General features: G+C 33.1%; 8 protein-coding genes and 1 long non-coding RNA gene across 11 annotated transcripts; 3 read left to right on the top strand and 6 right to left on the bottom strand.

Moving 5' to 3' along the window:
* Positions 1-5,104: 5,104 nt before the first annotated feature.
* On the bottom strand, positions 5,105-9,644 carry LOC110654368 (probable CoA ligase CCL5). Its single transcript, XM_021810330.2, has 5 exons — positions 8,224-9,644; positions 6,329-6,474; positions 6,063-6,130; positions 5,754-5,856; positions 5,105-5,634 (listed from the first exon to the last, which is right to left on the bottom strand). The coding sequence occupies exons 1-5, from the start codon at positions 9,446-9,448 to the stop codon at positions 5,521-5,523; spliced, it is 1,656 nt and encodes a 551-aa protein (XP_021666022.2). The 5' UTR covers positions 9,449-9,644; the 3' UTR covers positions 5,105-5,520.
* An 8,425-nt stretch (positions 9,645-18,069) lies between these two features.
* LOC110654370 (NADH dehydrogenase [ubiquinone] 1 beta subcomplex subunit 2) lies at positions 18,070-19,982 on the top strand. 3 transcript variants are annotated; one of them, XM_021810332.2, is made up of 4 exons: positions 18,070-18,279; positions 18,908-18,953; positions 19,037-19,087; positions 19,781-19,982. In XM_021810332.2, exons 1-3 carry the CDS (start codon positions 18,176-18,178, stop codon positions 19,085-19,087), a joined length of 201 nt encoding a protein of 66 aa, XP_021666024.1. In that variant the 5' UTR covers positions 18,070-18,175; the 3' UTR covers positions 19,781-19,982. The 3 variants fall into 3 exon arrangements, with proteins under 3 accessions (XP_021666024.1, XP_057986740.1, XP_021666023.1); XM_058130757.1 differs by lacking the exon at positions 19,781-19,982 and adding an exon at positions 19,642-19,768; XM_021810331.2 differs by having other exon boundaries at positions 18,079-18,279; positions 19,803-19,982.
* Positions 19,983-21,043: 1,061 nt separating this feature from the next.
* Positions 21,044-22,621, bottom strand: LOC110654311 (uncharacterized). The gene has a single exon (XM_021810245.2). It carries the CDS (start codon positions 22,386-22,388, stop codon positions 21,693-21,695), a length of 696 nt encoding a protein of 231 aa, XP_021665937.2. The 5' UTR covers positions 22,389-22,621; the 3' UTR covers positions 21,044-21,692.
* A 4,144-nt stretch (positions 22,622-26,765) lies between these two features.
* LOC110654372 (uncharacterized) lies at positions 26,766-27,694 on the bottom strand. The gene has a single exon (XM_021810335.2). It carries the CDS (start codon positions 27,650-27,652, stop codon positions 26,801-26,803), a length of 852 nt encoding a protein of 283 aa, XP_021666027.2. The 5' UTR covers positions 27,653-27,694; the 3' UTR covers positions 26,766-26,800.
* A 1,779-nt stretch (positions 27,695-29,473) lies between these two features.
* Positions 29,474-32,875, top strand: LOC110654371 (ATP-dependent zinc metalloprotease FTSH, chloroplastic). The gene is made up of 5 exons (XM_021810333.2): positions 29,474-30,989; positions 31,494-31,740; positions 31,835-32,018; positions 32,197-32,368; positions 32,487-32,875. The coding sequence occupies exons 1-5, from the start codon at positions 29,670-29,672 to the stop codon at positions 32,706-32,708; spliced, it is 2,145 nt and encodes a 714-aa protein (XP_021666025.2). The 5' UTR covers positions 29,474-29,669; the 3' UTR covers positions 32,709-32,875.
* A 2,112-nt stretch (positions 32,876-34,987) lies between these two features.
* Positions 34,988-37,834, top strand: LOC110654374 (uncharacterized). The gene is made up of 2 exons (XR_009141842.1): positions 34,988-35,518; positions 36,138-37,834. It is a non-coding gene; the product is annotated as an uncharacterized LOC110654374 (long non-coding RNA).
* A 1,329-nt stretch (positions 37,835-39,163) lies between these two features.
* Positions 39,164-46,171, bottom strand: LOC110654373 (serine/threonine-protein kinase BSK1). The gene is made up of 9 exons (XM_058130756.1): positions 45,555-46,171; positions 45,302-45,437; positions 44,777-44,910; positions 44,471-44,576; positions 43,601-43,686; positions 40,843-41,031; positions 40,211-40,375; positions 40,018-40,131; positions 39,164-39,533 (listed from the first exon to the last, which is right to left on the bottom strand). Exons 1-9 carry the CDS (start codon positions 45,900-45,902, stop codon positions 39,279-39,281), a joined length of 1,533 nt encoding a protein of 510 aa, XP_057986739.1. The 5' UTR covers positions 45,903-46,171; the 3' UTR covers positions 39,164-39,278.
* A 4,421-nt stretch (positions 46,172-50,592) lies between these two features.
* Positions 50,593-54,549, bottom strand: LOC110654375 (protein ALTERED PHOSPHATE STARVATION RESPONSE 1). Its single transcript, XM_021810337.2, has 4 exons — positions 53,346-54,549; positions 53,054-53,253; positions 52,435-52,658; positions 50,593-51,926 (listed from the first exon to the last, which is right to left on the bottom strand). Exons 1-4 carry the CDS (start codon positions 54,283-54,285, stop codon positions 51,176-51,178), a joined length of 2,115 nt encoding a protein of 704 aa, XP_021666029.2. The 5' UTR covers positions 54,286-54,549; the 3' UTR covers positions 50,593-51,175.
* An 8,903-nt stretch (positions 54,550-63,452) lies between these two features.
* Positions 63,453-64,568, bottom strand: LOC110654312 (uncharacterized). Its single transcript, XM_021810246.2, has one exon. It carries the CDS (start codon positions 64,467-64,469, stop codon positions 63,564-63,566), a length of 906 nt encoding a protein of 301 aa, XP_021665938.1. The 5' UTR covers positions 64,470-64,568; the 3' UTR covers positions 63,453-63,563.
* Positions 64,569-71,013: the final 6,445 nt, after the last annotated feature.

Below are 71,013 nucleotides of genomic sequence, written 5' to 3'. Positions count from 1 at the left end.
TAAAATCAATAAATTATTAAAATTAAATAAAATTTTAATTCATTATCATAAATATCTTAATATAATAAAAAAATTGACAACAATTTTTTTCAATACTTTAATTCATTTGCATTATATTTCTTATATATATCTCATATTTTTAAATAATAATTCTTACCCTTTAGCACAGTTAAAAAGACCGTGTTAATATAATTTTTTATTTGTCTTTATATGCTTTTATCAATACGAGAATTAATTAAATAAATTCATATTTAATAAATATAACAATGAAAATTAAGATATTTATTAGATTAAAATTAAAATTTAAAGTGTCACTAAAAATTTAAAAAAAATTATTTTTTTAACTCAATTATTGTTTTTTAGAGCGAATTAGCTCACATTGATCTTAAACAAGTCGAAAGCCGTTATGCATAAAAATAAATAAGACGCTTGAATTTGATCATGTTTTTTGAAAAATAATTTATATATATATAAAATAATTTTTATAAAAAATATTTTTTAAATATTTTTTATTATTTAATTATAATATTAAATTAATAATATTTATTTATTTTATGTATATATATAAATATTTATAATTTAATTACAAAATATTTTTTATTAAATAATTTTTTAAATATTTTAAATATTTAAAAATATTAAAAATATTTTATAGGAAAATAATTTCCGTGAATACATCATTATATTATTGTGTTGTACAGCTGTTGTCTTGTGTTTAATGGATGAATACATCATTATATTATTTGTTTTTATTTGTTGACGTATTATGCAAAACTTTTCTCAATAATACTAAAATTATATTTAAGGCAGTAAAATCAAATAAAAAAAAAAAAAGACTGAAAATCTGGAATATACAAAGTGAGGCAAATTTCACCAAAGATTAGCTTGCCCACAGGGCAGAGGCCAGAGGCCAGATCTCGTCAACTTGCGGCTTCATTGGTGCGCATAACTTGACTATTGACTAACCACTGACACTTATACTACAATTTTGTCTTGGCTTATTCATCGTAGCTTATCTTCGTAATCGTCTAGTCTAGTTTCCTTAATTCTCGTTTCTTATCACATTTACATATTTTTTTATTATTTAAAATAGCAACCACAACGTAAAAAAAAAAAAAAATCATACTTTTATTTTCCATTGACAACGTATTATCTTGATTTTACATCTCTTTTCTTGATCTTATTTCTTAATTGTTACATGATGTTTGCCTCGTTAATTCTTATGTTATGAATGATTAAGTATAGTCTAATATCAACTTATGATTTCTTTATTATTATAAAAAAAATATTAAAATTTAAAACTAAATATCTTCTATTTGTCCAACTCTAGTTAAAATTAATATTCAAAATTTCATAGTTTTGGGACAATTTTAGTGTATCTAAATACATTATGAAAAGTAACTGTTTTCATTATTTTATACATATACGAATACATCATTAGCTTCTTTAATATAAAAAATGTTAAAATACAATCATTACATGACAAAGATTATATTATAACTATTGGTTATGATAAATCTGATGTGTGTTTGAATTCTTATGTTTCATAATTAACGATTGTAACAGTACAGGTATATACAAATTCTTGAATTATATATGGAGATGAATAAATTTCTATATTACCAATAAAAGATTGCAACGAGGTACAGATACAGAAATTGCTGATGAAACTGCTGACAAACCAAAATATGTAGCAGCTCGTCACCTTGACCAACCCCAAATTGGAGTGCGCCCTCCATTTATGTTACATGTTACGAACCCTAACAAAGATTGATTTCAGAAGCTAGGAAGAAGAATCGTTGGCTGCTGTGATAACATGGATTGAAAGAACATCGATGAGCAACCATGGTGATAAATGACTCCTCTGAAGCATGTTGTTTCACCAAAGAAATAACATATTCCATGAAAACGGCATCGCATGGCAATATAATAGGGCCTGTGCCTGGCAATCCAAATTCTTCCTCTGACATTTTGAAGAGTTCTTTGAAGATTTGATGGTTAAGATAGTGCAAAGGCACCACAAAACGCTTCTTATCAATGCTGTACACAACAAAATGGCCTTTCTGGACTACTTGAACCTTGCACATGTGCTCGTTGCTGATCCTCCTCTTCGGAGAGGCCACATTTTGCCATTTACTTGCAATCTCAATGACCTTTTTGGGGCTTATCATGGTTTTTCTTTCTTTCTATATCTCTGGTTCTTTTGCATGCAAAGTAAAGGGAGATGGGTGCTTATATATATATGGTTGTGAATTACCAAGAAATTCGATTATATGGCCATTTTATGAAGCAAAACCATGTGATATTTTGTACGGGGAGGACGTTTTGGACATGGCATGTCTGATATTATCATGCAATCGTAGGCCACACCTCAATTGCTCACCACAACCTGGAACTCTTGCTCTTTTATGCTCCCACTTAATTCCCAAGTCACCAGTAAGTGCACATCAAACATATTGCTGATACTGTTATCTAACTAACAGTTGCTTGTTTTAGAACCCTCAGAAGATGCTCTGTTTAATATTTCAATGGCTTATCTACAAAGCTAGTGGTCCAAAGCCTCACTGGCAAAAACCCAGATCCGGAGGCATGAAAAGATTTTCGCTTGCACTTTGCAGAAAGTAAAAACTGAAAACCCCAGCATGCATGTGTGCCAGACAGCGAGACCAAGTATAGATGTGCCTTGTGGGTAAGCTCATCCTCTGAGGTAATTTACACGAGCCACAAATTAGCACGTTTTGAGAAAATTTAAATTGACAGTCCCTTATGACCTTTTCTCTGTTTTATGGACCAGCCTTGCACATGACATTAGTGGTAGACTGGATTAGAGAGGACAGATATTGTTGTCCTGTTAATTTGTAAGTTATCCTGGAACTTGGAGAATTTAGAAATATCAAAGCAGAGCATGTTTCTGAAAATTTCATGGGAATCTTCATTTTTAATGGGTTGTTCACCAAACAACAAAACAAACAATGTAAGGTTTGATTATAATGAATCCATTGCAAGCACAAGCATATTATAAGAGTAATTTTTCTTCATTCTCTTTGAGATATGATTTGCACACAACTCCTTTTCCTTTCCCCGTTTTAATCTTTTCTGCTAGATTTATTTTTCTGCAATGTGTTTGGTTAATTAGATGAAGGGACACAATTTCCTCTGATGAGAGTGGTATTTTGTACGCGTGCGTGGATACAAGGCCATGTGATGGCCATGCTAGAAACAGCAAAGAAGAAGGAGGTGGACATGTTTCATTATTTCTGCAATGTATCAGAATTTCTCCAAATATCAGTAACAGGACCTCCAAGAGATATGTAAGAGATATATAATTATAGATATAATTTAATCCTAGATATAATTTAATCCTTTCCTTACCGACAAAGGCCGGGTAATTCCATTTTTTATTTTTATTCAATCCGTGGATATTGATTAGACATTGTTGTTTTCTTTAATTAACTTAAGTAAGGAGTATTATTGAGAGACATTAACTCAATTATTAGGTATTCGGCGGGACGGAATCAGGGGGTGCGCTAACGGGGCATTGAATTTTTTGAAATTTTAAAAATTTTTAAGGATTTAATAGTAATTTTAAATTTTTTTTATTTTTATAATAAATTTTGATGAATATGAAATTTCGAGGGTTTTAAAAATTTTAACACTATATTTAGATATGTTTGGATAAAAAAAATAAAAGAGAAAAGAAAATTTGAGAGTAAAATAATTTTATTTTTCATCATTTTGTGTTTGGATTGATAGAAAATAAAAAAAAATAAAAAAAAATAAAAGTTTGTTTTGTTCATTTCTACTTTTTCTCTAAAATGGAGAGAAAATGAGAAAAAAATATAAAAAATTATAAATATATTTTTATATTATATAAATTTTTATTTCTTAATTTAGATGTAAAATTATAATTTTATTATTTTTAAAATAATTTTTCCTTTTATATTTTTTTCCTCTAGAAAATATATTTTTTCTTCATTATTATTAATTTTTTTATTTTTCTTCTCTTATTTTTTTCTCTTATCTAAATATAATGTAAATGAATTTAATAATAATTTTATATGAAATTTATTTTATAATTATAAAATTATTATTATCATTAATCATTTAATTTTAATAATTAATAATTAAATAAATAATTTATTAATAAATTATATATTTTAATTAGGCCTAAACTAAAATTCTGAGCTTTGTCTGAGTGTTACAAATATCAGCGCCGATTCTTTAAATATCAGTATGTCACGTGATAGGATGCAATAAAAAAATTCCAATATGTATAAAATAGGTGAATAGTCATTATCACTAGCCTACCTGCTTGTGGGCAAAATTATGCTTAGTGATTTGATGTGATATGAAATTACAAATTCAAAAAAAAATTAATATATAAATAATTATAATTTTTATTCTATAAAAAATTTGTTAAAATTTACTATTAATTAATTATTATTTATCCTAAAAAAGATAAATTTTATTATAAAATATGGTGAATTGTACTATTATATTATCACTATAAAATATAATTTTTTTAATTTTTAATTAATTGAATATATAAAATAATTTATACGATATAGTGCAACATTTTCTTTTTATAAGACCTACTTATATTTACATGTATTTTTTAAATTGGTTTGTCCTTTTATAGGCTACTATCTATGTAATCACTGTATTGTTATATAATTTCTCCTCTTAACCATCCAAAACAAAAAATTATCGCAAGTTAAAAAAAAAAAGGGATTATACCTCCGTTGCAAGGAGCACAAAGACCTGATGATCAACGTTCATTGATCTTCCATCCACCACCTCCTACAAGCTCCCTCAATCCATAGACGAGTTCCGAGACAAAAGAAATGATCTTTTCTTTCAATTTTTAAATACACATAGCTTTTCCCATCCCTTTTCCTTGTCATTGAACGGTCATCCCACATTATCAAAACCCATTCTCTCCATACCTCACCGATCTGCTGGCATCTCACCTCACATCAATTAGCTTTTTTTACAAGCCATTCCAATTGTCTGCCTAAAATCATATTCATAATCAACCACAACATAAACTCCAATGCAAGAACACAGCAATCTGTCACTCTCAAACACACTAAACATCTACAAGTAATAAAACCCAGTTTTTATTTATTTATTTACTTTTTTTTTTTTGCACATGAAGAGTTCTTTAAGGTACTAATCGATATCATTCGGAAATGGATCAAGGGAAAGAGGCGCCATTATGCTATTTATCCCAAGGAAGGCATGAGGTTCGTTGTGCCTTGTACTACTTGACTCACCCCATCTTCAAGTTCTGCTGGAAATGGCTGCGGAGGAGTTCTGAACCACGGCTCATGATGGACCACTGCAAGTGCCTTGCGGGGAAGAATTCATGGAATACATTTTCACTCTGTTATGAAGAATCCCAAATATGTTGATATACAAGACTAAGAAGCCGTACTATGGCTCAAAAAAGGTAATGGACATGGATATTCTAGTAGTCCAATATTTTCAGAACATTTGTTACTCCAAAACCCAAACCATTCATAGTTTTGAGGTTGCAAGCTTTATCAGATCCTTCCTAAGAATCTTGCCCGATGGATTCTTGGGTATGGCTCCAATAAAAGAAACTCTACGGATTCTCTTGTATGGGGCCACCTGCATATATATAGCAGCTTAGTACATCAGAAAACAATGCAACGGTAGAAGAGTTGAATTGTGCTAAAATCATTTTGTTGGAACTCTGATAATTTTTATGCTTAATACTTCAGACACACCTGTCTTGCCACAAAATCCATTACAGCACTCTCAGATAAATGACTTCCATCCTTTCTTACAACATATGCCATGGGAACCTGCCCAGCCTCCTTGTCAGGAAACCTGAAATAACCTCACAATCAGTCTCATATATTTCTGAAGGAAAACCAGGACAAAGCAAAGTAAATTGCTATTCAAAGCATATGATTTGCAGGGATTTCAGTAATCACAATACAAATGAGGTTCCATTTGTGGAAAAAGGATGCCTTGTACATGCATAGAAAGAATTTCCAAGCCCTACACCATATACAACATGGAAGAATGCTTACGGTATTACAGCAGCATCAGCAATTTCCGTATGAGTAAGCAACAAGGCCTCTAGCTCCGCAGGAGGGACCTAATGAGTAAAAAGACTATAGCATAAGTGTATGTTCAATAAATCATAGTTTTCATCATTTCATGAGACAATGGGTGGAATTTAGCAAAACTTGTATTTGCAAATTATTTGACTACAGCATTATGTACCGGACTAAAACAAAGTAATTTCACAAAGGAGGCCAAATTGAAACAACTAAGAAATCACTGAACTGTTCACCTGATATCCCTTGTATTTGATCAATTCCTTCAATCGATCAACAACAAAAATAAACCCGTCATCATCAATGTAGCATACATCTCCAGTTCTTAACCATCCCTCTGAATTGAGAGTTGATGATGTAGCTTCAGGATTAAAAAAGTAACCTGAAAAATCAACTCCAACAGATTATGTCGTAATAAATGGATTAACTATAACTGTATGGCATACTAATAATTATATCATAGAAAGATGTGGCCAGTCATCAATCATGTAAGACCGTGAGATAGTCAAAATTAGTTGTTGGAGTAAGATAAAGGAAAATTTACCTCGCAGTCAAATAGTCTAGGAATCTTTTTTAGTTGGTCACCAATTCAATTGTTTTTGATATGCCAATAAATAGGGATGAACCAAATCTCGGTGGAAGCAAAAGAAAATGCAATGCAGAGCAAAAGCTCAAAATTGCTTTTAGGACAATTCAAAAAAAAAAAAATCATATTGTAATTTCACACTTTATCACCTAAGAGATAAAAATTTGTTTTTCATCAAACCAATGACATGATTTTGGCCATTACTTCATCACTTACCTCCACTAATGCAGTTAATCATCCACAATTAAATCAAGAGGATGCCCCATCAGCATATTATTACAGGAGGTGGAACATAATAACGACACAAGACCATAAAGTAACCATTTGATGAAAAATAAGTTTATCCCTTAAATGACAAAATGCAAAACCACATGATATTTTTTAAAAATTAACCCATATCATAACAGTAAACTTTTATAGATACCCTGTACGCTAGAATAACTGATGCTAGTTATATATGACTAGATCATATGAAAACAGAATAGCTAAAGCAGTTCATGTGCATTTTAGGCACTAACCAATCGAAGCAATAACTCTCTTTTCAAAACCTATTTTTGGGCGCACCCAAGAAGTTGAGCACTAACAAAGGAAGGATTTGACGTTGTGCAATAACTCTCTTTTGAAAACCTATTTTTGGGTGCACCCAAGAAGTTGAGCACAAACAAAAGGAAGGATTTGACATTGTGGTAAGTACCATGCACTGAAAAGTGGCACAAAAGTTAGCACCGACCACATTTAGCTATTCATTCCTTTTTTCCACCTGAAATCTAATAGTAATGTATCAAATACCAACATGACTTTCCTTCTTGCAACACAATCATTTTTCTAATTTTCTTGGTGAGGACTCTAAGCTTAGTGCAAAACACGTACAAATTTACTTCACACTCTTCGTCTACTCTTTGTTGTTAACCCTATTACCATAAACTCAGGGGCCAATATGACTTCATAACATCCAGCAAAGGCTCTTCTAAAGAAGTCTGTCTTGGGAAAGATTTAATGGATGGGTTTTCAGTGAAATTGGTTTTCTATAGACAAATCAATTAAGGGACCTATTAATACATGGAAAGTGATGAGATTGAGAACATTATTAGATTTTCTGCTTATTATCTTTCAGAGGTTGATATCCAGGTCTCCATCTTGCCCATGTCCACTAGTAGTTTTTTGCTTTTCATTGTGCTTGTGAGTGTGTTGAAAAAAAAAAAAGAGCTTTTTAGAAATATTCCAGCCCCTTCAATTGGCTGAATTACGATGTATAATCTGATTCTTAGTTACACTCACAGAAACATAAACAGTCCAGCACCGGTGTTAAAATAAGTGTAGGATGTTAACCCTTTAACCCCTGCTATTAGTGTTAATATTCTATAACAGACGACGAATCCTACATAGATATTCTCTTTAGTTTAATGTTCCATTGCAGATAAGGCTAATCGGTAATGGTTCCCACATAGATAAGGCAAATTATTTTCTGTCCGCTACCCAGGAAAAAGACAGCCAATTATATTTATTCTCGCACAACAAAAAGGGGAAGTAACTTTGTACAATTACCTTTCATAATTGAGGGACCTCTAAGCCAAAGCTCACCGGTCTGGTTCACCGGCAAAGCTTTTCCGCTCTCTGGGTCCACAATCTTTGCCTCCATGCTCGGCGACAGCAGCCCCGCTGTACCGTATCTCCTACTTTCCTCTAGCGTATCTGTTGACGCACCAATCCCTGTCGATTCAGTCAACCCGTACCCCTGAAGAATTCTTACCGTTTGATATTTCTCCACGAACCCCTCTATCACCTCCTTGCTCAGTGGCGCCCCTCCTGATAAAACTGTTTTTAGAGAACTCAAATCGTACTTGGACATTATCTGATCGGCGCCGTTGATCATTGCTACTAGTATTGGTGGCACCAGAGGGAGATCCGTGGCACGGTACCTCTCGATCGTGGATAGCATCTCGTGAATCTCGAACTTCGAGAGCACTATGATCGTCGACCCTGATGCAAGTAATCCTGTCGCGAACGCTGCTAGACCGTAGATGTGAAACATAGGGACGGTGCAAATAAACTTGTGCTCTCTATCTTCGTTGAAGCGTCCAACGATGGTTTGAACCATCGCGATTAGGCTTCGATGCGAGGAAACCACGCCCTTGCTTGCTCCGGTTGTGCCTGACGAATAGAGCAGAGTAGCTGTGTCGTCTATGTTGACTCGCTCCCTGAATCGGCTCTCACTAGGCTCCTTCCTCATCATCTGGCTTAAAGTTGTAACGATTTTGGCTTGAATATTATTGGTGGAATTCTGATCGTCTATGAGGATGATGGGGAGATTAGAGTTCGACTCGGCGAGTTTTGGGACGAGCTGGGGAGTAGTGAAGGCGAATAGGGGTTTGGAGTCGGCGATTTGCTTGGCGATTTCACGTGGAGTATTGAGAGGGTTGGTAGTGGTAATAATGGCTCCAAGGGACATAACAGAAAGGCAAACAACAGGAAAGAAGATGGAGTTTGGGGAAAGGAGAAGGATGACGTGGCCCTTGCGGACACCCATGTGAGATAGAGAGGTGGCGACGGAATCGACGGCTTTCCATAGGTCGAAGAAGGTGAGGTGGTGACCAGTGGTGGCGTCGATGAAGGCAGTCTTGCCACGGTGAGCTTGGGACGAAATAAAGGTGGTGATGTCAATGGAGTAATTGGGTGGGAGAGGAATTGGTTTGCGTTTGCTGTAGAAAATAGAATTGGATCTGCAAAAGCCGCTTCTTGGGTCGATCTCGAAGCTGCTATTGTGTGCCATTATCTTCTCTGTTATTGTTTCTGGACTCTCTAGCTGCTGCTTCTCTTTATGGGAACTGTAACCTGTTGGAAATTTACTTGTAGAGGGTAGACCTTTCGTCTGAAATGAGAAATAAGAAATTTTGCAATGGTTTGAGCCTGGTCAGATTTGTGAAAGCCGCTAGATAGGCTTGAAAGAAATCGTGTGGATGTGATCAGCCCAGGTACTATTTTGTCTGAAATAAGAAATAAGATTATTTTTTTTTCCATAAGAGAGTAATTGTGACTATTCAGATTCAAACAGTGTCAATTTTGGGAGTAATTATATAGTAAGACAGCGAATGATAAATCACCAATAAGTTAATATGTAAATAAATTTAATTATAATAAATTTCTTTTTTATTTATAAAATTTTTATTTATATATTTAAATTTTATTTATTTATTATTTTATTATATAATTTATTCAATTTTAGATATTATTTTATTTTTGTATGTATGAATTGTATCCAATGCCAATTGAGCGCATTTAAAAACGTGGTTGTCACAGTGAGAAGTATTTCCTTGACCAATGTTTGGACTTTGAAATCAATTTTGTTTTATTCAAAAAATAAATTCATGAATCATGAAAGTGGCAAAAACTCTTGATAAAAAAAAAAGCAAAAACAAAACGTGGCATTTTATATTTTTTATATTTGTTTATGTAATACTTAGAAAAATAATATTTGTTTTTATTTTAAAAGTACTTTTATTATTGAAGTTTCGACTTTGTAGAATGCATTGATATTAAAATTTTATTCAAAACAAAAACTTTTGTCATTCTAATTATAATTTTAAAATCAATTTTTAAATAAATTATATAAGTATTCACGAAACACCTTAAATTAAATAATATTTTAATTTTTTTACATTATTTTAAGAATTTCAGAAAGATTTGTGATATTTATTATTTTCCTAAAAAAGATGAATGATCAGTGTATAAAATTCTAAAAAGTCAAAGTATTTATAAGATTTCTAATTTAAGCCATATTTAGAATTAAATAAACTAAAAAATAAATTTATTCAGATTTGGTCTTCTTAGAAAATATTTTATAATTATTTATTTCTAAAATATTATTTGCTATAATTAAAAAAATAATAAAACAATTATTATTCACTTATATTTTAAAATTATATCATATTAATTTAAAAATATTTGTTTTATATATTAAATATTACATTATAAAATTATTATTTTATAAAATATTATTTTACTCTTAAATTTATATTAACGCAGCGGTTCAGAACAAGACACTGCAACGGATTGATTCTAAAATTGATCAAGTTTTTACGAGAACCAGCATATTGATTAAAAGGTGGATTCTTTTACTGCATTTGTCCATGATACGTACAGAGAATTATAAGGGAAAGATTGTGCAGCTTGACAAGGATCTTAAGTCCTTGATACAACAAAGGATATTTGGTATGGAGTTTACCCAAAAGGAAGCTGAGATCAGAAAACTAAATAAGCAATTGGCTCAGGTTGAAGCAGATCTTCACAGGCCAACCGAAGCACCTGCTTCTTACAGCCCTTTCTCTACCCCAAGATCACAAAATCCTTTCCTTGCAACACCTGAACCTGCCTACTCTCCTTTTGGTCCTTTCAACTACCCTTATAATCCTACTCTTGTAACTTATAACCCATCTTCCTTGTTCCATAGACCAATACCTCCTCCAGCACCTTCCAAATATGAGCCTAGTAGTTTATCCTCTTCTGATGAATCCCAAGCCACTAAAAGAAAAATTGACAAGGGCAAAGAAAATATGCATCCTGAACCACCACCTCAGCACATGATATCTGTTCCTTTTGACTCAGAAGATGATTCTTCCCATAATGAAGATGATTTTTCCAGTGATGATAGTGAATCTGGAAAAATGGATGTTATAACTCTACTCATGACTAATCCTCCACAGCAACCAACCTCATCTCAAACTGGTCCTTCTTCGACCACGGATACAGGCCCTACAGGGCCTCCCCAGGCCCAAGATCCATATGTAGAAATACCTGAGGATGATCCAATATTAGATTTTGGTCTCCCAAATGCCCAGCAGCAGTCTAAGCCCAGCTCAGGGCCATGGTTCACTTTGGATGACATGCCTCCATCCAAATAGAGAAATCGTCTTGTAGAATTCAAAGCCTAGCTAGATGTCCAAATGCTTCGAGAAGGCGTTGATTCCCATGTTGTTCTCAGGGAATTTATTTCTCGAGCCATTGATACTCTTAAAGATTGGTTTGCCTCCCTTGGAGAATATCACAAAGCTCAATTCTGCCATTTAACTATCCTGCAAGCAATCAATGCCATCTTCGCTGAATTTCTTGGAGATGCCTCTTTATATAACAAGCAACTACGTCAAGAATTCTTTGACATGCGTTGTTGTTCCTTAAAAAGAGCAGATATAGAAAAACATTGCTAGTGTATGGTCCAGCGCTACTATCTACTGAATGGCTACAACGATATAAACCTGCGGCACACTTATATTGCTTCTCTCCCATAAGCATTACAACCAGAGCTACATCATAGCATTCTTGTCACCCGCAGGGCTATGAATGCCATAACCATTGGAGAAATACACCAGATGACACTGGCTTGTTTGGAAAAAATATGCGAGCAACAAAAATTGTTTAAGGACATTGTTGGCAACAGTAAGACACTGAAGAATGTCTGCCAAAAGTCCCACCTTGCCATCAAGTGCAAAGAAAAGAATTGTGAATGTAAGCCTAAGAAGAAGGGCCATTATAAAAGGTATTCCAGTTCTTTGGGATCCAAGCTTCCTTTCCAACATCGAAAGGGAAAGAAGCCAGTTCGATATTTCAGGAAAAGAAAAATGGGCACAAAGAAATCAGATCGCTGTTATATTTGTGGAAATCATGGGCATTATGCAAAAAATTATCCCAAAAATCCAAACAAAACTGTTAAGCTTCTACAGCACATTCAACAAGTTTCTCATATCTCTCTGAAGCATGATGACGTTGAATCCTTGTTTTCAGAACAAGATGAACCTGACACAGAAACTATCTTCGCCCTTGGAGAAGATGTTACTGATTTTGACCAAACTCAGTCTCCATCCTCAGAAAGCTCAGAATCTGACTCTGAAGCCCATTACCCATTTTACCTGGCCCAAAACATCCAGTCCTCTCGTCCTACCTATAGCCCAAACACTATCCCTGTCCCTTTAGTCCCATTGCATGTCCTGCCCAGTAAATATGAGCGGCCTGTAAATGTCATTGGATTTCTTGACACTGGAGCCCATAAGAGTATGATGAATCCAGCCATACTCCCTTTAGAATATTAGGTCCCGCACACAGAGTATTTCAAAGTAGTTGATGGAAACATTTTCAAAACTAGCTTGATTACCAAACAACCCATTGGTATTCAGTTCTTTCCCACCTGCATCTTTTGGACCAAGATCAATGGATCAGACCTCCATGATAAAGACTTGCTGATTGAGTTTGATTTGTACCAGCAAGCAAAACACTTGAAGATTCTGTCAAATGGATTGAAATACAAAAGACACTTCCAACATTTCACTTTTGTTCCTAAACTGTATTCCTTAGCGGATGCCTCAATAGAGTTTCAAGAACACAAAGAACTTCTCTTGAAGTCTTGTGTAGATTCTTATGCACAATTCTATCATCACCACCCTTTATAGAGAAACCCGGAGTTCTTTGTCCATCTACCATTTAAATTGAATGAAGACATAAATCCCACCAAGGCATTACACCCGGGAATGAATCTAATAGATCTGGCTTTGGCTCAAGAGGAATGTAGACAGTTACTTCAATAAGGCCTAATAGAACCCACATCCTTTCCATGGGCTTGCCAAGCCTTTTATGTAGAAAAACGATCTGAAAAATTGAGGGGCAAGAAGAGGCTTGTAATTAACTATAAGCCTCTTAACCATTTCTTACAAGATGACAAATTTCCATTATCCAAGCTTGAAGCCCTATTCACCCAACTTCATGAAGCCCACATCTTTTCAAAGTTTGATCTCAAAGCTTATTTTTGGCAACTGGGTATTGAACCCACGGACAGGCCCAATACTGCATTCTGCATTCCCACAACTCAATACCAATGGACTATTCTCCCTTTTAGCCTAAAGACAGCACCTTCTGTTTTCCAAAAAGCCATGACAAAAATATTTGAGCCCATACTCCACAATGCCCTTATATACATTGATGACATCCTACTATTCTCAAAAGATGTCACGGCTCATAAAGCACTCCTGACCACTTTTCAATCTATAGTGGACTCTTATGGCATAATGTTGTCTGAAAAAAAAAAGTTCATTGGCACAATCTGATATTGATTTCCTTAGAATGCGATTCAAAGATGGAAAGTACCAACCAGGGCCACACATTGCAGAAAAATTGTTAAAGTTTCCTGACAAAGACTTGTCGATAAAATAGATACAGTAATTCCTAGGCATTGTTAATTACATCAGAAAGTTTATTCCTCATGTCGCCACTCACACCTGTAAGTTTTCAAAGATGCTCAAGAAGACTACACCTCCTTGGGGAAAGGAACAAACAGAGGCAGTCAAGGCTCTTAAAGCAGTGGCTTCAAATCTGCCACCACTTAAAATTCCCAGTACAGGACATTGCATGCTCCAAACTGATGCCAGTGACACTCACTGGGGTGCTGTCCTTATTGAAGAAATTCAAGGAGAAAAATACATCTGTGGACATGCTAGTGGTGAATTCCTGGACTCCCAAAAGCATTATCACTCGGTGTGTAAAAGAAATCATGGCTGTTAAGAATGGTATCAAAAAGTTCGAGTTTCATCTCATTGGACACCATTTCACTGTAATCATGGACAGCTCATCCTTCCCAAAGATTCTATACTTCAATAATAAGTCAATTCTAGAACCACAACTGTTAAGGCTAAAGGACTGGTTCGCCATATATAAATTCACAGTCCAGTACATAAAGGGAAAGCACAATTTAATCCCAGACCTCCTGTCTAGACCCAGAGAACTTCACCTCATCAGATCACATTTTATATTCCCCTCAATCTTAATGGCTTCTTCATCCTCTCCAGATACCCCTGTTTTTCTCATCCCCACACCAGACAGTTTCCCTCTAGGTTGCTCTCCCAATCAACCCATCCCAAAAATAGCACAATTTGCAAAAGACCATTTGTTTCATTACTTGAGCGCTAGAAATACCTTGAGAGGATTGCTCCCCTCTTCCTCTCTCTTCATCCCTAACAATCCTCTTTTAACTTGCTTCAGCATTCATCCTGACAAATACCTTATTCTCGAAGAACTATGGCTCCTATGGTGTATGGTCACTTTGTACTCTACGGGTATAGAGTTTCCTCTCTTGGCACTTCATCAATATACGCTCAATAACACAAACATGACCCTCTTGTTTAGGTTTCTTGAATGGTTTAAGCCCATCTCTGCATGGCAATACAGCCTGGAACGACTCATAGAGGTCCATGGAATTGAAGAAAGGCCCATCAGAACTCAGCCCACTATCAGGACCATGTTTATCATGCACATGCCATTTTCTAGAAGGCCTGATGGACTCCTTTGGTCTCAAAATTCTGAATATGAGTGGAGAACATATGATGACTCGATTTTAGAAAAAGTTACTATGGGACCACTAAGGAGACAGCTGGCTGAGCATCTCTGTGAGATAAATAATTACCAGCCCTTGGCTCTCCCTCATGTGAACTGTACGTCCCTTGGACCCATCCGAGCACTTGAAGATGAACCCATAGATTAGTCTAATCCAATCTGGCAAGATTTCCAAAACCCAATGGACATTGAAGCCCGTGAAGCCATCGAGAATGCTGACACACCTTCCCCAACAGAACATGGACAATGGCCTAAGGACTTTTTTGGAATCGATGACTCAGATGACTCTGACTACCAGACCCTCAACCTGTCAACAACTCCATAATTAAAGTGTCAGCCTGTCAGCCATATTATGTAATAAGTGTATCTTTTACTTTGAGTGTGTATCTTTTGCTTTTAAGTGTCGGTAGCAGGTTGTACCTGATTGCCTGTAAAAGTTAGAGTCTCCAAGTCTATATAAGGAGACTCTCAGTTCAGTTGTAATCAAGTTTTTCCAAGCTTTCTCTGAAATAAAAACCTCTCAGTTTTCATCTATGGCTTTCTAATTCTTCCTTCTTTCTCCTGAAAACCCTAGAAGGTGTTATAATTATGTAATCAGAGATACGTATGCTCTACACTTGCCTCGTTAGAGGATCCTGTGTATCAGAAATATCTTTGTTGTGATATTAGATGCGACGGTCCCGTTATCATACATATAATGTTACAAAAGAGCACAGCCAGGAAGTACCTATGGAAGGGAAGAGGCATAGCATGAGTAAGTTATACGTATGGTAAGGGCTCCCGGCCTATCTTGGTATCAGAGCCTGGTTATACAAGTATTATACATACTTTAAAGGTAAAGTAAGGAGATTTTGTCTCAAATATGTCTTGTCAAACTCCTACTCCTTCTACCTAAATAGTTATACAACACCTAACTCCTTCTGAAATTGTGAACCTTACTTCTTCTCTTTCTTTCTCTTCTCCTCTTAGAAGAACTCTTTCTTCTCGCATTGATAACCTTGTAGAAATAGCCACTTTACCTGAAGATGCCTAGGTTGGGGAATCTCTTCTTCCTCTTCTCAGTCCCTATAATATCTACAGACGTTATGGTTCTCTCACCATAAGCATCAGATCTCTCATTTTTTCCAAAAGATCTCTCTCTAAAGAATATGTCCAAGCTTCCCGGATGGACCAATGTTCCCTCCAAAGCTCCTCTGCTGAACAATATGTTACTCTGGAAATCCCTTCTCCGTTGATTCCCAAATGGAGGCAAGAAGGGTGTTCTCATTTACACTTTGGGGCAGTAAAACTTATCCTCAGTCTTTATGGAAGACGTGGACTCCCAGTAACTGTTAGAGTGTCACTCCTTGACACTAGATTCCTCCAGTATGAACATGCAGTCATTGGAACGTGTCTTACCACTCTCCATGCTGGAAGTGTGGTATTGACATTTTTTCTCAATTATAATCTATCCCTGCGAGATCCTCATCTCTGCACCGCTCTAAAGGTACAAGTCCAGATCACGGGAGCAGAACAAGTGACATCATCAATGATGGCCACTTTGCATCATCAAATTATTTACAGGCTATAAGATCATACAGTAAATCTGTCACAGCCTTTTGTTTCAAATGATGCCTTACTGGTACTAACAGACACTGAGACTACTCCAACAATAGTTCAAATACCTAGGCAGCTACCTAAAGGTGAGCTTAAGCAGCTCATTCTAAAGACCTGGCTAACCAACTATGAAAAACTCCATGCAACCTCCCAACCAATTCAAATCACTGAGTGTTCCTTCAGAAGAAATACCGATGGAACGGTACAAACTACCTTCCAGCCAGCCAGGCACTCCTCAGGTTCCTTACCTGTGTTTCAGACCATGATGGTCCAACCATTAAAGAAGGAGCAAAAGCATTATTCTATCAGGGCAGTAACACCTGACAACCACTACGTTTATCCCATGAGGATAGATAGACATTATTCCTGGGATCTTCCAGGATCTGGCATGTGTGACCCAGATTGTGACTGTTGTGACAATTATTGGGAAAATGAGTATGACCATCCTCTGTCAAACAAAAATTGGAAGAAACTTACCAAGCACTCCAGAGCTTCTTGTAAATCTCCTCAAATTCTCAAAGAAGATTATCCTGACAATAGTCCATGGATAGGCATCCATGAAGAAACTAAGCAAAAGAATCCTCTCCCAATTTATGAAATTGCCCTGGAGATTATCAGAAAAGAAGGACGACCTTGTCCTCCTCCTCCTGCTCCACCTCTTGTATTGCCTTTAGTGCAACCATGCATGATGTTTTACCCTATCTTATATGAAGCAGATTTTCCCCCGCTAGCCCAGCAGATGGATCAGCAGACCAAGATATCCAAAAGACCCTTTATCCACTCAACCAAAGTTGACACTGAAAGTCAGACAACCCCAATCACCCAAGCTGAGGAAGTACCTATGGAAGGGAAGAGGCATAGCATGAGTAAGTTATATGTATGATAAGAGCTAAATTTTAGTTATTTTACAAATAATTTAATTGATTTATTACTTATTGATATAGCAATGATTCATTAATTTTGTGCAGTGTTTGGCTAGTTTTTATAAGGCTATAGATATTTAAAATTTTTAATAATTACGCATTTAATTAAAATACTTGCAAATTGTTATAAGTAAATAAGACCGTTGATAAAAATAATTTATAAATATATTTATTATTAAAATTATTAAAAAATATTAAATGAAATATATAATAAAATTTTAAATATTAAATGAGTGAAATATAATAAAATATTTAATTAAATTAAATAAATCTTATAAATATCAAAATAAAAAAATAGTCCCAACTCAATTTTTTTTTTTTTTATAGTTTGTAAACTTAAAAAATATTATAAATAAAATTATTAAGCTGATCTTAAAACACGTGAGAGTCAGGTTTTCCAATTTTTTTAGATCGCGGATCCAAAGGTGAGGCCACTGGCCCAATCACAGTGGCCCAGGCTTTAATCATTTGAAAACTACCGGTGCTTGGCCCAGTTTTGGAGCAAGGACGGGATCAGCTGCGGTACGTAGAGAAATTACTCCGTCGAAACAAAGAGCTTACCTCATAGGCCGTTCGATCATTTTTGTATTGGGTTTTCGCGTAGAGGGATGGCAGGAGGACATGGAGAGGGCTACACTTACAAGGGCTTGACTTTGCATCAGCCAAAGCGATGGCATACTGTTACAGGGAAGGGCTTGTGTGCTGTCATGTGGTGAGTTCTTAACCATCATATCTCTCCCTCTCCAACACCTAACGATTCATCAATCTGTATTATCTATCATTTGGGCGCTCTATGTTTGGTTCCTGATCTGATTGATTTACCTCGTTGAGTTTGGTATGAGCTATTTTGTTGAATTAATGGTCTCTATCACTAAACTTCCGTATCAGGTTCACAAAAAAATGAAACATAACTTTTGAACATCCAAGCAACGCTAAAATTAATTTACACCTCTAGCTAGAAATTTGTGCTAGTTTGTAATCTTCTATTTATTTCCTAGAAAATGTGTGCTTCTCCTCTTGTCGAGAAAAGAAAATGTAGAGATTGAAAGGACTTGTTTAGGGGTGAAATTAACCAGTTAGAATGGGAAATTTAATTGAAACAGTGATTATAGCTCTATTAAATTCAAGAAAAACATTAGAAATTCAAGTAACTTACCCAGCAGGTGCGTGGTGCTAAATGAATGTGTTAAAATTGAAATTGGATTCCAAAGGGCCTCTAGGCATATTAACTTCATCCCAGCAGTAGCTTTGTACATCTTTATTCTCCATTTAACTTAATATGCATAATTTCTCATGTTGCTAATGAACTTAACGAAACTTGTCTTGATCTTTTGTTTCAGGTTTTGGGTCCTGTACAGGGCTAAGCAAGATGGTCCTGTAGTATTGGTGAGAATTGATTATGTAGTCGAGCCTTTTAATAATTGATTTGCTTTCTACACTAAAATTCACATGTGTGCTCTGTTTTCTAGGGCTGGAGGCATCCTTGGGAAGGCCATGATGACCATGGCCATGAACACTAGGTACTTTTTCTTGCTACTATTAGATAAATGACATCATGCATAACTGTAGCTACTTTTTTTAATAGATGTGAGTGTGGTGTAGTTCAAAGAATGAGGCTGGAATTGGATGAGCTAGTTGGGTCTTTCCAAACATATTTTTGTGATATATATTTTTTAGGTCATACATGTTAATCATGATTCAATATATAGGTAAAATTGTAATTTGTCTAAAATGCAAAATATTTTTATATGTGGAGAAGGGACTTTAATCACTGTATTTGGGTTTATTCCCATCATAGAAAATTGTCTTCCAAGTCCATTTGCAAATCTAAGATTTGGCATTGATGGTAAAATGCTCTACTTATTGGGTTGATTTAATGAGGTTGTTTAAGCCTCCTTAAACATGCTTTTAGATGGTGAGGGTTAGTGTTTGTATGATATTGATCAGAGAAGAAAGCCTTCTCATAGGCTTTTTCAAATATTGTCATTGTCCTGATGTCATATTCTGTTCAAGCCTTAGCTGAGGACTTGCATTATAAATTCCCGGCGATCTGACTTGGTTTGTTGGCCAACAGTTATCCTTTTTCATGGCTTTTTCTTGTTGGTGTGTGACAATGAACGGCTATGAGTTTGTGAAAGAATGTTCCAGCATCATCAACTTAGAGTTTTGTTTCAACAATTTGTTTTGAATGAAAAATGTAATGGAGTTATCAGGCGTTTATTTTTATGATTGCAGAAATTGCATGGAGAGCCACAGATGAAAGCATAAATGTTTTGCTGGTTGGTCATAGGCACTGAATGTTATTTGGACAGCTTTGGTTAGTTCTTCTATTCAATAAAGTGCTTGTCAACGAGACATTGTCATAGGTTTAATGTGATGAATAAAACAACATTCGAATGTGTTAGATTGTCAGAATGGGTTTTTCCAGGGTGTGGTGGGGGGGTGGGGAGGGAAAGGGGAGGGGTGTGGGGGGCCAGGGTGAATGGAGGTCATATTTTAAAATTAATTAATTCATGCAGTTTGTGTTTGATCAATAGATTACGGAAATCTAACGTAGAATAATTATATATTAGTCTAAAAGGATGACATGTCTGTATTAACTTGAATCACGCGGACATGGGGATTGCCTTTGTTTTGCTTTTGTTCTCGAACCTATCTGGTTTTAATTGGTTCAAGTTGGGCTATAGCATTATGATTGTTGGGAATCCAATTAGCACAATTGGCTGGTTGGATTAGAGTTTTCTTTTAAAAATCTTTGTGTGAAGAAATACATTCAAGTAAACACCTGCACAAGATTAGGGATGTCAATAGTAAAGTTTTCGCGAGTATTCAATTCGATTGAGATTCGATTGAATTTTAATAGAACAGATTTGATTTTAATGGTATGTAATTGGATTTGAGATGAGTTTAGGTTTAAAGAATAATACTCATGACGAGTTTGAATTTTATATGTAGAATATCTGTTACTTGAAATAGTTTATATAAATATTTAATTAAATATAAAATATATTTTTTTATAATAATTCTTATAAATTTTATTTTAAATAAAAATAAATTTAGATATATTATAGAATTATTAATTTTTTATAATAAAAGCAATTTTTATGTAAATTATTAATTTAAATGAATAAAATTAAACAGATTTTAAAAATATTAATCGGATTTAAATTTAAATAATGTGATTACTTTAACTCTACCCCTCTCCGTTGCCGTGCTTACACAAGATTCTTGTCTTGAGATGAAAGGAATACTGCTGCGAGAAATTTTATGTTAGAGTTGATACGAAGCTTCTTTCTCCAGCAGCTCGACCCCAAAAACCATTCCCTTGAAACAATAAACAAGAATAATGAAAACAAGCGGGAAAAAATGCAACGAAAAATCCTTGGGGTATAATTAGATGTGCTCTCTTATTTAGAAATCTTAAGCTTTTAATATATAGGAAGCTTAAGCTTTTAAATTTTATTATACATTAGAAACACCTACTAGATTTGAATTAAGTAATAATATATGGAAAATTCTTATTTAAATCTGATTTTCTTATACAATGACATATCATGAAAAATGAAAATATCAATTTCTGACTGAATTTTTTTTAGGGGAGATTTTTTTTTATTGATTTTCATGACATTTGCATATTAAATTGATTTCCTCAAAATCATCAGGATGATATATTCGATTTATAATGCATTTATTGCCATAAATTTTTAAAAGTAATGGCATATACTAACACACACGCAGTGAATTTTCTAATAAATCAATACTTTTGGGCAATTTTCCCCTTGATAATTAGAGGTAAGTTACATAATGCTTCGAGAATTAATAAACACAAATGATACCTTGATATTTTATTAGAAATAATAAATACAATAAAATTGGCTAAACATGATAAAAATTAAATTAATGAGAATGAAAAGTTATGTCAAATTAACTTAATTAATTTTTAGGGAGCAGTGAGTGATCACCCTTGGCAAAGCAATGCCTTGTAATAATGAAAACATATATTTTATTAGAAAGAATAAATACAATATCAGTCTAAGTTATGGAGATTCGAACTCATGAATTTGATTAAGCTCTACAGTACTATTGAACTAAAGTTGATTGATGAAAACTTAGGCTTTTTATATCCTAATTGGTAAGTATATTAAGAAGCGAAGACCTAGTCTGGATCAAACGTCTAAAGATGCAATCTAATTCCGCTTCAAGATCCTCAATCGCAATCTCCACTGCCTCTAGTCTCTTCTTTGCACTTTGAAGTGCGGTTTCGTCACAAATTTCATAGAGCTTCCTGCCACCTGAGCTAAAGAACTTGGACCTGAAAGACCCTTTTGTCGATTTCTGATCCAACCATGGTATGGAAATGAGAGACAATAAGGACTCAACAGTGGAGATGGTGATCACTAGCACTTCTTTAAGTACTTCCACAACAACAGTGAGTTTGTGATCCGTGGTTGAGATATCTGAAGTTACAACTGGTGATTTGTTCTTCATTCCCTTCAGTGACCGAAGACATTTCAATGTCGCTTTTTTTAGCTTCTTTCTATAGTGATTATAGGCAGCAATCTTGGCATTAATATTTAGCTGGTGGCTAAAAATTTTCCTGCGCAAAGTGAATTGTACGTCTAGAAGATGTTCTTTGACGAGCAAAAGAACATCCTTAGAAATGCTACAGACGTCCAACATTGTTAGAGATGCCTCGGAGACTTGATGAACCCAAATTTCTTGCTTTTGGTGGACAAGAACTTGTTGAATTTCTGGGGAGTGGAGGAGGTCGTTAGCAGAGTTGTGCAAATTTCTGAGAGCGTTGAAATTAGGGAATGACATTCTTTTTTGGGTTGAAGAATTCTGAAGAACTAGGGTCTTATTTAGGAGGGGTACGTAATAGGCAGTAGAGGCTAGGACTAACTAGTGGATTTTATAGAAGAAAGGAAAAACGATTATGTACACATGAAACGTACAAAACTTATAGAAAATTATCAGACAGCTTATCCTGATTCAGATCTCAGATCTTTTTCTGTAGGGATTTGGGACTTGTAACAGAGTAGCTATGGGACCAAATTAACATGTCCCAAGGAAGCTTCCATTTGAAGAGGAGGCAATGAAGTTGTTAACAAGTAAAGATATTGCTGTTGACAATTTAGACTGATATTGTAAGGAATGCATAAATGCACGAGCGGTGGAGGTGCCAGCCAGCTGCCTGTGTTTAATTAATTGCTAAATTCCCGACAAAATGCGGAGAAGTAGAACCTTATATACATATAAAACAACATTTTTTTTCTGCAAGGTATGTAATGTAGGATGGTTAACAACTGGAGATGCTTGTATTTTCTCTGGACACAACAAGAGATTTCAGACTAATTTCTGGTGTGGAACTTGCAAGAAATTCCTGTGAAGGTTCCTAGATATTAGTATCACTGAGTATGCTTGCTATAAGGGGAATGCAGGATCTTAATTAAAACACCTATGGTAATTTAAACTCATAAAATTCTCATTTAACAAGTTAATACCAAATTCAACATAGCTCGGTTCAAAAAAAAAAAAAAAAAAAAAAGTGGACACATATATATAGCTCCTTGTGTTTGAATTTCTTGGTGCTAAAGAAATAAAGACAAAAAATACAAGGTCTTACAACTGGCAGAAAGATGGAGAAAAAAAAAATGGTTTTACCACGCGCGTACGCTTGACCACCGTCCTGATTTTCGGACCGTAATTGACATAATCCTGAATTAGATTTCTGAATCTCGATTTTTAATAATTTTGATTCTTAACGATTTAGATTATAAATTATTTATTATTATTTGATCTAAATTCTTATTAAAAATAAAGGAATCGTAATATTTATATGATCAGTTTAAATTAATTAATCAATGGAGCATGAAAATGTACTTATTCTTTTATTGAAATTTAATTGTCTAAACTCTTTTGTGATTGTTTATATTTATATTTTTTTTATAAAAAATTTTTGTCATACTTAAAGAATAAATTGCTATTTTAAAAAAAAAAATAAATTTAAATAGGTAATTTAATTTAAGTGTAAATCAAACCTTAGCCGGGACTACTATAAAGTAATTGTGTCATTACAGAGTTCTACTTTGGTTACCCCACCAATTAAATGCACCAAGCAATCATTGCATGCTTATCACTTCATTGCTGCCCCCTTTGAAATTTTGCAACTTGTGAGAAGGTGGTGATTGTTTGCAACGTTTTGCTGGCTTCCAAAGAAACACCCATACTGTGTTGAAAACCTCCACCAAACTGTCGAACTATCGCTAAGATGAGAGGTGATACTAAGGGACAGGATACCCTATAATTTTAAGTAAGAGGCAAGAGGTGAGATGATGACTTTTTAAAGTGAGGCATCATAACTTATATATATATATATATATATATATATATATATATATATATATATATATAACATAAAATATCATTCTTTTAATTATTTTAATGAATAATTTATAAAAAAAAAAAAATTAGTTTAATAAGTAAAAAAGTATATTGTATTACCCTCATAACCCATTTTAAAAAAAAGATTAACTTAATTTTTTTATATCTATTAATTATTAAGATTATTTTTAGGTCAATTTAAGTGTATTAAAACTAAAATTTCTCCACAGATAATTTTTAAGTGATACTGTCCATAAATTAATATGATGTATTAAAGATTTTTTAAATAATTTTAAAATATTTAAAATAAAATTAAATCTTAACTAATAAAATAAATCTCACATTTTTATTAACTTAGTTACTTCTATTGAGTTAATTTAATAATATATATCAATTTTGAATTTTTTTTATAAATAAAAAAATTTAAAGAAAAGGTTTCTCTAAAAGTCAAGTCCACGCCTTTTTTAAGGAGCTTAAAAATAGCAGGCGCCTACCCATGACCTTGGCCTACTTCGACGGTCAACGAAACGTACTTCATGCACCAGGTTGCGGATGATTTGTCATTTTGGGCAATCATCGCATGAAACCACCCGCCTAAAATGCACACAAATTTTTCCACTTAAATTCAATTTATTACAAATTTAAAATATAAAATATATAATATTATTTATTTATTAAATAAATAAATCGTATATATATACCCTTTAAATCCATAATAAATTGAAATTAAACAAAAACTTTTCCACATCCACACATAAAAAAGATAAAGAGACATTTACGCTACATTAATCAAACTCCTTACCCAAGACATGGTTCAGAGCTGATTTAGAATCAAAACTAAAAATCAATTAAAGTTGAATTTTATATATAATATTAAATTAAATTAAAATTAATTGATTTAATTTTAGATTAAATCAATTGTTGATAAAAAAATTTTTAAATTTAACTATTAAATTTAATTAAAGTTTGAATCAAATCAAATTAAAATTAAAATAAAATTGAGGGAAATTATAAAGAGCGGATTTTGATCCCAAAATCTCTAAACGAAAACTATCAGTAGAGACTCAGATTCGGCCTTTGCCACCCCTACAGCATTTTTTCCTTGAGGACGTACACGTTGTGGATCAAAACCAAGTTCAAGCTTCAAACTTCCAACTAATAAAGGAAAAAGTAATATAATATATAGTAAGGGAAAGAAGGCAAGCCAAATTAGTTTAACTTCTGCTTGCTTCAAGTAACCAAAGCAGCATCTAACTTCTCCACGTGGTTCACATTTCTTCGCTATTCTCACTATAGGAAACAAGCTTGGATGGATCAACTTGGAGACCAAAAGACCGCCTACTGCTCGTCTTTGATCGTGCTTTTGTCCGTGATTGCCAGGTTGCACTTCTGCGTTCTCTTCAGATTGTTGATCGATCTTCTTTTTGGAGACGATATTAATTCTCATTTTCTAGGCTGAATTCCAGAATGTTTCTTCTACGGAGCGATGATTCAATATATTGCATACAACAATTCGCCTGAGAAAAGGCATCCCTGGTGGTGCTTCAGATATCCAACAATCTGAGAAATGTATCCCCGATTCCTTCTGCAAAGTTTTCATTCTGTTCGCGAGAGACCTTTTTGAGCAAGTCAGATTGGAAGCAGAGCATCTACAGACTCGTACAAGCCCTTTAGACCAGTCAATATTGCGGAATATGTTGCTTCCGAGTCTCTCAATTTACACAATTCGTGCAGGTCTATCTTGCAAGAATAGTGATCTCTAATAATGAATATACAAAATGTACATGCATGCTACTGCTGCTTTCCATGTCCCGCACCCAACTATGAAATGATAATTAAAATTATAGTAGATTAATAATGGTTCAATGAGTTTAGCTCGATGTATTTGGTTTCTAATAATTGTCCAAATCTCAATAATTGATCATTATTGAGAACAAGTGAAATTGTTAAAATAACCAAACAGATCTAAACATAGTTTAGGAAAAAAGAAAAAACACAAAATTTATCGTAGTTCAAAGCAAAGTACACATTTATAAGTAAGCACAAGTAAAAGTATTAAATTATAATAATTTTAATCCCAATAAGTCTATTCTCACACTCTACCATGTTTATATTGATCCATTTTGTAAAGGTGTTAGTCCATCCTTCCATTACTATAGAAAATATTTCATTTAGATTGCACCAAAATTTTTTGAAATGAATCATAATTTGAGCCCAATTAAAAACATATGTAAATACAAGCTATATCATAAAAGAAATCATAATTTAATAGTCTTGGTAGCATTAAGCTGTTAATTGATCCCTCTTGTTTTAACGTGGGATTATGAAGCCACCATTGAATACAACTCCGTATCTTGATATATTATAATGTTTATGGCAAGTGGAAACTTGGCATTCTGGTACTCAAATTAAAAACTGATGCTGGCGGTAAGAATGCACAGCAGTATCTATTTTTAACTATCCTCTACAATTCCCACATGTTAGTTGAATAATTTTTACATTTAATCTTGAATCCGAAAAAATCTTAGATTTAATCTTGTAAAAGTAGAATCTATCGCAAGATACCTAATGTGAAATTGGAATACTGGTCCTGATAAAGTTCTCGCAAAAAAGAGGACTTAGGAGATCATCCTTTGTGGAGTATTAGAATTCCAAGACAAAGGAAGTCTACGAGAGAGAGAGACACACACACATACACAATGAAATTTGATTTGAGGCCAAAGTTTTTGTTTTGCGTTATATTCTTTTTGATTGATAATGTGTATGTACATCCATATATATTTACAACCACAGAAAATTTGTGATGTGTACAAACTTATAGATGCTAATGGACCAAAGAGGAGAGGGATTTAGTAGTTGGACATGTTGAGGAGAGAAACTCTGCTTTTCAATAATCGCCTATAAATGCACTCCAATTCCTCCTCTGTTTGCTGAATAGTAGAATCCAGTGCTTCTAGTCCCTTCAACACATTTTGCATTTCTACAAGGCTGGTGGACGTCTTGCCAATCAGATTAAGCAATTCTACATCCATATTCTCAACTTCACTGGCATAAGCTTGAGCTTGGCATGGAATTTGCCTGGATAGCAGTAATTTTGACACTATTGACCATCCAGCATATCTTGATCTTGCCTTAGATAGGGAAACAAAAGATAGAAGGGATTGAAACACCATGAGGCTGATTTCTTCAACCTCTTTTAGCATGCTAACCACAACAACCAAGTCTGAGTCCTTATTCAAGGACAATGCTATGCACTTCTTTTCCATTCTCTTCAAATTTCCACTACACTTGGAAATCACTTTACTCAATCTCTTCCTAGAGTTCGTATATGCTTGAACTTCATTTTCAATGCTGGATTCTGCAGCCCTTTTCCTCCTGAGGGAAGATTCAAGCTCCTGCACGCATTCCTTCATTTGAGAGAAAACATCCCTGGTGGTGCCACACACATCCAGGAGCCTAAGAGATCCATCAAGCATTTCCTCTAAACATTTATCTTGATGCTCATGGGAGAGAGCCTGTTGGGTGACGGGTAATTGAAACAAATCATCAACCCTCTCATACAAATCCTTGAGGGCACCTAATTTGTTGAATATTGATCCTGATGGTGCTTTCAACCTGGTCAACTGCTCCTCAACACTTGCAGCTAGAGGATGACTTTTGGAGGGTAAACTGCCGGAACGAAGATGGCAAGCGGCAGCCATTTTTTGTTTTAGCAAAATAGATCAGTTCTGAAGTGAAACAACTTGTTATTTGATGAAGCTATTCTGCTTAAACTCAATTAGACCTTGCATTTATATAGCAAAGGAATCGAGACACAGAATTCCACCCTACTCTATAACTTGCAATTATTTATCATTTCATGAGTTGGCAGCTCTTACAATGTTTCAATATGGTCGGATCTCAAAAATAGGTACACCATTAAAAAAATCCTAGTGGAAAAGAATATGAACATGCACGAGCGGAATGCCACCCAGAGACTACCCCCTACCATATAACTTGATCTGAATTGATAATGCAGATAGGTAAGTGGAATCTTGACAGCCTATCTTTCAATTTAAAACTCATACTGGCAGTGTGGTTTGATATTTGATTTAAAAAAAAAACAAGGGGTAATTAGCAACTTCAACTTTCACAATATTCCCAACGCCATTTGTATTAAGATTTGTTAGTACACGAGTTCATATTTCTTTTGGCGCTGCCAATAGAAGCAGAACCACTATTTGGTGTTTTTGCAGTCAAAGCCAGCTGGGCATAATTCAGGTCACCGGATTTGTCAAACTATGTGCCCTTTTGATTTGGCAGTTGGAAAGTCAAGTAGGATTTTCCTAGTTAACATGCGTTCATCTTCCTGGCACAAAGAAGCAATTAAACATAATGTTTATTTTCCTACTTAACATGTGTATTCTGTAAGCAACTGTTATTGATATATGCCCAGTGGGTGGAAGCCAGCAGAAACTTGGCAGCCTTTATGTTTTTTCAATCCATGGATTAGTTTGTCTAGCTTTGAACCCAAAAAAAAAAAAGAAAAAGAAGTTTGAACATTTTTTTTTGTTTCCATGTGAAGCTCAGAATTAATGAAATCAAAATTTTTATTAATCAATTGATGCAAGTGATGATTTGATGCCTGTTAGCCATTGTTGAAGCAAGATCCACCAACAAGGCTGAAGATGAAGGTGAATAAACATGTTAATTTTAATGAATAAGCAACATCTTTTTTATTTATTATTTTTTTTGATAAGCTGCTGATTTTATCAAGGAAAAGCAAAGAAAGGAAGAAGTTGAACCCAGACATAGACACTTACCGACAGGCAAATCCCCGCACACCATTCCTATTAAGAGCACCAACTTTCTCTCCAGTTGTTCATGCATCTACATCGACGGTGATAGGATTTTAGTCCTAAGAAATATGAAGACGAAAAAAGCCCACATTAAATTGAGTTTGATCCTAAGAAATATAGCTATTCCAATGTCCAATGCCTCACGCGCAGAAATGTTGCTTACATGCGTGGAGCAATCACAAAATCTGTGAAATTTCAGGCTTTCAGCTCGCAACAGTGGTGCAAACTGTGGAGAATACACAATGGGCTTGAAATTGCGACCACAGGCCTACAAAAAGGCTTATAGATTTTGGGCCACTTCTCTTCAGCTTTATCTTCATAGCCCAAGCCACGGCAGTTCAGGGGCTTACAGATACTGGTCTGACCTAACACTGGGCTAATCTCTGTCGGCTCTTGAAAAATGGATAAATTTGGGCCTTAGGCTTAGCTAATTTTCAAGAGGCTTCAAATTTAGCTATAGCTCTAGAAACTTCCCCAGTCGCATATTTTCCAATTTAAAAAAAAAAAAAATGGGAAAAAGGGTTCCCCTTGATCTGATTTATATGGTCAATTTGTAGCATAAAAATTCAAATGGAGATTTTAAATGATTGGAGGCTGCATTGTACACGTCCAAGCAACCCAAGCAACATCAACTTTATGGCGCGTGTGAAGACCAACTTATCTCTCAAATCAAAGTAAGCTTTTGCAGCACTTCCTTGTTACTGTTCACACCCCTCATGTAGCATACAACAAAAATAATACCGCATTGTGGCTTTCCTATCTCCACGTCAGCAATCCAACATTCCAGGGTTGGACCGTTGGAGCCCCAGAGCCGCAACCCAAAATTTCAAGGGATAATATATTAATATTTGGGAACCACTGAAGAAACAAAGAGCCAACCATGGCTTCAATCAGCAAGCCCTTACTTTCTTCAAACTTCTTTGGTTCTAAAATCCTTCTTTCTCCCCCAACTCCTAAAGCCGCTAAGTTATCATTTCCTTTCCCCTTCTTCTCTACAAGAATGTCTCAAATTGCTCAAGCTATCCTCAATAGAAAACAGCCCCTTTCAGATTCTTTGAAATCGATCCCTTCACAGGCCACTTTGGCTGCTTTGCTCTTATCTTCGCTAACACCACAAGCCTTGGCCTTAGACAACGCTACTCCACCCGCGCCACCACCTGTAATCGAATCCCAACCCACCAACACCCCTTCAAATACCTCTCCTTTCTCCCAAAACCTTCTCCTTACCGCCCCAAAACCTCAATCCCAATCCACCTCTGACCTCCCTGAAGGCAGTCAATGGCGATACAGCGAGTTCCTCAACGCGGTCAAGAAGGGCAAAGTCGAGAGAGTTCGTTTCAGCAAAGATGGTTCTGCCCTCCAGCTCACAGCTGTAGATGGCCGCCGAGCTACCGTCATTGTTCCTAATGACCCTGATCTTATCGACATTCTAGCTATGAATGGTGTGGATATCTCCGTCTCCGAGGGAGATTCCGGTAACGGGCTTTTCAATTTTATTGGAAATCTTTTATTCCCATTCCTCGCTTTCGCAGGATTGTTCCTTCTCTTCCGCCGGGCACAGGGAGGCCCTGGAGGACCCGGAGGATTAGGCGGGCCCATGGATTTCGGAAGATCGAAATCGAAATTCCAAGAAGTGCCGGAGACTGGTGTAACATTTGCGGATGTGGCAGGAGCAGACCAAGCAAAATTGGAACTTCAAGAGGTTGTAGATTTCTTGAAGAACCCAGATAAGTACACAGCTTTAGGAGCTAAAATTCCCAAAGGGTGTTTATTAGTTGGGCCACCTGGAACAGGGAAGACCCTGTTGGCTAGAGCAGTTGCTGGAGAGGCAGGAGTGCCATTTTTCTCTTGCGCGGCATCGGAGTTTGTGGAGTTGTTCGTGGGAGTTGGGGCATCAAGAGTGAGAGATTTGTTTGAGAAAGCCAAGGCGAAGGCTCCGTGCATTGTATTTATTGATGAGATTGATGCCGTGGGAAGGCAGAGAGGAGCGGGGCTTGGAGGTGGAAATGATGAGAGAGAGCAAACAATTAATCAGTTGTTGACTGAAATGGATGGGTTTTCGGGCAATTCGGGTGTTATAGTGTTAGCTGCCACTAATAGACCTGATGTTCTTGATTCGGCTTTGTTAAGACCTGGGAGGTTTGATAGACAGGTTACCGTGGACAGGCCTGATGTTGCTGGTAGAGTGAAGATACTTCAGGTTTGCACCTCTTTACAACCCTTTCTTCATTTTCTTTCATTTTCTTTATTTGTTTCTGTTCGATGAAAGTACCAAGTTGGATTAATTGACGCAACTAAATTATCAAATGCTAGTATAGAAGGTAATGACTAATGAGTCTGCCGCCTTAGAAAGGAAAACGAGAGGAGTTATAAGCAGAATTGTATCGTTCAAGTTAATGTTTGTGTCTCAATGTGATTTTACACCCCCATCATGTTACTGTGGTCACAGTTTGTAAGGTACAGAGTAGATAGCTTATCCTCATATTTCTATAACCCCTGCCGGCTGCTGCATGTCAATATTCATCATGTTTGATCTGATTTTGTGCTTGGCCCCTGATAATTAGCAGTTAAAAGGCTGCATTTGACACGTCTGTTTTTGGAGAAAACTGCTTTATGTTTTGAATTAATAGAGTTGGATGTGTTTTAGAAATCTTGCTTTTATTTGACCTTTGCTTGTTCAACTTGTAACATTTGTAAATGACAGGTTCACTCTAGAGGAAAGGCTCTTGCAAAAGATGTGGACTTTGAAAAGATTGCCCGGAGAACCCCAGGATTCACTGGAGCTGATTTGCAGAATCTGATGAATGAAGCTGCCATACTCGCAGCTAGGCGTGACCTTAAAGAAATAAGCAAAGATGAGATATCTGATGCTCTAGAGAGGATCATTGCTGGGCCAGAGAAGAAAAATGCTGTTGTCTCAGACGAGAAGAAAAAATTAGTTGCCTATCATGGTATACAAATATGAATGTTTTGTTTTCCTTCAGTTGCTTGCTATTTTATATATTTTCAAGAAGCTAATTGTGTTTGTTGCTCTCCGATCTGCAGAGGCTGGGCATGCTTTGGTTGGTGCACTGATGCCTGAATATGATCCTGTAGCCAAGATATCCATCATTCCTCGTGGTCAAGCTGGTGGTCTTACATTTTTTGCTCCTAGTGAGGAGAGGCTTGAGTCTGGATTGTACAGCAGAAGCTACTTGGAGAATCAGATGGCTGTTGCATTAGGTGGAAGGTTGGTTACGGAAACCTATCTTGTCTAATGCCTAGGAAAACATTGCAGGGCTTATTTGTATATTTACTGATATCCAAGTTGAAGTTTTTCTTGAAGAGTTCACAAAACCTTGTCAAATTCTCTTTTGGTATTTGCCTGTAATTTAACGGGCTTTCTTGCTTGAGCTGTCCAAATGCAGGGTTGCTGAGGAGGTGATCTTTGGTCAGGAAAATGTGACAACAGGAGCTTCAAATGACTTCATGCAAGTTTCACGGGTTGCAAGGCAGATGGTTGAGAGATTTGGTTTCAGCAAAAAGATTGGACAAGTTGCCATTGGTGGACCTGGTGGAAATCCTTTCTTGGGTCAACAGGTAGGAATTGTGTTTGGATCACGGCAGTTGCCTTTTCAATTCACTAGCCCTTGCTTATATCTTCAATTCTACATTATCTGTGAAGTAATTAAGACCTAACTTGTATGTATTTGATCAGATGTCATCCCAAAAGGACTACTCTATGGCCACTGCAGATGTAGTGGATGCAGAGGTAAGGGAACTGGTGGAGAAGGCATATTCAAGGGCCAAGCATGTCATCACAACTCACATTGACATTCTTCACAAGCTTGCTCAGCTGCTTATAGAGAAAGAAACTGTTGATGGAGAAGAGTTCATGAGTCTCTTCATTGATGGAAAAGCAGAATTATATGTCGCCTAATTTCACTTCTAGGCATCCATACGTTGTTGTATTATATCCTTCGCACCATCAAACACATAGCCTAACTAGTTAGTTACTTGTTGACCCAAGAAATGCTAGGGCTCAAGGAGGCATATGTATAGGCAAGATTCTAATACAAAACTTATGAATTTTTGGTCTTCTTATCAGGCTAAGACTTCCCATGTTAGTGGAGGATCAACATTTTGCCAAAAACCTATACCAAGGAATTTCATTTTTAAATATAATTATTTAAATAAAAAATTCTATTGAATAATCTAATTATGCAATTAAAAAATACATTTTAATTCTAAAATATCATAAAATATTAATTATGTGAATATATTAATTATCAAAATCTTGATCGTATAAGCTATTGGTTTCTTATCATATGATTAAACTAAGAAGATCATTTTTTTCTCATCCATTTGGGAATGGCAACAGGACGGGTCGGGGCAAGAATCGATCTTTCGATTTTCGTCTTACTCGAGTTTGAGGATGGGGCGGGTTATTTCTCGTCGGGATGCAGTAAGAATTTTTTTTTTTTTTTTACTTTTTTCATTTTAATTTATTAATATATAACATAAGTTTATTTATTAAAAAATAAAATATAATTAGAAATGTATGTTTTATAAATTATTTTAATAATATATTTATATATTTTGTTAAAATTATAATATTTAAATATATAAAAATAAAATAATTTTTAATAAATATAATAATATGTCACTATACGAAACGAGTTATGGGATTTCAAGGCGTTAAGAAGATCTTTTTATCTCCGTTCCACATAAATCGAGATCAGAACGGGGTCAAAAAAAATTGATTTGGTTAAAGACAATTCAGGTCGAATAGGGGTGAGCACTATTCAGTTTAAACTGAAAAATCGAACCGAACCACCTTAATTCTGTTTAATTTTTAATATAATTCAATTCAGTTCAATTTGGTTTATATTTCAAAAATTTATGTTATTTCGGTTCGGTTCAGTTCAATTTTAGAGAACAAATTCGGTTTGAACCGAACATAATAATATTTTTTATTTTTAAATTAATTTATTTTTATGTAGAATTTATGAATTTTATATATATATATATATATTGTTTAATTTCATTAATTAATGGATATTAGGTTCAAACTAAGGTTAAAATCAAACTAAATAACTTAAAAATCAAATTTAAATTAAAAAATAAGTAAAATTTAAAACCGATCGATTTGAACTGAACCAAATTGAAATAGAGCAATTCGATTCGATTTAATTTTTCATTTATTTTAATTTAATTCAATTCTAAAATATATTAATTTATTTTTAATAATTTAATTTAATTCAATTTAATTCAATTTATTTTAAATCAAATGCCCACCCTATGGTCGAATTCAAAAACTGTTGCCATCCCTCCTTCCATTTTTGCACACAAAGCATACCAAAAGGGACTAGCGCCCTCAGCCCTTTACCATATACTCTACTGCAACAGATTAGATAGGCATTGACCATGATTATTTTATTTAAAGTAAAATTATTTTATTTTAAAAATTATAATTTCAATAAATAAAAAATATATAGCTTTCACACAAATTTTATATAATTATATTTATTTTTTAGAAATCATTTAGTATCTGAAATTTTTTGGATGCTTCCTTTCAAATTTTAAAAATATTTTTTATTTAGAACTTAAACTCGAGACTATTGATTAAGGAAGAAGGAGCCTTTTCATCATATCTCATCTATGGAGTTATAATTATATTTTTTTATAAAATAATATAATAAAATAAATATTTTTAAATTATTAATAATGAGTTAAATTATTACATTCAATTATAAAAATATAAACAATACTATTTATTATATTAAATTATTACATTCAATTATAAAAATATAAACAATAAATATTTTATTATATTATTTTATGAAAAATATTATATTTATTTTTTAAAATGTTATTATTTTACATTAATTTAATTTTTATTAACAGTTATTTTGTAAAATAAAATATTAATTTAGACAATTTATAAAATAATATATAGAAATTTTAAAATCTTTACAAAATAAAATAATAATTATACAACTAATCTGTAAAAATTTTGACTTGAAAAGTGGAGAAGTAAAGAATAATAAAAAAAATTCTCCATTAATTACATGGACCTCCAAAATAATCTAGTCAATCTGCCTGCCTCATCAAATTAGGCGCCTTATAGTGTCGAAATTTATAGGTCTCTTCTTCTTTTTTTTTCTCCTTTTTTTCCATATTTGTCTCAAATCTCGGTATCAGTTGAAAAAAAACAAAAAAAAAACAAATCTCAGCCTTCCATTTAAAGTTTAGAATCGTAATTCCTAACCGTCGGATCAAGGTGTATAAAGATATTTATCCCAATCATGTTTCTCATCTCTGTAACCCTAATTAGTAAATACTCGACATTTCTTCTAAAAAAAAAAAAAATAGACGTTTCTTTCTTCAACGATACGCCACTTGCTCTGTCTTCAGGTTCCTCTTTTTGTCTCCTTTTTCCTTACCTCTGACACCCTAGCCCCGAACACCACATAACAGCCGCTACTCCAGCTTCACCTATCGCTTCAATGCCTGGTCTTTGGAGTTCCCATCTCCCTCAAGCTCTTCATTTAGGGTTCTTACGAGATTCTGATTCAATGTTTTCACACTTGTCGCAGAATCTCGTCAGAAACCTAATGGAGAGCTTCACCTACATTCTCTTTACTTTGTTTCTGTCTTTGATTCTCTGATTAAGGATACTAAGAAGAAGAATCGTTTTTCTCCTCTCTGATATGAATGTCCACTACAACTGTTTCTGATCAATCTCTGGTATTTCTTTATTCATTTCTGATTTAAAATTGATTTTATATTTTTGTGTAACATTTGTTTTTCTTGTTATGGGTTTTGCTGGTTTTTAATTTGTGTGTTAATTATTTTCCTATGTTTAATGGCTCAACTGAACTGATATATCGTATATGGCTTCGTTGCGTGATTAATTTTAGAAAGTGAGGTCACCCAATCTACTAATAAAAATAAATTATAATCTTCAGGTTCTGTGATTAGGATACAGATTTGCTTTGTAAACAGTTAAGTGTTCAAGTTTGGCATCTCTTAAATTGTTCAACTGAACTGGTATATGGCTGTTGCGTGTTAATTTTAGATAAAGCAAGCAGATCGCTCAATCTGTTAGTAAAAAATAAAATACAGAAACCAATGTATTATGTGCGACTCACCTCTACTCAGTGAATTTTGATTTCTTTTTACTCGCTCACTTTTTTTTTCTTTCTACCCTTGTCTCGCTCTTTGTGTCTCAGTTATTTTTTATAATGACTATAAAAACAAACAAAAGCTTTAGTCTCAGTTATGACCCTGATTGCCTCTATTTGCTTTTTAATTTTTAAGCTTAAATTAAATGCTTGTTCTTCTGGTTTGAACTTCTGCTTTGTAGCTCTTTGATTTGGATTCCGCTAAAACATAGTGAGTTTTCTACCCTCCCTTATTTTATTTTGTTATTTTCTGATTTTTTTTTTTTTTTTGGGTTTACAAGCATAGTTTGGCATTTTATCATTCTGTGGTTGGTCTGCGTAAAGTAATTTTTTGAATAATTGGATCCAAATGATTTTCTTATTTCATTCATTATTAAATGGGTATGTTTGGGATATTTCAATTAATAAGAGTTAGGCAAATACTAGTTGAGACTTGAAATAAATATAAAAATAGGTGAATTAGCTTATGGAATTACTTTATGGTGCCTATTCAGGCGAATTCTTGCTTTTTCTTGTTTGTCTTCTATTTTGTTTTCCAATTTTTTTTTTTTTTTTTAATCTTCAGGAGGACATGAAACTTCCAGGAGAATAGTTCCAAAATAACTGGCAATAACAAAATTAGTTATCGTACTTTTATTTCATTTATCTATTCCTGCGATTGTCAAATACTCTAATTTTTTTTTCAATGCTAAACCCTAAAGCCTTCTTTTTCAAAAAAAAAAAAGAGTAAAAAAACTTGATATGATTCAATTATTTTTATGAACAAAAAAATTTGTGTTGTTTTTAAGTGATGAATTTGCATTATTTGTTTTTATTGGGCATATTTAATTGGTTCTCCATGTTATTGTGAATATCATTTTCCTTCATCAAATTTTGTTATTTCCAAAAACTTTTTGCATTTGGTTTAACTATGATGCCTAATTATATGATTGATATGTATTTTGCCTTTTCACAACTTATCTATTTGTATGGGGGGAACAAAAATCTCTTCCTATCCCCTCGACTTCTTACTGTACATGATATAATTTCAGCCCAAAAAAAAAGGAAAAAAAAAAAATCAACAAGAAGCTCCATCTTTAATTGTATTTTTATCAGTTGTATCCTTGCTGAAAGTTGATCAAATTATTGAAAATTTACGATTTTGGCATTTGTTTGAGCAATTGAATTTTATGTGCTTACAGTGGTCTCTTTGAATTTGGGTGGGCTTTTTTTTTACTATTTTTTAGGGTTTTAATTGTTACTCTCATTGGATAGGTTCTTTAAGAGAGTAAGAGAAATGCAACATGCTATTGGGGTTGATATCTATTTTTAGATTATTTAATATTTTAGTCTAATATAATTTCTGGATAATGTTGACTTGGGAAGCTTCTGCGGTCGAGAACGACTTGGTAGATTGAAGAATATTTAAACTTAATTTCCCCTCTCTCTAGCCCCCAATGTTAATTATTTTTAGCTGGTTATTTACTTATGACTATAGAACATTTACGTAGCAATATTTTTGTCTTTTAATTTCATCTGTGATATTTTCGCAAGTTTATCAGTGAATTTTTCCCCCCATTTTATGCTCGACTTCATTTTGAATTTTTATAGTGGCAAAGATGAAAAGGTGAAAGATTAAAACTCTGTGAATTTTGAAGTTCTTTTCGATTACATGTGTTCTTCATGGTTAAATTTATTAAATGTTGTGTAATAATTAACTTACTCACTCTTTTTATATTTAATATTTCTGTTGCCTGTAGCATTACCTGGCTAATTTGCAAGTTTCTTATTAATGCTACTACTAAATTTTTAGCGTCTGTGTTGAGAGAACAGAGGGAACAAGATCTATTATTGGCTTTTTGAATAATGTGATTAGACCATCTGGACTTGTCGCTTTCTATGTGATTTGAATGTTCTGAAAATACGAATTCCTTCTCACTTCTCGTCCATACACATTTGTAATGTTCTCATAGCAGATCATTTAAATGAAATTTAAAAAATGTTAAACTACAAAAGAATTCTAATTGATGTTTCAAGGTGATGCTAATCATAAAACTATTATATGTAGCTGCCTTTGATTCTTTTTAATGTTTAAAGAAAATGAAGTTCAAGTCCAAACTGGAATTGCCCTCACTGGCCAGTTCTAGAACCGCCGGTACGAAAGCAAACGGAATGCCTAGTCTTATTGTCGCCTAATCGAAAAAACAGGTGGGTAGACAGATTTTTAAAAAAAATGGAATGCGTAATTTAGGCTTCACGTGTGTCAATGGAAAGCCCAATGGAATGCATTTTGGGCCTTATAGAACCATTTCAATACCCAGTAACTTTTCGGCCTCGATTGACTCAAAGCGAACGAAATGGGTTCTGGGCTTTACCTGGCCCTCTTCAAAACTCGGTAGAATGTGTTTTGGTCCTTTCGTGGCCCATTTTGAAAGCACGGTGAAGAATTATTGGGCCTCACGTGGTCCACTTTGCGGCGGAATAAAATGTGTTTTGGGCCTCTAATGGCCCTCAGGAAAAGTACAGTTGCATTTTCAGCCTGTGGTCCGTTTTGATAGCTCAATAAAAAGATTATTGGGCCTTGCATGGCTCACTTTAGAGCCCAATGGTCCTCACGAGGCCCATTACGAAGACCCACGAAGGCATTTTGGGCTCCATTGGTCCACTTTAAAAGCTTAAGGAAAGAATTATTGGGCCATGAACGGCCCACATCAAGCTATTGGTATACAAAAAGCTTAATTCAAAGGCCCAATAAAATGAGTTGGCTGTTCTGTGGTCCATTTTGGAAGCCCAATAAGACGATTAGTGGTCTTCAATGGACCACTTTATATGCTTTTGGGCCTCCGATGCAATCTTGAATGGAACCTATCTAGAATATTTGGGCCTCACGCAGCCCACTTAAATACACAATGGGGCGTGCCCGTGACCTTTTATTGTCCATCGAGCAAGCCCTGTAAAGTGCTTTTCTTGCCTGACCCTCCTTGCAGCCCAACAGAATTTTTTTTTTCTTTGTTAGATCCGGATTGAGAGCCTAATCAAAGGGTTTTGGGGCCTGAGCAGCCCAGCACGATCCTTGCTTTCCTCAAATTGGAAGTAATGTTTTCTCTACAAGCCATGTGAAATCAATTTTTTCATCCAATTTAAGAGGGGGTTTAAAAAAAAAGAAAAAGAAGACAACAGCTAATAAAGAACCGCCCCTCTCCCTCTCCCTCTCCCACTATATGACATATTGGATGGAAACCAGATTTCCAATGCACATGACACTAACCCCACATTTTTGTTACAATAATATCACAACAATCGACCACATGCAAATACAAAAGAATATTTACAGAAGTCCCCTCTCAAGATCCTTTGCCTCCGCGTTGCCTTTTTTCTTCCAGCATAGCAGCCTCATTCAACATGTCAGCTGCATCGTTGTGCATGTCCAGCTTGGCAAGGGCCACAGCTTGCATGTAAAACGCTGTAGACCATTCAGGGTATACACATTGTGCTTGCATTGCATCTCGGAGGGCAGCATCTGGTTGATCACATAGAAGATGACATAGACTTCGCCGTGCATAAACAGTTGGAGAAATCATGGTTCCCACATCTATAAACTGCATCAACAGGAATGATGTCAAGTCAAATAAAGCACGTCCTTTGAAAAATCAAATTAATTTACCATATTACCAACAAACTGTCATTTTACAACCAGGAGGTCCAGGACTGTCTTAAGGTGAGTTAATTGTCCAGCACCAACCACAGGAAGATTATAAGGACTCGTACATGAGGTAATAAAATTCCTGGTTGTGATCTCAGAATTGCAACTTGACAACTTTATTTTTCAGCAAGGTCAACCCTAAGGCCTAAACCAATCATACAGCCAGCTTTATTACATCTTTGCCTGTTAAATTCACAGGAATTATAAAGCAGAGAGCACAAAGTGATGAATGTCAACAACTAAGTATCCTATCTATTACATCCCCACAAGAAAATAAATATATATATATATATATATATATATATATATATATATATATATACTTTTTCATTTCTTGTATGATGATGTCATTTTTGCATCCAAACAAGAAAAATACGCACCTGAGAATAACATTCTATAGCTGTTTTAAAGTCTTTGTCGCGAAATGCTACATCTCCACGCTTTCTGGCCTCCAACATATCTTTCATCTGTTGGGTCCACTCTTGGAAGGATAACTGCACATCCATAAATAAATTTTTGGGCACAGGAATAGAAATAGGCATTAGGAACAATGCATTTATACAATTCAATTACCTCATTAGTTCCTTCATCATCCTTGTAGTGTGTCATTACCAAAATCTGATGTATAGCTGTGAGATCCATCCGTGAACAGGCATCACCCATTGGAGAAAGAGGGTGTTGTGGAGTAGGTGATGCTTCCTCATGCTTTGGTATTCCAAGCATCACATAAGATGGAACCTGAAAAAGTAAAAGATTAATTATCCACAAATTGAATGAATCATAGGAAGACAAGGAAAATTGCTATTTAACATGATGAAGTTGCATGAATGATTTTAAGTGATAACAGACCAAAATGATTTTTAATTGATTAGTTTGAAAGTGGTTTATTTATTGTCAATCACCACTTCCCAAGTGATTAATCAAAAGCCCTCTCTCTCCCTTTCTTTTTCCCCCCTACTTTTAACTTATTAAATTTCTATACACCAATCTGAATTCTGAAACCCAACCATCCACCCAAGCAATTAAGTCTGGCTAAATATAAACTGACTGCACAGAGTAATTACTTTATTAATGTTCAGATCTGAATTAGATATGCAGTGATGCAATCTAGCAGGTCAAGAATTTTAAATTGTATCTCCACCTCATTTTAACACCAAATTTGCACTACAAGATAATCATATGTGAACCAAAGGCAAAATACTTACATCAGGTTTATTTTGCAGCGGTGCAAGGGTAGCAACAAGATCCTTTGTATTTGGCCTCTCTCTAGGTTCATACTGTAAACATTCTGAAGCTAGATCAAAGACCACAGTTGCTTCTTCAGTTGAAAAGTTTCCCTCCAAATGTGAATCCATTAAGAGAAGGATGTTTTTTCCCCGTATCATATCAAGGGCCTGCAAGAAAAATAAAAATGCTATAAAAATTGGTAAAAATCATATTTCCAATAAACAGCCACTATATCAGAGTCGGCATATGGCTATGACCAATAACATTCATTATGCGAGGATACAACTATTTCAAATACGAAAAATTAGTGTGATTTATTTTTATCAGAAACCATCATTAGCTGCTAATTTACCCATTCTGCCATTCTGTCAAGCATTAACAATTAGTCTTATAACATCAAAAAGCAAAGGGTAAAATGTAATGAAGATCACATAAGACCACTGGAATATCACGTGTGTGAAATCAGATGACTTCTTACCCTTCTAGTCAGCTATCATCCAGAAAATTTGTTGGTATATATCTAATTAAGTAACATCATTCTCACATCCGCTACCTAGTTGGGAAAACAAAGTATACCGGCAAGCCCCATTTAAATCCTATAAAGTCCCTACCTAATCCAGACAAACCAAAGTGCTCCAATGGCAAATTAAAGCTATCAGCCAGATATCATTTGATATCATTACAGGAAAAATATCTATAAAAAAGCAAATGATTTAATGAATTAGGCCTGATACTCAATTGAGTCTCCGACTTTAACCTAAAGATAATTTCCCCTTGGTATTTTGATTTTCATCAATCAAGCCTCTTATTACCTGAAATTATAAAATTTAGTCCTGACGAAAGCATGTGAATCACGTGATAAAAACCACTGCTATCTTGGCGTTAAATTCATGCGAACCAAATCTGAGAACAAGTGAATCAACGTACTAGAAGGACAAGAAGATTGCGAGCCAAAATACTAAAAGCCAATCTCAGCACTTACCAATCACAAGCACATAAAGGCAGAAATAAATTTAGCGAAGAAAAACTTCACAATTCAAAATTTTCTCTACCAAAGCATATCATAAGAAAGAGTCTCAACTATGAGTGCTGAGATCATTGGCATGTTAGGGATGCATGCAAATTTGGGATTTTCTGAAAATTTTAAATGAAAAAAAAATTCATAAAAATTTAGAAAGATCAATTAAAAAACAATTCACGTGTTTACCGATAGAAATATAAAACCCAGAATCAAAATGGAATAAATCAACAAAGTCAAAACGCCATTACCCAAATTTTGGCACCCAACTGCCCATTTGATGATTTGAACCCAAACCAGAGGATCATTTAGCAATCCAAAATCTTCAAAATTGGTTTCCCTAGTAAGATCTAACCTGCATTCCTCTCAAATTTTAAATGGTTGGGATTTTGTAGTATTTATAGCAACTTTGGCACTTGTTGTGCAGGAAAATATATTTTCTTTGTCATGGGAAAGTAATGAAAAAATAATGTATTTTTGATAAGTGAAGTATCTGGATTCTTGAAATTGTGAGCAAATACAGAAAGATTTTGTAGAAATAGTTGATGTCAATTTTGACCTTGTTAAAAGAAAAGATAAAGAAAGAAAAAAAGGATAATTTTGTAAATTTAATAATCAACACTGATAAAAACTTGCAATTTATGGCATGTGTAATACATGCTCTAACACCATTTCTGATTAGAGTAAATTGCCCAATTTTGAATAATAAAAGGGTTTAATTCACGAAATTAAAGTACAAGGGGGGAACTTATCTTTGGATTATAGTTGAAGGGCTTAATTCAGCGTTAGGACAACAAACTAAATAGAACAAACAATAGTTTGGCAATTTTTACAACCCAATTTACAATTTAATGAATCAAATAAATGAGACTAAGCCGTCTCTTTTAATAGGGAGGAAAACATGCAAATTAAGTTCCAAGACATAATACCCATTTGTAACAAATCATATAGCAGACTGAAATTCATAGGGAGAATTCAGCTTCAATTGATTTCAAAATTAACTTTCATATTTTGACTAAATTTTAAAGAGAGAATATTCAATTAAATTTTACTGTTCATAATGAATGAAAAATGAATTAAATCAATTTAGTTTCCTGTATTACCCTTATTTACAGGGGAATGAAAGTCACATACAGGACTTCATTGGTCCTTGATAGTGAGCCCCACATTTTTTTTCCTAATAACAGAATTGAGTTCTTGAGTAATCCATGCTCCTTAGGTCAAAATTCAGTTTTATATTCCTCATTTTGTATAACATGTAAATTAAATTCTAAAAATGAAAAGGCTACACACATTAGGGAGAAAAATAAAAATTCAGGGTACTATATAGGTAAAAGGAATTACATATAGAAAGGAAATCACCATTGTCATGCATGGAATGGCTGGTTTTCAACTGTGTGGAAAGAACTATTCTCATACAGAAAAGATAAAATCAACCTTTATTTTCAAAATTTTGGAAAAAACCACAAATCACAAACTCCAAGAATAGGTTAAAGAAAAGTCGGGACAAAACATTCAGCACTATTTGAATAGGCCAGCAGCCAGCCACTTAATTAGACATGCATAAAGCTTTGCAGTAAGAAGAACCATCATATGACATTTCCATTAGCGCTGCTCATAAGGAAAAGTCCATTTGGTTGAACCACTGAATAGTATCTACGAGTTCACCTGTCTTTTACAGTTTATTACTGACCAGAGTTGGGATTTGAAATACTTACATGACTAGGAGGGATGTGCTTTCCACTGAGAAGATCCAAGAGGACAGTCCCAAAGCTGAAGATAACACTTTCAGGAGTGACTCTTCCTACAACAGACATAATTTAGTAACATTGCAAAATATACAAGTCAAATAGTAGTCAATCAAACAAACATGTCAAGAATATACAGCAGTGAAAATGGGAATTATTCTGAATATAAATCAATTACGAAGCTATATCTTGAGAAACAAAACCAATAAATGGTATATGACAAGATATTTAATATCTAGCTGAGTACAAAACACTATCTTAGCTCATAATTTTCATTCTTTGTTATCTCATCAAATGCAACTTTAGCTCAATATATCTATCCCATAGTTTTGGTCAACAACTTAAAATTTCAACATCAAAAAGATGATCCTTTATCAACACAAAACACAATGCCTCAAATACATGAATTCCATAATCCTAGCATTTTTATTATATGGGTCACTGAATGAATAAGACAAAAGATTGGAGGTGTCAATTAGACATAGCACATAACCATTATAATGTTAAGTACTTCCTCATCTTAATCGCTAGTATTACAATTGGAATTCAGAAATTTGAATGCACAATATTTTCATTAAACTATATCTTTATGATATTATGAATTTAATAGCTCAGATGCTAAATCCCCTATTCAGACATTGTTAACTACTAGATCTTTCAATCTGCATGAAAGCACTCCTCACCAGCATTTAAAGTAGTATGATTCTTTCAAGCCAAAGTACATATAACCACACTGCTGACCCTAAACATAAATACCAAGCTCCATGACATTGGAAGACCATTCAATGAAAGGGGAATCCACACATGTCAATAAGATCTGTAATAAAATAAAAGAAATACCATTTCTTAGATATTCGGGGGGTGTATAAGCAAGATTTGTGCTGTAACTTTTTCCATCCCTACTATTTTTCATCAAGCCAAAACATGAAAGCCGAGGGTCTCCATTCTGCCAAAACCGTCCACTAAGTTACCACTTTGCTCTTATAGAAACTAACAGATCCTCCAGATGAAAATAGCTTAACAAAACCAGATATTTTCAACTAATAAAAAACAGAATGAAAAACTTCGGTCACTGAATTACCAACTTTTATATAGACTAGGCAAAATGAATCTTAGAGGTCAAGAAAAAGAGATAAGTTGCACTACCTCGTCAAAAAGAACCCTATAAGCATTTAAATCGTGGTACAGTGGACAACCTCCAGAACTACAATAATCTAAAGCTTCAGCAATGTACAAAGCAACTCTTAATCGCAGGGCCCACTCAATGGTTTGATTCTCCCCTGTCAAGGAAGTGAAATGAAATCATAATCGGAGACACAAGATCAGAAAATGGAAATGAAATAGTAAACAAATTTGCTGACAACTTTCAAATAATTATTCAATTGAACATGAGAAATACAACAACATAGCAGCAGACATCATTATACCCTTGAAGATTCTCCCTCGTAAGCTGCAGCTCAAACGCATCTAATAATATTAAACATACTTTCTAAAATTGTTCTATTTACCTCCTTATGTAAGTAAATTGAAGTAGCTAATAAGAATCTTCAACTCTAATTTAGGTTAATTTTTCAAGTAACACAGTACCCTTTAAAACTGAGTCAAGAAAGCTGCATAGAAATGAAAGATGAATAGAAATTAGACTTAGAATCCCTAGAATGCGAGACATACAGTGAAATAGATGTTTCGCAAGGGTATCATTGGGCATGTATTCCGCCACCAGTAACCTCTCGTCCCCATCACAGCAGTACCCTATCAAATTAGCTAGCCTCTTGTGTTTAAATTTCCCAACACCCAACGCCTCAACCTTGAAGAAATTATTCAGGAGAAGAACATCAATAAAAAAAAAAAAAAAGTTCTGAAAGAAAGACCTAGAAATTGATTTAAAAAAATTTAATAAAAAAAATCCAAAATCTGTAATTACAGCGAATTGTTGGGGATCGGGCCAGGCAAGCTTCGTGAATTTCTTGACAGCGATCCAAGTGCGATTATCTTGGTTCTGTAGACGGCCTTTATAGACGACATTGGGAGCCTTCTCACCGCTTTCTGAAACGATGAACTCGGGGCTAAAGCTATTGGTGGCAGCTTTTAGGTCAGCGAGGGAAAACTCGGTGAAACCACAAAAACCTCCGGAAGCAGCGGAGGCAGGGTCGATACCGTTGGCCGGGTGAGAAGGGTGGTGATTCTGCGACTGATGAAGATAGTTGTTGTCGTTAGAGGCATTTTCTTGGGAGACGGATACTCTCAAGAAGGAAGATTGGCAACAACCCATAACTCGCCCGAGTTAAGTGAGTCGCCGGCCCCCTCCACTTAACTCCGTCTCAGAAAGAAACCATAAGAGGCGAACAGAAAGAGGGAGAAAGAGAAATCGCTCTTATTTATTATACTTTATTTTATTAATTTAGTTTTTCCACACTGACTTAGCGCCCGTGTGGGTGTGAGAGGAGAAAGATAGAGATCTACTGAGTGATGCAGCTTTCTTTTTCTTTCCATTTGCGCGTTTTCAACTGTCCTTTCTCTCTCTATGTCTCTGTTCCCTTCCTTCATTTTCTCTCCTATTGAGTTGTCCTTTTAACGTGATGAAGGGTACTTCTCCTCACAAGTTTTAACTATCAGCTCACTAGACATCTTTCTTGCTTTTTCTCCTAATTTTATCCTTTTTATTTATATATGTGCATAAACCACCTCTGCCTCTCTCTATATATATATATATATATATATATATATATATATATACACACATTAAAAAATTTCCACGAGATATTATTTTTAAAAAATTTATTATATATTATTTTTGCAAATATTTTTTTACATGAATTATTATTTAATTTTTTTATTTTTTATAATAAAATTTAAAATTTTATTTTTTATTAAAATTTAATTTTTAACAATTAAGATTTTTTTAATTAAATATAATATTTAAAAATTATTTATATTATTTTATAAATATTAATTATTATTTAATTTTTTATTTATCTTTTAATTATCATTATTATTTATAATATTATTTATTATTTATAATATTATCTTAATATTATAATTTACATTATTATTTTTTAAAAAATTCAAATTTTAAAAAATTAAAATCTTTTATGATTAAATATAATATTTAAAAATTATTTATATTATTTTTTTAAAAAATTTATTTATGTAAAAAATTAATTATTAATTTATAACATCATAATCAATCATAAAAACTCTCTTTAATATTTATTATTATTTAATTTTTTATTTCTCTTTTAATTACTATTATTATTTATAATACGAGTTTAATATTTATGATTTAAATTATTATTTTTTAAAATTTAATTTTTAAAAATTAAAATATTTTGTAATTAAATATAATATTTAAAAATTATTTTTATTATTTATAAATACTAATCATTATTTAATTTTTTATTTATCTTTTAATTATTATTATTATTTATAATACTATCTCAATATTTATGATTTAAATTATTATTTTCTTTAACATTTAATTTTTTTAAAAATTATGACTTTTTATGATCAAATATAATATTTAAAAATTATTTATATTATTTTTTTTATAAATAATTTATGTAAAAATGTTAATGTTAATAATAACAATAATAGTAATAGTAGTTTAAAATAAAAAATAATTTACAATATGATAATAATAATAATAATAATAATAATAATAATAATAATAATAATAATAGGTTATCAATGTCATTAGTTTAAAGAAAATTGGTCATTAATTTATAATTTCGTAATCAATTATTATATAATTTAATAATATTAAAATATTTAATATATATTTTTATTATATTTTTTATATTTTTTATTATAAAATTTTTATTAAAAATTTAGAGAGATAAAAAATGTAGTTTACATAAAAAGTTATAAAAATAAAATATATAGATTTGACTTATTTATACTTAGTATGTATTATTTTTTATATTAATAATTTAATATTTTTTATTTTAATTTTTTAAGATTAATTAATACTTATTATTATTATTATAATTATGACCAACTTATAATAATTTAATTGAAATGACCATAGAAAATATTTTACTATTATAAAAATTGAATTTGAATTTTGTTATTGCTTTTTAATTAAATAATATTTAATTATAAATTAAATTTTATTTAAATAATTTTCTTTCGTTTTATCGATATATAGTATGACATATGAGATATTTAATACACATTAAATACTTTTTTCTCACTAAATATTTTCATGTTATCTAAATACTCTTAAATTTTTTATTATTTGTACTATTTTTTTATTATTATTTTAAAGTTATTAGTTATAATTTTCAAATTTTACTTATTTAATATATTTAATTAGTATTTATTTAATTATTAAATTTTTATAAATTTATTATTTAATATTTCTTAAATTTTTGAATATTTTTTTTATTACAATTATATATTAAGTAACTAGCATTTTGATTATCCATATTTTATTATCATTAAATTTCAAAAGAATTATTTTTAAATTTTAATTAAATATTTATATTTTTATGCATAAATTACATCTTTACTATATTTTTATATAGAAGTAGAATGTCAAATATAAATTGTAAATATAATTGTATCGAAAATTTAACTATAAATAATGATGATTAAAAATAATTAAAATTACAATATTAAAATTATGAAATCTATTTTTTAAAAATAATATGTATTTTTAATATTTATTATATTAATAAAAAATAAAGATATTTTAAATTTTTTTATATTATAAATTTATATAAAGTGATAGTAATTTTTATTAACGAATTATTTTATAAAAATATGTGAGATTAATAAAAAAATTTTATTTTTAAAAAATAATATAATAAAATGTTATTTTTAATTAATAATAATATTTTATTTTTTCATCATTATTAAAATTAAATAATTTAATTCTTTATTAGTAATTTAATTTTTTATTATATTAATAACCAAAAATATTATATTTATATAATTTTAAAATAATATTATTTTTTTATTTTTAGTAATTTATAAAAAATATTAATTTACATAAATTATGAAAAAAATATAAAAATTTCATAAAAATTATATTTTGTTTTGAATAAAATATTTTTATTATATAAAATGAAATAATCATGAAAATTACTGTTAATATATGTATAAAAAGAATTAAATATATATTTTAATTAATTATTTTATAAATTAATTACAAATTTATTATTATAACTAATAAAAATTTATTTAAATTAAATTAAATAAAAAAAATTTTAATTTAAAATTGATTCAATAATAATAATTTATTTTATTTAAAATATAATTAAAAATTAAATTTAAATATAAAAAATTATAAATTATTTATGTATAACATTAACATTTTACTAGTTTAACAATACTGTTTTTTTTTTTCCGAAAACGAAAAAATCAATTATTTATAAAAATAAATATCAAAAAATCAAGTTTTATTAAAAATTATTATTTAAGAAACAATGTCTATGCACCCACTCAAGTCCATGGATTGATATTGATGTGTCATCTGTCTCGTCAGCTGCCGTGAGCTACAGGAAAAATCACACAAAAAATCCTCAAATAAAATAGAATTCATGTTGTTATTACTAAAAAAACAAAAAGAAAATAATTATAATATAAATAATTGCTGGTTTGGATGGAGTCAAGGGATGCCCACAATAGCGTTGCGTAAGCGTAACCTCGCTAACTACGACCTGGTGTTCAAGTTATCATGCAATTGTAATAGAGCGTTAAAAACGGCTAAGTTACTCCCACGCGTAGGTTAAGGGTTTTTGTCTTTTCTTTCTTTGGTCTTTGGGATTTTCACTTTGATGTTTGGGCTCTTCAACAACAATTAGTTAAAGAGTAATTAAATTATTTAATCATTTTGCCAAAAAAAAAATTATTTATTTATTTATATTTTTATTTTATAATATAATTTTATTATAGTTAAATATAAATAATTTTTAATTTAAATAATCATAAAAAATTCTTAATTTTATAGCTTCCTATGAAATTATTGATCTTGGGCTGTCGACCCGTTGGTCCAAGGTCTCTGAAGCTTAAAACGTGTCGAATCATCGTTTGAGCTAAATTTCCCATGTCATCGAGTATCAACAAGCATCAATTCTTTTTCAAATTTTCTTATTAATATTCACTTTCAGTTAATTATTAATTATGAGGAATCTTGATAATATTCAAGATAATATTCATGAATTAATATATACATACATCAACAATTGATGTGGGAATTAAAAGGCTTAGCTTCAATTGATATGCCCACTAATTCACAGATTTTATTAAATTAGAATCATATTAAAAATTAAGTCTCACCTTTTAGAATTTATTTTATTCTTTCAAAAATACACATCCACAAAAATATAAAATTTATTATACCAATACTTGCTCATTGACAATTGCTTATCAGGAGATTTGTGATACAGAGTATTTGAAAGGAAAGAAGACTCTAAAAAAATTGTGTTATTTAACCACTAATTTTTCCGAAATAGAAAGAAATAGCAAAAAGAAAATAAACGAAAAATCTATAATAATTAGAATTAGCTAACTAAATTCAAAAATTAGCTAATTAATTAAATTATAATCAGCTTAAATCTGCAAATGATTCAAGTTTTATTCCCTTAAATTCTTTTCTATCAGTTTCCCCAACAGAAAGTTTAAAAATAGATGGCATTTCATTACCTTAGATTTTTTTTTTTTCAAAGTAAAGTTTAGGGATAGAGGGTATCTCATTCCAAAGTAAGAAACCTTACATTTATTAAAGTTTACAGCAGAGTGTACTAATCACCCACTCACCCACTTATAAAGAACTCCAACAATATTTAGTGAATTTAAACTTAAAATTGAGTATATTAAGAATTGAATTCTTAGTTATTTGGCCTATTCTTCATGGGCTCATTACCTTATAATTTTAACGGATGTTTAGAAGTTTTCCAGGTAAATGTAAATATTTAAAATAGATATATATCTTGAATGAGACCAACGCTTTCTCCAACCATATGGTTAAAAAGAATTATATATATTTTCTGTTTGCATTAAAAAAAATAACAATAAGAAAAACAACTATCACGTATGATCATATAATTCCTTGGTACATATGAGCTAACTGGAACACTAATTTAAATAATCCAATGAGAAAGCTGAAAATTCCGGTGAGAGTGATATATACCTGACAAATTACGGGCAGCTGATGACAAATCTGCAAACCATCGAAATGTCAAAAGGAAATTGGAATGAAGCATACCCCAGTGGCCGTGTGCTTTCTTTCACTTGCATTTCCTCATTCAATAAAACACTCCAAAAGTAGGAGGTTTTCTGATTTTGAACCCCTCATTTCATTTCTTCTCTCCCAATAACCTTGGCAACTCTAAAACAGCTCATGATTACCAGGATGTTTTGCACGTCTGCAGCTCTGCTTCATATTATTACAGACAGTAAAACTCGCAAAAGATGGGGACTATTAATGGAAAAAAGAAAAAAAAAAAAAAAAACTGAGCCTCGTGTTGCTGCATCAGCTAAGAATTGCTTCAGGAAAATCCTTGTTAAATCATGCTCATACGAGTACCCAAATGCACAATTTTAAGGATCTTCTGGCTTCCCTCCTCGAGTAAGACTGCATTCTTCAACATGCACATGAAGTTCCTTATAAACTTGCACACTGTTGGCGGAGAATTTCTCTATGGCGACGAATATTTGTTTCAGATTAGATTGAAGACTACTCCTGTTGGTCATCTCACTCTGACGCACAGCCCCTCCAAGGAAAGGGGTGCCTCTTGCATCCCCACTGGCTAGAAACATCTTCTTCCCTTGAGCTTGCATTACCTTTTGCATCCTCTTCTCCTCTCTCTCTAGGATCTTTATTCTTTTCTCCAAATCTTTGTCTGCTGTCAGTCTTTGCTGCAAGTATATATAATGCCTTTCTACTAATTGATTTATACTCATGAAAAATCCGTACATGGAGTTAATCACTTCCATCTCTGAGACTAAACCCAAGTCATGTGACCACTGGTTAAAGAGCGCAAACACAGGAGGCACCCCTGCCTTACCAGAAGAGAATGGTTCCGTTTCATCAGGCATTTCTTCAGGTTCGTGTGGAAGACATTTTAGAAGCCATCCATTCAAGGCCTTGACATAGCCTTTCTGGGCACTGATCCAATTGGAAAAGCTCAGATTACAGTTCTGAATTTCAATCTTCAGTTGTATTCCTGCTTCCAAATGAATTTCACTGAACTTTCCATTGGATAAAATGGCATCTAAACCTCTAGTTTCCACAACTGCTTGGGATTGACTCCTGTGGCATTCTAGCATGGCTTTCCACATTTCAAGTAACCTATAACAACAAAGATTGAAGTTAACAGCTCTAATTATATGTTCATAAGCGAGAAATAGCCAGCAAGTAAACTTAATCCAAGCAGTTGTTGCAGACAAGCAGTCCCAGGAATCCGAAACTGTTAAATATTACTAGCATCTTCCGCCAGTTCTGATGGGTCGTAGCTGTGAACAGTTCGAGTTTTACAATTTCTAGACCTTCATTGGTACGTTAAAACTAAAAAGAAAAATAAATCTATTTGGTCTTCTATTATGCTCAATTTTGGTACTGAAATTATATAAAATACAAAAAATAAAAGCAAGTGCATCATTCCCTATCATGTCATAAATGGGACCCACCTATAAAACTGGAAGAAGTGTACAGTATAAATGTGAGAGAAGGGTGCCATTATTTGTGACTATGGTAAAAAAAAAAAGAAAGAATACGGTATAACCTATCTCCATGAGTGGAATAAATAAGCAGACAGTAAATCAGTGGCTTTAGTTGTATGAACATGAATGAGACATACTTTTGAATCAGTTCACCAATTAGTGGCCACAACTCTTCATCCCTTAGCTTATTGATAGCAATCGATGTTCTGTCAATAACTTGAATTGCAACTTTGATTTTAGTAGATAATGCCCTGACTAAAGTTCGTGCAGAATCAACTTCTTTTGCGTCTTCACCTTTCATGCCAATATTTTTCATCTGCCTATAGGTCCTTGAAATCATAACACGCAATTTTTCCTCAGCCTGCATTAATTACAATGAAATGAACACACCATTATCACCCGTAAAAATAACATAAGAAATCACTTCTTGACAAGTTCAAAAATAAAGCACAGTTAATCCAGAATCCTCATAATTGAAAAGAAATTTTCTAGCTATTGTTGTTTTACAGAAAATAATAATGCATATTAAAGTTAAGCCAACAAGAACGTGAACATAACAAGGAATGAGGAAAGCTGTCGATTGCTTTAGTTATAAAAAGAAATGCAAATTAATTAAGTTTGTATCTGAAAAGCAGTTGCCTGTTTCTACCAGTTAACCAGCATGCATTCCAAGAAAGAGAAGGGAAAAAAAAGTAAAGCAAGCAACGTACGAAGAGCTACTGAGATTAAAACTTCTCGGAAAAGAGTAAAGCGTACCTTGACTTCATCATATAGTTTCTTCTCCCACATGCATAGCTTCTTGAGAGTGGAAGACAAATTCAATGAAATCACAGCCAAATCTTCATCAAAGCCCAGACCAAGAGAGCCAATCTTCTCTGTAGACGAGGACTCGGTATTTTTAGAAGGTATCACAAGGAAGGATGGGGTCAACGCATGCAGCATCTTGGAAGGAACTCCTATAGGAACAAAGAACAATCAGATTTACTTTGAACAACATCTGAAAACAGAGAAAACAAGAAAATCGATGCTCAAAAATGGAGAAATTCACCTTGATAGATAGAATTCTTGCGATGGTAGCGGAATTTTCCTGTATCAAGGATCTTTAATACTTGATTTCCTGAATCTGAAGCTCTCTCGAAGAGAGCCTCCAGTTCCCTCATAACCTCAGGGATGCTTTGATTCTTCGACTCGGCCGAATCTTTCTTCTCTTTCTCCGATACAACATTCGTATGCACCACATGAACCTCATACAGCTTCACATCACCGCTTTGTACCGTCATTTTGGTTTTACTTGGTTTCTGCTGTCCCGCCAAATTCACGGAATCTCCACTAATTTTATTCTCTAGTTTATCTTTAAGCTCATGAATCCCTTCTTTATCCTTAATCGGTAATTCATAGCTCTCATATGTATCGAAGACATTCAAGAACTCCCAAGTGGAGCCACTGGGAGGAGGAGGCGAGGGTGTTTTCCAAGCAGAACCACCGTCTGGAGAGGATACACTGTAAGGAGATTCACGAGAATGAAACAGGCTGCCATTATTTGCGCAATGATGGAACTTATTATGGTCACTATAAGAATATGAATCTGATATGGATGGAGTCGGGGTTTGGCGGTCAAAATAATTGGGGTGAATTCGGTGAAGAAGATCAAAATCTGTGTCCTTAAATTCATCGTCCTCTGAATCAGAAGGAAAATCGAGGTGCGGCTCAGAGTTTGAACTCGAGGGATGGTGATCAGGTGAAGGAGAAGACTTGGAGGGATTAGGCCTAGTGGCAAGGGAATCACAGTTGGAGTGATTATTAGTACCAAGGTTTTGATCAAAGAAACGGCAGAGAGAGGGGCCAAGAGCCTTGAGGGATTGCATGTAGGCGACATGAGCATCGGCAAGGGCATAGCTTTGATAGAGCGCTTCGTCGAGGAACTTGCAGCGGTCGTGACAAAGGGACACCACCGGGAGATGGTCAATTCTGGAGGTGGAGCAACCCATCAAGTAACCGTTAATTCAAGAAACGCTGAACAAGACAAGCACAATGTAGTAGTAGGAGCGAAGAGAGAATTAACAGAGAAATGAATATAATGTGCAGTTAATTTGGTATGAGTTGTGCAGAAATTTGGAATTAAGGAAGGAAGAAAGAGAGACAAAAAAGGCAGAAGTGTACTATGGTGAGCTTTCACGGACTCTCACTCTCGGAGCGGTGGGTGGCGGGATAGGCATATAACGTCTCTTTAGTTTTTTTCACAACACCAGCACAAGTATACTATTTTTGTTTACACTGTTTTTATTTTTTCTTTTATTTTGTTTACTTTAAAGATTTTTAAAAATAATGAAGATATTAAATTACCATGAACATTGGAAGCAATTTCTAAATAATCACAATTTCACAAGCTTGAGTTAGATGAAGGGATAATTTTATCAATGAGCATAATAGTCTGGTGATTAATTTAGTAAGACAATTTTATTTCATCTCTATTCAACTCTTTGCACTAATATGATAAATAAATATTATTTTTATTTTGGAGTGTAATGAGAGGAGACAACGACTTATATATTAAATTAAAAAAAGAGCGATAATTTTGGAAGCAAGTATTTAAAATTAAAACCTAAAAAAGGAGGAAAATGTTAATTACATTGGCAGACCCAGCAATATAATTAGTTAGGTGGTGGCACCTTGTTATTATTGTTGCATATTTCTGTCTGCATTAGTCCTATATTACCACCTTTATATTTGTTGATTGATATGATAGGATGTAGTTGTATGCAAATTAAATCCTTTTGGGTTTAATTTTAAATTAAATGTCTTTACCCCTTTTGAAAATGGAATGTATAACGTTCAATTCAATCTCTGAATTCTCAAACAAAACAAATATGTGAATGTCCTTTCAATTTTGCTTATATGCCACTAAAAAAGCCAGTAAGCCACACATCATGGAGGATTTGACAAAGCTAAAAGGAAGATTTTGCTTTCAAACCAAAAAATGATTATAATACTAATCATAATTTGGTAGTTTGTTTTATTTTTATGGATGAATGATGATCAACAAAAGTTCAACTCTTTAATTATACTGATTGAGCCAAAATGTGAAAAGCCAAAAAGATAAAGCATATCTCCTGGAGGGAATGCATTTCAGCTTTGTAATTCTTTCTGCCCAGTTGGTGTATGCATGGCTGCTAATCATGCCCAAGATCCGGTTACGCTCAAGAATTGGATTGGTCTAATTCGAAATTAAATTAGATCAAAATTAAATTATATTGGCTGCATATAAATCAATTTTAAATTTGATTGAAATTGAACAGTTCAGTTTTAAGGATTATGACGGGGACCATCTGGTCCCCTTCAATCATAGAAATGCAACTGTCAATTCTAACCTTGCATGTGGCTTTCAGCAAGCCATGCTGAATAGGCAAGAAATTACAGAGGGTTAAAAAGCATTTAAGAAAATGAGAAGATGGTGAATTTGAATCTGACACTATCTTAAAAAGAGATTGAAGTGGAATTCCAACTCATTAGGGCTTTGTCTGTATTGTGTTTTCCTTTTTGGTATGTGTTTTTGAGGACGTAGAAGAGAAGCCATGTCTTCCCATTCTAAACCTTTGTCCTAATTCCTAGGAAAGGCAATACTTTTAACTAGTGGCATATACGTATGCAGCAGGAAAGTGTTTTTTGATATCATAATTCACATCCCATTATTATATTTTAGGTGTTCTTGCAACTTTGCTACGAGCTACTGCATGGCAAAAGCCTCTCTGCCCAACTTCCTGCACGCTGGCTGGTTGCAGCCCATTTACTTTTGTGCTAGGCGTTGAGCAATAGGAGCAAAGGGGCTTGAGTAACGTTTGATACAGTATTGAGACAAATACAAAAGCCAAAAGGAGAAACCATTGTACATCTTGCAACGGTCCGATTCGAAAGGGTCAAGTACCTAGGTTGTTTGCCTTTGGGTAATATTCAGGGACCAGAATTTTGAAAGTTTGGTTTGTTGTGTTGAAAGCAACTTTGCTCACTTGGGAACCAATAATTAGAGATGGCAATTTGATAATAATCCACATGAGATAGGGGTAATGTACCCTTACATGATTTTAAATACTCTTTTTTTGTTTAATTAACTATTAGATAATTTAGGCTTGACCCATTTTTTAAAAATGATATTAAAGTCTCCTGATTAATATTTGGACTTTCAATATACTGTATGCTCTCATCTTTGATTTTTTGCTATAATGTTAAAAAATAAGTTTTGAAATTATGTTAATAAAATACAATTTAGAAAATTTATTTTGTAGTTTTAAAATTTTTATAATTAAAATATATTAAATTAAAATTTAAAAATTATTAATAAATTCTTTTAAGATAACATTTTTCTTAACAACAATTTAAGTAATCACTTCATGCATGTGTCCGTTAGGCAAAAGAAACTGACCGGTAATTTATTCCAGGGAAAAGGGAAAATAAAAATCCCTTCTTTCATTATATTTATGCAACCAACTTTTTTTTTTTTTCATTCAACCACTTAATCAAATAATAAATTAAAAAAAAAAAGAAAGCGTAAAATAATATTATTTAAAAAAAAAATGAACTTTTTCCCATAGTTATATACAGAGAGAGACAATAAATTGAACAGACAACATTGGATACCTTTGTTTCTTAAGGGAAAAATTGTCTCTTTTTTTTTTGTTTCATTATTACATTTTCAACAAACCAATTAAGATTAATTACCTAAAAAATTAAGAATATTGCTAATATAAATTTGATTTTAAATGAAAATAAATAAAATAATTTTTATATTAAATATTTATAATTATACTCATATATTTATTATATATATTTTACTTAATTTTATATAAAATATAAATATTTAATTTAATATTTATTAAATTTATTTTTATATGAGATTTGTTCATATTAAAAACACCCTACAACTAAACCGAATGATCACATGGACATAGTAACAAAACAAGTTAAAAAGTGCACTTACGAAAGGGATAAGAACAAACAAAATACATTAGATTAATGGACCCCAACATTGGTCCTTTTAATTATGAAGAATCAATTATTTGGGTACTGCAAAACTCTTAATCATGCTCTAATCTCTATTCTTAATTAATTAAGCCATCATGGAGGCATAAGATGGCAATTTGTTAATACAATAACGGTATCAAGCTCAAATTGAGTTAACTCAAATGAGTGAAGAAAGTAATTTTAGCTAAAAGTTTATCAAATGCTCTAAGTTTTTTTTTATAGTTTTAACTTTATTAACCATTTCAATGATTTATGGGATAAATTTTAACAATCATTCCTAAACTTATCTAGTTATAATATTACAGCTCCTCAACTTAAAAATGTAATATAAAACCCTATCAACTTTTGTATTTTATACAGTAAAATCCCTTTAACCTCTAATTACCGATTTTTCAATTAGACGCTGACCAGAATAGTTTCAGTATAGAGTTTAGTCAGTATTTATCTTTTCTCTCTTTCAAGCTATATGTAAATTGAATCATTATCCTCTCTATGGACAGAATAATTTTTTACGTGTAGAGATAATAAATTTAACATTGCATAAGAAATGAGAGAGAAATATTGATAAAATACCATTTGGGAGCTGTTCACATCAGTTTCTAACTGGAAAATCAATAATTGAAAGTCATAAGTATTTTACTGTATAAAATTTAAAAGTTTAAGAAGTTTTATATTACATTTTAAAATTAAAGAACTGTAGTGTTACAACTATATAAATTCAGAGATAGTTATTAAAATTTATCCATGATTTATGAGTCATTTAAGCCATCTGAGCCTTATAAACCATTTAACTATTTACTTTTTAAAATTTAAATTACATCATCTTTTTTTTATTTAATTTTAAGAAGTAATTAATTCCATTGTTTTAGAATTGAAATAAACTACCCAATTAGAACGATTTAATTGGAAATCAAAATTTAATTCAGCTTAATTTTAAGAAGCAATTAATTCTATTATTTTAAAATTAAATTAAACCAGCCAATCAGACTGGTTTAATCAAAAATTAAAATTTAATTTGGTTCGATTTTATTAATAATTGAAAACCATGCCAGCTGAAAAATATTTGCAAAATAAGGTGGGATTTAGTGGGTTAGATCCCACAACTTTAGTTCTCTTATGTGGGAAAGGAACCACCTAAACTACTACAATGTTCAGTTAATCTTTTACATATACATATATATATATATATATATCTCATGCCGTCTTTCAAAACTAACAACTTAGTTTTTAATTGTATATAATTTTTTATGATTTGGACTTTTTACTTTTTCTTTACCTTTTTTTAATTTCTTCTCTACTATTAATATTAATGTATGTCTGCATTATTGACTAGTTATTAATATATAGTGAATGCATTTTATGCTTATCTTTAATATTTTACTTCCATTTTATTTATAAAATAAATTTTTTTCCATTATTTAAATTATTTATATTAATTTAAAATAATTAAAAATTATTAATCTATAATTATTACAAAGAAAATTGAAAATTCTTAATTTTATCCATTTATAATTTAAATAATTAATGATTTTAATAATATGATATATTAATACATTAACTTGAATTATTAATTTTTTTATATATTGTTAATTTTATAATATTTATTTTATAATATACCTGTTAAATTCTGATTCAACTCTGATTAATTCTTAAACCCTTAACCCTTTATTTTCATCGATTTAATGACCAAGTTGGATTTGAAAATCTTAATTAATTTCAATATACACCAAACTGGCCAGTTGAGCTGAATTAATCAAAATTCGGACCACTCGTCAGTTTGATCTGGTTAAAAATCACAAGTCTTTTTCATTTGAAAAAAAGTAGCTTTTTTTTTTAATAGGTGTCGAACCCTCAACTTATGGGAGAAAATAAAAGAACATTTTCTATAACACCCTTAATTTTTAAATTTATTAATTTGTGAGTAATATTGATATTTTATTTTAATTAAAATTTGAAAAATTATTTGAGATTTTTCTGGTTTTAGAAATCTGGTTCGATTTTTCGAAAATATAAAACTTTGATGATTTTTAAAAATTAATTTAAAGACCAAGTGACAAAACTTAAAATATATTTGGAGTCTACGAATTTTTTTGAGTTTTCTAGAATTTTTTTGAAATTTTTGGGCCTCGTTTTCGGTCTCAAGGTAGAGTGAAAATTCAAAATTTTGTATCCTGAATCGAACTGAACGAATCGAACTGAATCGGATCGGACCGGCCTCCCCCCTTCTTTTCTTCTCTTCCTTGCGCGTCCCGACCCTCCTTCCTCTCTCTCCCGTTTTCTCCCTCCTCCCTCCTCCCCAGGCCGGCCAGCCGCCACCCCAGCCTCCCCACCTCGCCGGCGCGCCGCCTCACCCTTCCCTTCTCGCCGGACGCTTCCTGGAATGCCAGAAAAACGCGCGCGAAGCCACGCGACAAGCAGCGCGATGCCTCGCCTTTCCAGCCAAAATCTGGCTAATCCGGCTACCGATTGGGTCGGGTCTTGTGTCAAACACCATCTACACTTCGAGAGCTTTCCATAGACACCAAGAACACCAAAATCCATGGAGCAGTTTGCCCAATTTTTGTCTAGGAAGTTTTAGCCCATTTCAATTTTTGGGCTAGATTCCTCGCAAACCGTGAACCCCACGAGAAAACTGAGAGTACCAGAGCGCTTCACTCGTCGAGAGCTTCACGGCATTATAAATTTCGAAATTTTATGACACCATTTTTCGATGGGTCCCACGAAACTTCGTAATATTTTTTCAAGCATTAAATGAGCTTAGAAAATTCCATAAAAATTATATACTAACCCCCGTGTTGTGAGCTTCGTGTAGGTACCTTCAATTCGCTGAAATTCAACGGTTGCTCAGGTCTATGAAATTCTGGCTAGACAGACCGGCTACCGAAAAAGTCTTAGAATTAGATCGAGGTTTTGGCTACCCCACCATTGTCAGACATCCCGAGCACGTTTCCAGAGTCGGAATCAGCATAGGTAAACCCGAACCTTGCTTTTTTGTGATTTTCTAGTGCTTGAATTGGATTAAAAATTCATAAAATATTCGTGGTAGCTCAAAAAATTATGATTCTTTTTGTATTAGCATAGAAATATTGCTAAGGACCGCGGGGCAAAGTTTTAGAATTTTTAGAACTCATTTGGGTAGTTTTTGCAAGAGTGTTAAATTATGAGGATTAAACTGTAATTTTACATGTTGTGATTGATGACTGTTTGGATGGGCCCAGGAGGGGTTATGTGATGTGGTTGAGTTGTGGATATATGGTTTGTGGATAGAGAAGTGTGTTTTAAGCCTTTTTGCAAGTTGGGTAGGTCCTAGGTATAGGGGAGACTCTGCTGGATTTTCGGCACGACTTAGGACGTATTTGGTCTTTTCTTGGTTTGTATTGAGTCAATTGTATTAAATAATTATAATAAAATTGTCAGGTGAGCCGGGACAGCCTTCCTCCTCTGCTCAGCCGCCACAGTGACTTCGGTTGAGTCTGTGAGTAAAATATTAATTTTAATTGTAATTTCTATATTATTATATGTTCAAGCATGCCCATGCATCACTTATATGTATATATCTATGTAGTTAAACTCTAGGCACATTTTATGTTACTTTCATAATTGTTAAAGTGCCATGGATGTTGTTGTGTTAATTTAGAGCAGTGTGCGTAAGTTGGCGTGCGTGTGGTGTGGTGTTGATTATGGACAAGACGAGTAGACATGGCTTGAGATCGTCGCTGGGACCCGGTCCTTTGGGGTAGACACAGTTTGAGTTCTTCGCTGGACCCTAATTTGGTTTATTAAGCGAAAGTCCGAGCTTGAGTTCTTCGCTGGCACAATTTGGATTAAGAGGGCTGTATAGGGGATCAGCTCCCATATATGTATTGTTTGACATTATCGGGTGTGTGAGTGCTCCAAATTACCTTTTTACTGTTATGATGTGAAAATATTACCGATGTTGCATTTCACTCTACAGGGTGCATTAGCTTTAGATAGTTATAGAAATTATGGTTAAAATTGATATTTTACTCTTTGAGTCGAACATTCACTCCTATTAATTATTTTTCAGGCTACAGGAGGATTATTGTTGTGGTTAACCTGCTTTTCTTCTTCGCAGGTCATTTATTTATGTTTGTGTAATTATGTTAACTCCTAAAATTTCCGTATGTGTTAAAAATATTTATTTGATTTGGGTCTGTAATATAATTTGCCATGTTGGACCTGTAAACTTATTAAATGCATGTATGTTGAATTGGATGAGGGAGCTGAGCTCTCATTTGACTTTATGTTATTATGAGTATGTGGAGGGTGAGCTGAGCTCCCCAATTGATTATATAGTGTGTTTACAAGTCGGGTGAGTCAAAAATTCCCCGTTGAAAGGTCCATTTTATGATCGGACTCTGTCCGGTTAAATTCTTGAAATTAGGCCCAAATGGGCCTTAGAGTTGGGTTGATGAATAGTTAGGCTTACTACGGGCCTCGGAGACTTTAGGTTAGCCCAGGTCCTAGTGCCGGTCTGGCCCATAGGTTTGGTTGTAACATTTTCACTTAGTCAATATGTGCCTTTTGGCATTTACGGCATAGATAATTTATTTTAATACTATTTTAAATTATTTAAGTAGTTTCTTATTCAAATTTCATTGATATTAAAATGATTATTTTAATTTTTACTCTAAATATTTATTTTATTATAAGTTAAATTATTTGTAAAATATATTAACCTATTAATTATAATAATACATTATTATTGTTTTTAAAATATTATTAATCCATATATTAATATTTATCCAATAGTATACTGGTTAAATCCTGATGTATCTGCAATTGAATTTTAAACTCTTAATTCTCTTTTTTATCGATTCAATGACTGAATCATATTTGAAAATTTTAATGTTAACTCATATTGAACTCATTTGACCATAACGTTAATTTCCTTACTTGCAGAACCCTATTTCTCTTCCTCTTCCTTCGTCAATAACACCAAGTATATTAAGTGTTCAAGTCAAGTTCAAGTTTTGTATGTTTGATATCTGTTACTCAAACTAGTTTATATAAATAATTAATTAAATATAAAATATATTTTTTATAATATTATTTATAAATTTTTATATATTATATTTTAAATAAATAAAATTTAATTTGAAATCTATATCATAAAGTATAAGAGGAGAGAGATAAGATGGCTCAATTTGAGTTATTTATCAATACTCTTTGTTAATAATCCACGTGAAATAGGGGTAATGCACCCCTTATATGATTTTTAGACACGCTCTTTTTTTGAATTTATTGTTAGGTAAGTTAGACTTATCCCATTTTTTAAAGATGATATTAAACCCTCCCAATCAATATTTGGGCTTTTCATATATTTTACTCTCCCATGTCTTATTTTTTGCTATAATATTAAAAAGTTAGGTTTAGAATTATGTTAATAAAATAAAATTAAAAAAATTTATTTTACAGTTTTAAAATTTTTATAATTAAAACACATTAAATTAAAATATAAAAATTGTTAATAAATTTTTTTAAGATAACATTTTTCTTAACAACAATTTAAGTAATCACTTCATGCATGTGAACATTAGGCAAAAGAAACTGACTGGTAATTTATTCCAGGGAAAAGGGAAAAAAAAATCCCTTCTTTCATTATATTTATTCAACCAATTTTTTTTTCTTTTTTCATTCAACTACTTAAGCAAATAATAAATTAAAAAAAAACATAAAATAATATTATTTTAAAAACAAAAGGAGAAAAAAAAAACCTTTTTCCCATAGTTATACAGAGAGAGAGAGAGAGAGAGAGAGAGAGAGAGAATAAATTGAACATAATTAAGCCATCATGGAGGCATAAGATTGGCACATTTAAGGTTATGAGGCAACCACTTCTTTTTTGTTCTCTTTATGTTGGCATTGAAAAATAAAGTCAAGTCAAACTATGAACAACTCAACCCTATTGTTTAGATTCTATTATCCCTATACAAATGAAATATGTGAATCACGCAAAATGATATTTGATGGTTAAAATTAGACAGCTGTATACATATGCAGAATTATATATATTATTGAGCTATCGGACTAATGACATAACTAATCATGAGCACAGTGATTATTTAGAATTATATAAACAAGGTACTGATTTCAAAATATTAATTGGAGGATATAGTGAAGTTTCAAATATGAACACTATACAGTAGTATTGGATATGTGTTAATTTGTGGACACTGAATAAAATATGAAATATTTTCCATTGGAGAAACACAGTGCTACATTCCCTCTACCGTGTGAGAGTGTTGAGTAATGAAACTCTAGTGTTAATCAAGCTACGGAACACTTGCTCCCCTCTACCTCCGATGCCACCAATACAGCCTTCCAAATCTTGCATCCTCTTGAGAACCATTCTCACCTCTTCATCTCCCTTCTTTCTTAACCCGCACAAGCTCTCTGCATTAACTTGCTGCAATTCTTGAATTCCTTCCTCCATCTTCGCTTTCTTTGCCCTTTTAGGCAATCTCATCATCGCTCCCATCCAAGAAGATTTTTTCGAAGCAAATGACAAAGAGATTCCATTGAAAAGGGCAACTGAAACTGATGCTGTCACTTCAATAACATCTCCAATGACGCTAGCCAATTCAGCATCAGTTATAGACAGTTTATCGAATCCAGGAACTGAGCATCTTGAGATATCTCGAATTGTGTAGGCGAGTTTAGACATCTCTTTAGCCATTTTCTTGCGGGATTTAATGTACGAAGCAATCTTGGAATCGTCTCTCTTTCTTGTAGCAACCTGAGCAGCAAGCTGCTCTTCTTTGAGAGCCAAAACCGATGTTTGGAATATCCCATAAACATCAACAAATCGGAGAAAATCTTCAAGAAGGTTCTCAACCCATGTGGGCTGGCAGCGAAGGGATTCTTGGGTTTGAGGGAGGTGGAGGATATCATCAAGAGAATCATGAACCTCTTTAAGGCGGGTCAATCCATCGCAGAGCCAAGAGGAGGTTCGGTTATCAGATTTGGAAGACCAAATTCTGAGCTCGGAGATCCCATTCCTGAGCCGGGAAATTAAAGGGTGTGATCTGCAGGGAAGACTGATGGATCTGATGTGGTGAGGGAGGGATGGTTTTGGCGGGCGATTGGGAATTTGATTAGGAAATGAAAGAGAACGCTTGAATACGCCTACCATTTTCAGTACAAGGAGAGTGTTTCAGGATTTGAAGGTAAAAAGTTTTTGGCGAGGAAGAAAGGAACAGAGAACGAAGATATATATAGAGGAGGGAAGGGGATGAGTTCCATCCAGCTGAGCTGTTTAGTTAACCAGACCAACCGTTTCAACTGGAGAGGGGACACACGTAGTGTAGGCACGCTGGCTCCTTTGATCGTGGGACCTACTTTAACGTCTTACTCTGCGTTCTTCTGCATGTTATTGCCCCATTTGGGCCGGTCTGACATTGAGATTCTCAATAAACAAGCATTTTTTTTTAAATATTAATAAAAATTATTATGAACAAACTATATTATTATTTAATTAAAATTTTATAATTAAAACATATAAATTTAATTATAAATTAATTTTTAATACTTTTAATTAATATATTTTTAAAAAATACTTTTTAAATTTTAGTAGCAACCAAATAAACTCTAAGAGTCTGTATTATATAAAATAAAATTGAATATTTTTAAAATTTTTAAAAATCAAATTAAAATTTTAAATAAATCAATTTAATTGATTTTTTGATTTAAATTGAATTTAACTCACACCTAATTATAAGTCATCTTTTAATTTTTAAAGTTTAATAATTAATTTAGAATGTTCAATAAATATCAACTCTCTAAAGTTAATAACTAGCAGTTTAAAATTATAATTATAATTATACTTTTAAAAATTAAGATTTTTTATTATTAGCTTTTAATTTTTACATTGTAATTATTTGCTAATATTTCATTCATTGATCACCGACTGTTAAAAGGTAACTGCGACCATCGAATTAAACAAGGCTATATATAGATGTACATACGTACATTGACATTAATTGCTTTAACATGTTAACTAATAAGACAAGATTTGATTGGAGGATATTGAATTGAATTAAGTTACAATTATGGGGCAGGGCAGCATGCACCGTCGGTTCTTCATTCAGAACCCAAGTCATGACATGCCTGGATGGCCATGTTGGGGGTTAAAAGATTAAAAATGCCATAGATTTGAACATACGAGTTGGAGAAACGCGCTATAGAGATATCGCGTTTCTACTACATGGGCTATGGCAAGGCTACCTAACTAATCATAGAGCAGAAAGGCGAGTTTTTGGCTGTCGCTAGCTAATAGGAGCTCTGTAATGCAAGAAATTGGCTCATATGTTTCGCCACCCGTTCTCTGGTTTTCAGTTGTCAAGGCATGTGGGTCGATCTCACGTGGGTCATTTATTTGCAAAATCTTCTATATCTTCACTGCTACGACTCTCTGACTTGAAATTTGTGTTTGGAAATCGATGAAGATACAGCACACGGTGCTAACAATTATGTTACGCGGAACTTGAAGAAGATTGCAGGAACTTTTAAGAATCTTGTCAAATAAATTCAGATCTCTACGGGTCATAATTAACAATGTTTCATATCGATTAAGGCTCAAGAGTCATTGTTTGGCCTCCCTTCGAGGCTTGGAAAAGGTACCCTTTCTTTCAAATGGGATTTAAAAAAAAAAGAAGAAATTGAAAAGAAAGGAGTATTCAATAGGATTAGTCCAATTATTAAGAATATAAATCTCTCTTTAGAATTTAATTTTGTTGAAGAGTATTATAAAATTATTTAAAACTTTAAATGCATCATAATAATATTTAAAAGTGGTCTTAAAATTGTTTGGAGATTAGATATTATCCTAATTTGATTCAAAATTAAAATTAAATTCACTTAATTTGAATTCAAAATTATATTGAAATCAACCTTTCACTCAATTTCAATTTTATTTTAAAACTCGATCAACACTTAAGTTTAAATAAAAATGAACTGAATTGAAATTGAGACTAATGAAAATTTTTACTCGGTTCATATGAATTTTGAATAAAAAAAAATCTAGCCTATTCTGATAGCTACCCTGCTAAAAAGATAATATAATTTTAGTATTTATAAATTAATATGAAAATATCTTTAATTGTCATTACTAAAAAATTCCTAAAGAGTAGATGTATTTGGCAAAAAAAATATTGATTCCATTAAGTAAAAATTACTATCAATTATAAGAGAATAAACTCATAATTTGATATTCCAAAATAGTATATGAGCTCCAAAAGCGTTGGATTTAAGCAGCAATATAATAAGCGAAAATAAGATGTTCAATCACAATCGAGGAGTATATAAAATAAGCAAAGAGTGCAGCATGCAATGCATTGACGTTCTAAGGGTGACCTCCTAATCGATATGTGTGCATTGTTTCTGATTGTTGAAGGTCACTCTCGTTTAAGCCAAACTTCTCTTCTCATTGGACACGCACACCACTTTAGCTCCCAGACATGACAGATAGGCTTTCAGGAACTGGTCCTCCAAACATGAGATATTCCTTGGAGAAATGGCAGTAGCATGCATCAAACTCCCAGGTTAATTTTAGCATTTCAGGAATACACGTTTGTATATGTCATTACATGATAATATATTATTATTATTATTATTATTATTATTATTATTATTATTATATTGGTATTGAGTCGTCCCATGTGAACATGATTAGAAGGCATCTTAACCGAACCTTTACTTAGAAAAAAAAAAGGGGGGGTTTTATACTTTCTTTAAGGATGGCAACGAGTGAATCAGGCACGGAGATGACTCTCCTGTATCCGCACTCAATGAATCGAACGAGCGATTAGGTCGAGACCAAAAAATAATAATAACCATTCTTATTATTTTTTAATTTATTGTTTTCTCATTTTTTTTTATTAATCTTCTTTTAAATGCATATATATAGTCATATGTAATCAGATATTGACTGGCTAATTTTCTATATTAAAAAAACATATTTAAATTGAATTACTTGCTCGATACTATAATTACTTCATGTAATGGAGGATAACCATCCTCTTCTTATGTAAATAAGCTTTTGATAGGCTATCCAATGAATCATGAAAATAGCAACTGTATTTTGATTTGCATACATGATTATATTTTTGTTCCTTTGTAAGGCCATTGGTAGTGGTGGGTGCAAATGCAAAAGAATCTATGGACTCACTAGATAGCTGTGCAACAATTTCACCAATTTTTTTTTAAATAAAATTAAATTTTATAATTTTATAATTCTTAATAATTTTAATATTACTAAATTAAAATATTCTTCCATATTTCTTTAGACCACAAAAGAATCGGAGAATTCACCATCCTTGTCAAACTTGGAAGTCAAACCTGATTTTCAAAGGCTTCAGCCACCCCAATCATGCAGTCATTGTTGGGTGTGTAATGTCTACTTGTATTACATATAAAAAATCATCCAACATTCTTTTTTTTTTTTTTAATGTCAAAGAGAACAACTATAACCGTTATTTTCATTTAGTGAAGTGTATTTTTAAATAATTTGAAATGAATAAAAAAATATAAATTAAATAGATAAATATATGAAATATTAAGTTTTGATAATGGAAATAGAATGAAGCTAATTTTGACTAATTAAATTATATTTATATTATACTTTAAAATTAATAAATAAATAATATTAATTATAATTATTAAAATATTTTAATTTATTTTTTAAAATAATAATAAATAAAGTAACTCGTAAATTACTTATATTTAATTAAAAATATATGTAATTGAACCCATCGATTAAAATTAATTTGAGCTTAAGTTTGAAAATCTTGGATAGCATAACGAGTCAAAAGTGGTTTAAAGTTTTAATTAAAATTATCCAAAATTACCCTTATATCTTTGTTTAAATAAAAATATTAATTAAGCCGGTGAAAGTGCTAATAGATCGGCTGAGGAGGCTGCCACCAAGTGTTATCTCATATTAGTTTGATATGAATTTTTAAAGTTGATATTTCTAATTTTATTATTTTTGTGATATTATTATTTTGGATTTCAATTTACAAGGGATATTGACTGATTGCTTCCCCCATTGACGCCAAATGATCAACCCTCTAGCCATTGAATCTCTGCTTCTCAAATTTAAATGTTCACGTAACAGGAAAATGTTATTATGATATGATAAAATGTTATTAGAATTTATTTATATAAATAACTATTTAGTTCCTAAAATTCACAACAATAAGCATCACCAGCTTAGTAAATTCGCACGACACAAGTGAAGGAATGTTGCATTGTATACCATAAAAAACATGGCTATCCACACTTTCTGATTCTAATGTTTTCAGAAAATATATATAGCTCGCCAATTGCTGTCAAAATATTTGTCATATTTTTCAGAATTGTCGCTGCTACAATGTTTATGTATTTCAAACTACACATGCTTGATATAAGCATGCCAACAAAAATTGCATTGACAGGGATTCAGACCTTTATTAATTCAATTAAGATTTTCCAATGAAACAGCTACTTTCATTCAATGGCAAGAGATAGGACTTCAAGATGAACAACGTGATAAGTTTCACCTAGATCCTTAGCTAGAAACCAATGCCTGATAAATCAATCATCCCAAGCTAGACCTTGTGACTTCATAGGCCAAGAAACATGTTACATTTGCAGGCACACTTTGGGCCATAGTAGGCCGAAAAGCCTTGTACAAGCCTTTGACACCCTCTGACGCCAGTATCTTTTTGAAAGTGCCAATGAGCAACTGGACCTGGGACTTTCGCAGTCATCCACTTGAATTAAACTCTTGACCACATCAGTAGAGTATACCATTAGCCAAAAAGTTCCTCTAGCTAACATTAGAGAGCGTAGTGTCACAGGTCAAGACTTTCAGCTTGCCTAGTGCGGCACTTGCTCGGCAGATTTCCCCAACACCGAAGACAAGTAAGCCTATTCCAGCAAAGAACTCAAGCACACCCACACTCACAGTTGGAATGCATAAGGGAAATAGATTGGGCCAAAGAGAACTATATTCTGTACAATTAGAATGTGTGTACAAGAGAGAAATATACAAGAACTCTTTTAGGGACTCTTAGTAGCTCACACCACTCAAGATGTCATTTACAAGCCTAGGCAACAAGTATTTATAGGCAGCAGCACCTCCTCATCTTGTGGTGCAGATTTCTTCCCTCCCAATTCCTCAAAATTGCTGCAAGGCTTCCCCAACAAGTTGCCTTGGACATTCAGGAGAAATGGAGAGAATTCTGGAACCTTCCAGCCTCCTTGCAAGCTGCCAGCCCGAAATGAGGTTTGATTGGCCCAAACTCCTTCTAGCAAGCCAACTACAGCCCATCATCAGCTAGCCAATTGCCCAACACATCCAGCCTACTGCCCAAAATTTTCTAGCATGCTCCAGCATGCCCTACAGCCATTCACAAGGTTCTAGAAATTTCCACAAGTCTGCACTTGTGCCACCTGACTTGCTTGGGCAGTTTTGGGCTTTTTGGCACGCCTACCACTTGGGGGCTTACAATCTCCCCTACTAGAGCCCTTGTCGCCCTCGTCAAGCTTTTCTTTCATGTGAACCTTGATTGCCTCCTTGAATTGCCACAAATCAGCTTCCTTTTCCCAACTTGCCTCAGTATCGGGCAGCCCTTTCCATTTGATCAGAAATTCTGTGTCGTTGGGGACTCCTCACTGGTGCACCACCCATTTGTCAGAATCTCCCCAATTTCCCGGTCAAATGAGGTTACAACCGTGGGAGGGGCTCGCTGAGACTTTCCTCGGTCTAGATCCTCCTTGTCTGCATAGTAAGGCTTCAAGAAGCTTAAATGGAAGACTGAATGTATCTTCAATTGTGGGGCTAGCTCCACCCGGTAGGATACCTTCCCAACCTTTTGAGTGATAGGAAAGGGTCCTTCATACTTTCTTATCAACCCCTAGTGCACTGATCTGTAGGCCTTGAACTGCCTAGGGGGTAGTTTTATCATGACAAGTGTTAGTAGTATGCTCTAGAGCATATCATTTAGTATGTATCTTATACATATTTTATTAATAAAAGGCAATTTCACTTTTCCGTTTACATAATATATTTATGTGTAATAGAAAAGGTCCATTGATATTTTGTTATAAATTCTATTCTTAAGTTGTTAAGAATATGCGTGACAGTATTTCTAGCACAAAGTATCATAAATTGGTTCACAATCGAGGATATTTCACACAGGACATGACTTATCCTGAAAGATTGTATTCATGTTTGTTCCCAAGGTATTTATATGAGATATAAATAAGATGGAATGGTGAGTCTCATGCCATATAATAAACATAATAGGCACTTATACATGATAAGTAGGCCGAACCAGTGACGCATATGACAAGCACATGGAGTTTACTCTTGTCAATGCATTGTCATATATCATATCAGTGCATATAATCTTTAGACCTGAAATAACAAAGTTATCTTGTATTTAGGTAGTTTGAGTTTGATACTGCTTTCATACTTGTACTATGTATGGGTATATGGGAATGTGTTGGCTCCTACTAGTTATATATGGAGATAGGTGTTGATCAAGATGGAATCTGTTACCCTAAGTAAATAGGGATAAAATCCTATGTTCATTTAATTGTTCTTGATGTTTCAAGTTCCTGGCCAGGACAGATAGATTTAGTCAGAAAAGAGTTTCTGACAAGAAAATCTAATTAATCAAGAACTGGAATTA

Source organism: Hevea brasiliensis, chromosome 12 (assembly GCF_030052815.1).
Source record: "Hevea brasiliensis isolate MT/VB/25A 57/8 chromosome 12, ASM3005281v1, whole genome shotgun sequence".
Classification (NCBI taxonomy): Eukaryota; Viridiplantae; Streptophyta; class Magnoliopsida; order Malpighiales; family Euphorbiaceae; genus Hevea; species Hevea brasiliensis.
The sequence above is the reverse complement of the archived record's forward strand: the minus strand, read 5'-3'. Positions and strand labels throughout refer to the sequence as shown.

What these genes read in the sequence shown, in the direction of transcription:
- LOC110654370 (XM_021810332.2), top strand. Translation starts at nt 18,176, where the DNA reads ATGGCAGGAGGACATGGAGAGGGCTACACTTACAAGGGCTTGACTTTG. An exon ending in GGCTTGTGTGCTGTCATGTG is followed by an intron (nt 18,280 to 18,907) that starts GTGAGTTCTTAA and finishes CTTTTGTTTCAG; the next exon opens with GTTTTGGGTCCTGTACAGGG. An exon ending in AAGATGGTCCTGTAGTATTG is followed by an intron (nt 18,954 to 19,036) that starts GTGAGAATTGAT and finishes TCTGTTTTCTAG; the next exon opens with GGCTGGAGGCATCCTTGGGA.
- LOC110654372 (XM_021810335.2), bottom strand. Translation starts at nt 27,652, where the DNA reads ATGGCTGCCGCTTGCCATCTTCGTTCCGGCAGTTTACCCTCCAAAAGT.
- LOC110654373 (XM_058130756.1), bottom strand. Translation starts at nt 45,902, where the DNA reads ATGGGTTGTTGCCAATCTTCCTTCTTGAGAGTATCCGTCTCCCAAGAA. An exon ending in ATAGGGTTCTTTTTGACGAG is followed by an intron (nt 44,577 to 44,776) that starts GTAGTGCAACTT and finishes CGGTTTTGGCAG; the next exon opens with AATGGAGACCCTCGGCTTTC. An exon ending in CCCCGAATATCTAAGAAATG is followed by an intron (nt 43,687 to 44,470) that starts GTATTTCTTTTA and finishes TGTCTGTTGTAG; the next exon opens with GAAGAGTCACTCCTGAAAGT.
- LOC110654368 (XM_021810330.2), bottom strand. Translation starts at nt 9,448, where the DNA reads ATGGCACACAATAGCAGCTTCGAGATCGACCCAAGAAGCGGCTTTTGC. An exon ending in TCAAATACAAGGGATATCAG is followed by an intron (nt 6,131 to 6,328) that starts GTGAACAGTTCA and finishes TTTACTCATTAG; the next exon opens with GTCCCTCCTGCGGAGCTAGA. An exon ending in GCTGATGCTGCTGTAATACC is followed by an intron (nt 5,857 to 6,062) that starts GTAAGCATTCTT and finishes AGGTTATTTCAG; the next exon opens with GTTTCCTGACAAGGAGGCTG.
- LOC110654311 (XM_021810245.2), bottom strand. Translation starts at nt 22,388, where the DNA reads ATGTCATTCCCTAATTTCAACGCTCTCAGAAATTTGCACAACTCTGCT.
- LOC110654312 (XM_021810246.2), bottom strand. Translation starts at nt 64,469, where the DNA reads ATGGTAGGCGTATTCAAGCGTTCTCTTTCATTTCCTAATCAAATTCCC.
- LOC110654371 (XM_021810333.2), top strand. Translation starts at nt 29,670, where the DNA reads ATGGCTTCAATCAGCAAGCCCTTACTTTCTTCAAACTTCTTTGGTTCT. An exon ending in GTAGAGTGAAGATACTTCAG is followed by an intron (nt 30,990 to 31,493) that starts GTTTGCACCTCT and finishes TGTAAATGACAG; the next exon opens with GTTCACTCTAGAGGAAAGGC. An exon ending in GCTGTTGCATTAGGTGGAAG is followed by an intron (nt 32,019 to 32,196) that starts GTTGGTTACGGA and finishes GTCCAAATGCAG; the next exon opens with GGTTGCTGAGGAGGTGATCT.
- LOC110654375 (XM_021810337.2), bottom strand. Translation starts at nt 54,285, where the DNA reads ATGGGTTGCTCCACCTCCAGAATTGACCATCTCCCGGTGGTGTCCCTT. An exon ending in CAAGAATTCTATCTATCAAG is followed by an intron (nt 53,254 to 53,345) that starts GTGAATTTCTCC and finishes TTGTTCCTATAG; the next exon opens with GAGTTCCTTCCAAGATGCTG. An exon ending in AACTATATGATGAAGTCAAG is followed by an intron (nt 52,659 to 53,053) that starts GTACGCTTTACT and finishes TAATTAATGCAG; the next exon opens with GCTGAGGAAAAATTGCGTGT.